We start from the raw sequence: 51,749 nt of genomic DNA on the forward strand, positions 1-51,749 counted from the left end.
AGCTGCTGGAGAGAAGGAGGGGGTGAGTCACAAGACAAAGACACTGAGGTGGGGGCCCTTAAACTCCATATCATTTGAAGCTTCCTGAAGCTAGGATTGGAGCTGCTGGAGAGAAGGAGGGGGTGAGTCACAAGACAAAGACACTGAGGTGGGGACCCTTAAACTCCATATCATTTGAAGCTTCCTGAAGCTAGGATTGGAGCTGCTGGAGAGAAGGAGGGGGTGAGTCACAAGACAAAGACACTGAGGTGGGGGCCCTTAAACTCCATATCATTTGAAGCTTCCTGAAGCTAGGATTGGAGCTGCTGGAGAGAAGGAGGGGGTGAGTCACAAGACAAAGACACTGAGGTGGGGGCCCTTAAACTCCATATCATTTGAAGCTTCCTGAAGCTAGGATTGGAGCTGCTGGAGAGAAGGAGGGGGTGAGTCACAAGACAAAGACACTGAGGTGGGGACCCTTAAACTCCATATCATTTGAAGCTTCCTGAAGCTAGGATTGGAGCTGCTGGAGAGAAGGAGGGGGTGAGTCACAAGACAAAGACACTGAGGTGGGGGCCCGCGCGCCTAACGGCGCGCGAATCATATATCTATAAACCAAAATAGCAATACATTCTGGATTAGTGTGTTTGAGATTGTGATTTTATTTATTTCAAAATGACTGGCTTAGTTCAATGTAATAGCTGTTTTGCACCTGTCTTTCGCAGTACTCTTTTCAAATTTGGATACTGTCCCCTTTGTAAACAAATTACGAGTCTACATAGGCAGATTACCTATCTAGAATCTGTAATCTGTGCTCTCCAAGCAGAAACTAGGTGTCTACGTCAGCCATTCCACTCTATGGTGAAGCCACACTATCAGCCCCCTCTGCCACAAAGATCTTGCAGGAGAAGAGCTGTCTGGACAACTGTGGGATCTGGCAGGTTGAGAGCTGTGAACCATAAACCCAAAGCTTTTGCTGTGACCCAGCAAAACAGATATAGTGCCCTTGCTGACCTTAATGGGGACACTAAAGAGATAGGTCAAGGCAGTTGTGATAATGATGACTCAAATAAGCAGGGGATCGTGGTCCAAAACGAAGAACTTTCTTCGGAAAGGCGAAAAGGGGAACCAGGTATCACACATCAGTCGCAGAAGAAGATCAAGGTATGTAAAAAGAGAAGTCACCTTCTGGTTGGTGATTCAATCGTAAGAGATGTTAATTTAGGAGAGGATAAGGAGGTTTTAAAAGAGGTCAGGTGTCTGCCAGGTGCTACTGCCAGCAGAGACAAGAGGCGTATTCTTAAGATAGTCAAGAATGCAAGTAAGGACTGTGACGTTGATGCTATTATACATCTTGGCACTAATGATCTATCCCAGAAAGATGTACTTTCTGTGCAGAATGATTTCCAGAACTTGGGGTATGAACTTAATAGTATAGGTTGTAGGCTTATCTTTTCAGAGGTTTTACCTGTATATAAGGAACAAAAAGGGAAGGGCCAGCGTGTAGCAGAGTTTAATGTTTGGCTAAAGGAGTGGTGTAAAAGGGAAGGCTTTGGTTTTATTAGTCATGAAGCCTGTAGCTGGTCCAATGAAAAACTGTACAAAAGAGATGGGTTGCACCCATCCAAGAAAGGAACTGAGTTACTTGGCATTAAATTCACAGATTTTCTTGATAAACATTTAAACTGAAGAGCGGGGACAGAGAATTAATAGATACAGAACATCTCTGTCCCCAGCAAACTAAAATTCATAGGGTTATAAATGCATGTAACATAGATGTGTGTGTGGGTAAGATTATCACTCCTGCTGTCAAGCAAAACCAAGCATGTAATAGTGATTATCATACCATGTGCATGAATCACACAAGTGGCAAGAAAATAGGGGCAGTCAGGCATAATACAGGTTATGTAGACAGTAAACACAAGGTCAATCAAAATGGACTCAAATGTCTATATACCAATGCACAGAGTATGAGGAATAAACAGGGAGAATTAGAAATTCAAGTAAAAGAGGGCAGATATGATATTATTGCCATTACAGAAACTTGGTGGGATGAAACTGACAAATGGAACATACAGCTAGAAGGATTTAAATTATTTAAAAGAAATAGACCAAATAAAAGAGGAGGTGGAGTTGCACTATATATAAGAAATAACTATGTCTCTACAGAAATAGAGCACAACAATAATGAGAACTATCTTGAATGCATTTGGGTCAATATTAAAGGTTGTGGGGGAAATGACATTGCCATAGGTCTATACTACAGGCCACCCAACCAAGCAGAGGAAGAAGATGAACTTTTTGCTAGTCAGCTAACTAAGGTATGTAGGAAGCACACCACAATAGTAATGGGAGATTTTAACTACCCTGACATCAACTGGGAAACAAACTCTGCACCAAGTGGAAGATCCAACAGGTTCCTAACAAACCTAGCAGACAACTTTGTTTTCCAAAAAGTAGAGAAGGAAACAAGGGGATCAGCCATACTGGACTTAATTCTCACTAACAGAGAGGAAATGATAGAAGGTGTTGAAGCCATAGGAACCCTGGGGGCAAGTGACCATGCAATATTGGAATTCAACATTATCCAAACACAAGTAGTAGAACAAAGTCAAACTAGAGTCTTGGACTTTAAGAAAGCTAATTTCAATAAACTTAGAGAGAGCTTGGGAAAAATTCCATGGATGAGAATCCTCGAGGGGAAAACAACTCAAGAAGCTTGGGAAATTTTGAAAAATGAGATTAGAAAAGCCCAGTCTAACACAATACCAATGAAGAAGAAAAACAACAGCTCCCAAAAGAAACCAGCATGGCTGCATAAACAACTATCTGACAAACTGAAAGACAAAAAAAGTAAGTATAAAAAGTGGAAGGAGGGGGACATAACTAAGGCAGAATATCAGCAAATAGCCCGAGCCTGTAAAGATGAAGTGAGGAAAGCTAAGGCTCACAATGAAGAAAGGCTTGCCACAAAAGTAAAAATTAACAAAAAAAGCTTCTTCCAACATGTTAAAAACAAGAAAAAAGTTAAGGAAACAATTGGTCCATTGCTAGGAGAAAGTGGCAAGAAGGTGACAAGCAACAGGGAGAAAGCAGAACTATTTAACTCATGTTTTGCATCTGTCTTTACACAAAGGGATAAAACAGTCCAACCTATCAAAAGCAGCACCACAAAATTAGGAACACAAATTGAAATAGGGAAGAAAATGGTAAGTGAGCACCTGTCTACCCTAGATGAGTTCAAATCACCAGGACCGGATGGATTACACCCCAGAGTTCTGAAGGAACTAGCAGACGAGATCTCAGAACCACTGAATTATATCTTTCAGAGATCCTGGAACACCGGGGAACTACCAGAGGACTGGAAAAGAGCTGATGTGGTTCCCATCTTCAAAAAAGGGAAAAAATTAGATCCAGGAAACTACAGACCTATCAGCCTAACCTCAATACCAGGAAAGATTCTGGAAAAAATAATCAAGCAACGAATTTGCGAACACCTAGAAGCAAACAAAGTAATAGCCAAAAGCCAACATGGATTTGTCAAAAACAGATCATGCCAGACTAATCTTATTGCATTCTTTGATAATGTGACAAAATTAGTGGACCAGAGGAATGCCGTTGATATAGTTTACTTGGACTTCAGTAAGGCTTTTGATAAGGTAGACCATAACCTACTACTAGATAAAGTAGAAGAATGTGGGTTAGACAGCATCACCACCAGATGGATTGGTAACTGGCTGACCAACCGCACTCAACGTGTAGTTCTCAATGGAACTGCATCTACATGGAGGGAAGTATGCAGTGGAGTACCCCAAGGCTCTGTTTTAGGCCCAGTACTCTTCAACATCTTCATCAATGATTTGGATGAGGGAATAAATGGGGAACTCATCAAATTTGCAGATGATACCAAGCTGGCAGGAATAGCCAACACTCCAGAAGATAGGCTTAAGATACAGAAGGATCTTGACAAACTTGAACATTGGGCACTATCTAATAAAATGAAATTCAATGGTGAAAAGAGTAAGGTTCTACATTTAGCCAACAAAAACGGAATGCACAGGTACAGTATAGGTGATACCATACTCAGTAGTAGTAACTGTGAAAGGGATCTTGGAGTCCTAGTGGACAACCATTTAAATATGAGCCAGCAGTGTGCAGCAGCTGCCAAAAAAGCCAACACAGTTCTAGGCTGCATCAACAGAGGGATAGAATCAAGATCACGTGAAGTGTTAATACCACTTTATAATGCCTTGGTAAGGCCACACTTGGAATACTGCATTCAGTTCTGGTCGCCACGATGTAAAAAAGATGTGGAGACTCTAGAAAGAGTGCAGAGAAGAGCAACAAAGATGATTAGGGGACTGGAGACTAAAACATATGAAGAACGGTTGCAGGAACTGGGTATGTTTAGCTTAAGAGAAAGAAGGACTAGGGGAGACATGATAGCATTATTCCAATATCTCAGAGGTTGCCACAAAGAAGAGGGAGTCAAACTATTCTCCAAAGCACCTGAGGGTAGAACAAGAAGCAATGGGTGGAAACTAATCAAGGAGAGAAGCAATTTAGAACTGAGGAGGAATTTCCTGACAGTGAGAACAATTAATCAGTGGAACAGCTTGCCTCCAGAAGTTGTGAATGCCCCAACACTGGAAGTCTTTAAGAAGATGTTGGATAGCTATTTGTCTGGAATGGTATAGGGTTTCCTGCCTGGGCAGGGGGTTGGACTAGAAGACCTCCAAGGTCCCTTCCAACTCTACTATTGTATTATTGTATTGCTCCGCATCAGGTGACTGTCCTCGAACTCGGGATCCTCGTAGTCGGGGTTGGTGTCCTCGTAGTGGACTCTGGTGTGTCTGGGTGCTGGCTGGCTTACGTTGAATCCGCGTTGTATGGTTTCCAATGATTTTTCCGCTGACTCGGATGCCCTTGCTTCGTTTAGCGCTATTTGTAGGGTTAAATTTGGGTTTGCCAACAGCCTTTTTTGTAGCGAAATGTCCCTTAACCCACAAACAAGTCTTGCCAGGATATGCTCGTCCAGATCCCTGAACTCGCAGTGAGTTGCTGCTTTACGTAGGGCTGCAACATATTGGTTGATTGATTCTCCCGCCTTCTGGTTCCGCGTGTTGAATTCCTGGCGGCAAACGTGGCGGGAAGGTTTTGGCGCGTAATGAGTCTGTAGAGTCTGTTGCAACGCCGTCCATGATACCGCTTGTATCGGAGTAGGCTCGGAGAGGTCTCTGGCCGTGTTGAAAACATCTCGCCCACAGTAGCTGAGGAAGATATTCTTCTTACGGGCATCGGTTATCCCCATGTATTCGTTCGCTTCAAGAAAACACTCGAAACGAATCATGTAAGCCTCCCATTCATCGTTCATCGGGTCAAACGTAGCGGGTGTGTGTGCATCGCCATCTTCTCTTCGCTTGAATTTGCCGCGCTGCGGTGTCCTGAGATGGCTGCCGGAATTGCTGCCGAATTCCTGGGCTGGATCGAATCCTGGGATTCTGAAGTAGCTCTCTCCGTCTTATCTGTCTCTCAATCCCACCTTCGTCGCCAATGTTAGATTCGGGCAACTAGAGAACAGACTGCGGACACGTAGTGACTTATCAGCTCTTTATTAGTAGTAGTAGTGATCCAGCTTGCTCTGTGGCCGGAGGGTTCCCCTTTTATAGGGATCGGGTACGCCTCTTGACCAATCAGAACGATACCTGTTTCCCGCTGTAGCGGCGGACCAGAGAGGAGACTTGCTGCGATATATGCTAATATCTAACAGTTTTGATTATTAGGTAGGATAGATTATAGCTGCCTTCAGCTGCCTCTCCCCTTTAGGCTCACCGGGTCTAGGCGCTCGCTTTCCCTACCGGACAAATCCGGAACCCAGAGAAGAGATGGCTGTGGTGCTTTGAAGGCTACTTGCATTGCAGTCATGCAGGTGCTGCCTCAAATGTATGTAGCCTTAAGTCCGTTGGTCTCAATTCCTAGTAGGAAGTGAGTGGCAACCTGCAAGGTTGTGAAATTCCACCCTATGGGGAATTTTCTGACATTTTGCAAGGCGGCTCTCAAAGAGAACGAAGCCGAGGATGGAAGAGGAAGAGGAGCTGAGATTGGAGACCAGAGCCATGTTGCACACCCCGTCCCAGCCTTCACCTGTGCCGTTTTCGGGTGCCCAGCTTGCCGGCCTGCCCCCCGGTCCCCATCGTGGCTTCGGAAGATGCTGGCTGGTGCGAAGGTGTGGGCGAAGTCTGGGAGGGGGCTGCAACATGTGGGAGGCTCCCCGCAGTTCCTCGGCTCCTCTTCCCTCCTCGACTATTGCGAAGAAGAAGCGCCATGCCCCGAACCTGGAGAAATGATTCGGGGGTGTGGCAGGTCTGGGTCACTGCCAGTTCCAGTGACCTAGGCCTTGGCTGAACTGGTCCGAACCGGTAGGAACCCACCTCTTATCTGGTATATTGATGGAGAAGAGGAGCTACTCAGTTGTTCCTTTAGTGTCATGTCTGGATCAATATTAATATGAATGTCTTGTGGGCACTTGACTGGACTGAATTGCACCTTGGTATTTGCATTTTGACTAGACCTCTGAGTTTTCCTCTTTTTGGGGGTGGGGTAGAGGGTTTTTATCAACTTTTCAGCTGGCATAGAGCCGAGGATGGACTGTGTTTGCCATGGCTGCTCTGGCCATATGTGCTGCCTTGACTGGCAACTGATGAACCCAGAGGGTTTCAGAGGGAGCTGGAGGTTGTTCCTGCCCATCTGCTGAATGGTCCGACCTCCATTGATGGTATCCAATTCTATATGTCTTCTTCTGGCAAATTAAGCAATGCCATGACTATGAGAATCTGAATGGGGAAAAATGGGCTTCAACTGAATCCTGGCTGAAGACTAAGTTACTTTGGGTTTGGGAGCATACTGATTATATGACTGTGCCATCTTTGGTGCTGGATGCAGTTGCACTCCCCAAACAGACCCAGTGTGCAATCTGAGGATTCTTCTAGACTCACAACTCTTGCTCAAAGAGCAGGTGGACGTCATAACTAGGAGGATCTTTGTACAACTTTGTGTTGTGTGTCAATTGCACCTATTTTTGGATCAGGAGACTCTGCTCAGTTATTAATGCCCTTGTCATCTCCTGGTTGAACTACTGTGGTGCACTCTACATGATGCTTCCCTTTCAATAGCATCCAAAAGTTTCAGTTGGTACATGCAGTGGCGCAGGCAGGCATGTGTACTTCCAAAACAAAACATGTTACTCCTCTGCTTTATGAGCTGCATTGGCTACCAGTTTTCTACTTGTTCCAATTCAAGGTGATGGTTTTAACCTTTAAAGCCCTTCGTGGCATGACACTGGGCTATCTGAAGGATCACCTGTCCCCATTTATAACAGCTTGGCCCATTAGTTCTGGCAGAGAAAGAATATTGTTGGTACCATCTGCTAGGGATTTAAATTTGGGCCTTCTCTGCTGTGGGACCCACCTTATGGAACATTCCCCCCCTCCCCCCAAAAATCAGGTCAATTCATCTTTGTTAATGTTCTGCAAGTCCTTGAAGATCTGATTATGTGACCAGGTATGGATGTTCCAGGGAACCAGAGACATTCTAAGATGGTTCCATTATTGCATTTAATATAGTCACTCTTTTTGCTTTGCCGTATTATTTTTATTTTATTTTATATATATATACTTCTTGTTTTATGTGATTGTTGTATGCCACCCAGAGTCATTCCCAAGTAAGATGGGCAGCTTTATACATTTGATTAATTTAATAAAATAAATAAATAAAATCACATTTTCTGTACAATAAAGAAATTTAGAATATAAAAAGTGCTATGCAGATTATCAACTATTAGTTGATAATAGTTGGTAAGGTAAATCTTTTTCTATTTTATAATAGGTTCTGTAAACTGATTAAAATCAAGACTGCAGAACTGTTATGCCAAATGAAATGTTAAATAGCAAAACTGAGGTGATGATTCCTAGGATAATATGTGAGCTCCTCTTTCTTAGAAGATCAAATACTCTAAAGTACTATTCTAGAAATTCTATTACTTCATCACGAGTTTTCAGGCTCATCAATAAGCCAAATATTTGCATACTATGTCCTGAACTCAGTGCAAAATAAATATGTGAAATAGTTGGTGACGGCAAGCTGTCATTGGGAGAATTCCCCCCTTACTCAAGTTCACATTGGCCTGAATCCATGGAAATGCTAAGGCTCCTAAGCTGCATGGAGATCTGCTAACAAAAGCTGGCATCTATGTAGAATTTTATTAAATGCTGCATGGCATGACCATGCATGAATTATTAACTAGTACTTTAAATAAAATTTCTCCCATACAAAGAATGCAATTTGCATAATACTAAATAAGCTAAGTCTTAGAAGAAATATATGTGATTTGATATTTACACATTTTAAAGGAAGGATCTATTTATTTAGAGTACAGAAAGGATTTATTTCACATAACTAGTTTATTGCAGTATCAAATTATCATTGAACCCAAGATCTAGATTATTTAATTAATCTGCATGTCAATGTATTAGCATATTAAGAAACTGCTAGCTGTTATCTTCCATGCTAAAATATCTTTTACAGAAGAGCTTCTTAACCAGCATTTTCCTACTCTTGCCTCTGATGCCCAAATAGCTATGCACCGTAAATTTGAATACAGTAACACAGTAATATTCAATTAAATCCAAATATAGCTGCCAGAAGGTAAAATTAGCATCCTGACTTTGCCCTCATTATCTTCATGAGCCAACAAGCACAACTTGATTGGCCACTATATGCAACTAGAAAAAAAGTTTAAATATCACTGAAATAAAAAAAAATACTTTACAAAATTACAATAGTATAAATAGAGTGGGAAGAGGAAAACTACTAGTGACTAATATCTAGTTTGCTGCAGTCTCATGCAAATAAAATGTTAATGAAAACCAATATAATAACTGGAATTTTGATATTATAAAAAATTAAAAACTTTCAACAGAAATTACAATGGTTATTGATTGCATTTCAATAATATTTCATATTTAAAATAATATTCCTGACAAGAAATACAGTAGGTAAATTGTGTTGATCAAAATATACAATAATATGTGCATTACATGCGTTTATTACATACATATAAAATAAATCTAATAACAAATATAAGATTTTAGCACTTGAAAAAATGCCATCAGTTTTACATTGTGAGCAGTATTATAGACAATGAAAAGTTGATTTTGCTTTGATTTTTATCAATACAGAGGTCATTATTTGTACAATTGGATCTAAAACATATCAAGTGAAGAGGACCAGTAGTGTTCCAAAAATGCTTTTTCAAGATTTTATGCAAGAGTTCAGCTTCACCCATAACAGTAGAACTTTACTTCATTTTTTTAAAAAAAGCACCTTAATGCAGGTCAAATTTTTATGGAACTCCCTACTGGGATTTAGTTTCATTTTTCTCACATGATGTTTTAGTGCAAAATATAAAACGTTATTTCTGCATCTGCAAGGGCATCCTTAGACAGACCACATAAAGTCTCTTATGTCTTTATTTTATGTCACACTAATGCAAACAAACAAAAATATATATTTACTTGTTTTATGGATTATTTTGCTTATGTTCCATATCAACAATTACTGTGTTCCATTAATTTTCCCATTCAACTTTCTGGTGTGTGTGTTTGTGTGTGTATACATGTGTGTATGTGTGTATGTATGTATGTATGTATGTATGTATGTGTATATATATATATATATATATATATATATATATATATATATATATATATATATATATATATATATATATATATATATATATATACACACACACATACACACACACACACACACACACACACATATATATATATATACATATACATATATATATATATATGACTATTTGAGTGAAGCCATAAGTATTATGAAAGATTAAATGTTATATCTGTGCTTGCAGGGGTGTAAGAATACACACTGATTAAGAATGTACATTTCAAAAGAACAAAAGAATTTAACATACCAGTAATCTAAGTACAACTTTATGTGGTAGAAAAAGACAAACCCATGTGACGCATCATATACTCAAAGTAAATAAAAAAAGAAACATTTATTTACAATACAGTATTTTGTGTGTGTATATAATAAACAAAACTTGTAATATATCAACATTTTATTTTACAGTATTGTGCTCATTAATTTACCAAATGTATGTCATTAGGCAAACAAGGTTGCAGTATGGTTATAATAATTTTATAATTAAGTACTAATTTTGATTTTGTAATCTTGTCAGTAGATATTTGCTACAATAAGGACCACACATAAGCACACACAAACTTTAATTAAAATTTCCATGCTTTGTGAATAATTAATAAACTATAATTTAGAATCCTATTGATTGTGCTATATGTGTCATGAACATTAATGCCTGAAACCCTGTTGGTGTGCATTGTTCTACTACAGTATTCAGTTTAGTTACACTGACTACAGTAATCTTATTTTGGGTTCTTGCAGCAAATAGTTAGGATTGCTTATTGAATCTACTGTGATAGCACCTTTGCCAGAAAATAATTAAAATAGTAATTATAAAAGGAATGAAAAGACAATGAAGTTATCATAATTTGTGGATGTATCTGCACTGTGGAATTTCATCTTATCTGTTTTTATACTATAAAATCAATTCAAGTCTTTTGAGGATAATTCAGTGGTAATCGTCATTCTGTATTTTGCCAGAATATCCTCTAGTGTAAATACAACAGTAAAATAAATTGTTAAGACTATGTAATATATTAATAAACTCCTTTTAATTCTTTGGAATACAAGGAGTAACTTTATATATTTCTATTTGTTAATATATGATTATGGTTCTGTGTAAATGAAAAGAAAGCTCTTTTCATAGCAAGTAAATCATAAAATCTTGAGCGGTTGATTGTAGCTTATCATATTCATTGTTTAAAAAACACCACTTGCATAAAAAATGTCTTTCAGTTCATATGTTGTATTTTGACTGTTAGGAAATCTTTACAATAGCCTAAAATATAACCTATAAGAGGTAGGCCTATTGTTTAAAAATTCACAGTTTTCAAAATTGCTGAAGGGAAATATATACAAATATTGGTAAATTCCATATTTTATGAAGCAGCAAACTTAACGCAGAATTCATGAGCAGCCACAACGATCTACTACCATAGCTGGTATTTTCCCATATATTATTTGTTCTTTTCCATTGAAATACAACATGTTTATTGGGGACATCTTAGTAGGTGTACAGCAAGGGCCTGCTGAACCTCTTGGATTTGCTTGATGTACCAGATGAGTATGTGGATATTTTTGTAAAAATACAAATTCACATTCTCCAGAGCAGTAGTTTGCTTTATATCTTTTGGGTGCAATAATCCAGTCCCATCCAAAGGCTTCAAAATCCACTGTCAATGGGTAACGACAACATCGAGATTCTGTTGAGTGTTCATCACAGTCAAGCCCAAAATCTCTACGTGATCTTTTTGGCGTATCTGTAATCTTGACCTCTAAAAAAGGATTCTATAAATAAAAGAAAATGAATAGTATGTTGGGAAAAGATAAATTACTCAACATTTCATATAGGATATTTTTTTTCTATCTATTCTCTGCCATTTAAATACTGTCATCTTTGAATGTCCAATTTTGACTACAAAATAATGAACCCTTGCAACTGATTCTAGTAATGTTTCTATAAACTTTATTTTTGCAGATAAATTTTAAAATTTGAACTGTAACAAACATCTCTTATCCACTGAATGGTCTCTAGGAACTGCACAATACTTGTAGCCTTGAGTTTCTTGATGAGCAGGAACCTCTAGTACATGGTAATTTATTTTAGAAAACCAAATGTATTTTCATGCTGTTCAAAAAATAAAAAAAGAATAATCATTGTTTTAATAGAAGAACAAGATTTTTCTTTGTTTTTACAATTTTCCATGTTTTCCAATCTCTTCCAAAAGACCTCTCACTTCTCTGAAACAGAATATAGGGTGAATGGGGAACTGTATGGAAAAATATTTCTTCCCACAAAGAACATCCAGTCTATTGATGTATGAATGTAATTTAAATATTCCCCTAGCAATTGTCAAGTTTTAAGCAGAGGAGCATTTAGCTACAACTATTTTTTTCTTGTCAATCATATATAAGAGAATAAAAAGAGTAGCAAAGGGAGAAAATAGATTGTATTACTTAATTTTAAAATCTGTATTTTTCTGTATTCTAAATATCCATGAAGTTTTCCAAATTTATCACAGAGTGACAATGTACAGTATGTTTATATACTTTACCTCAAGGATTTATTCCTCAAATAACAGTTAGCAGTTCACAACACATAACAGTTCTGAATTAGATTTGCCCTTTCTTTTCTTTGTATCCCTAAAGTATTTGTCTCAAACCTTATCTATCTATCATCTATCTATCTATCTATCTATCTATCTATCTATCTATCTATCTATCTATCTATCTATCTATCTATCTATCATCTATCTATCTATCTATCTATCATCTATCATCTATCTATCTATCATCTATCTATCATCTATCTATCTATCTATCTATCTATCTATCTATCTATCTATCTATCATCTATCATCAACAGTCTTCAGTGGAAATGTATGATTATATGTCTATGTGTATTGTTATGTTTACTATTAAACTTGTTTCATGTTTTCTAAAACCACTTAGAAGATCAGTTACCCCACATTAAAATATTTATAAAAATATTGAACACATTAAAACCATAGCAGTTTTTCCAACAGAATCGATGTATTGTAGCTGGCTATAATTATTTTAAAATAGCTCTATTAAATCATGTTTACTGTATTTAATTTAATAAAAAGGCATAACAGTTAATTGAAATAGAAAAATTAAACAGCATCTGTTAGAAATGGAAAATGGAATTATACTTATTGAAATATAACGTAATGGGTTTACAATTTTTGGTAGTTATTTAGTCTCTGATGTTATAACTATTGCAGAATGAATAGAATAATTACAAAGGAAACTGATGAGCAAATGAGCAATCCACTGAAAGTCTCCTTTCATTAAGTAAGTGATATCATTTCCTTACCAATGTTCTATCACATGAGATGTCAGATCTTTGAACATTACTTTTCTACAACTTAATGAAATGACTTCAGGATGCGCATTCTATTCAATGGTATATAATAGCAGAAAGGATAGGCAGTGTTTCTTTCTGTCAATTCCTCTCACAGTGGCAGAACTATAGTAATCTAGTGAGTTAGTGTGGTATAATAAATTAGAATGGCAAAATACATTTTTATAAAACATTACACAATAATGTCACAATTCTTTCATTTAAAATAGTAATTCACAATTTTAATAGCTAGTGTGTATGTGTGTGTGTGTGTGTGTGTGTGTGTGTGTGTGTGTGTGTATATATATATATGTATATGTATATGTATATGTATATATATATATGTATATATATCCTAACAGATAGTAGGGTGTATAGTGCTTTTTGTCCCATTATTTATTGTAGATATTAGTGGATGTTTGATGGTTACATTGACTTTGAAATTTTTATTGTTTTACGCTATTGTTTGAGCTGGGAATGTATTCATATGCCACAATGCATAGGAATGAAATTAGCAGCATATAAAGTTGATAAATACATTTGGCTAATAAAGGCTGTGCATAGCATTCAGCATTCAGGCTTTGAAGCAGCTATGCAAATCTTGCAAAAGATGTAGAGGCTTTAACAACTCTAGGGGAGATGTTTCATTTCTGCTCTCCATTGCGAAGCACTTTTTTCTCAAAGCTACCAATTGCTACTATTGTAATGGCTCTCTACCTCTGATATCAGAAGCAAAATACATAACATGTTTCAGAAAAAAACAACACAAGAAGGCTATTTGTTGCTGTCTGTTTTGTAGGGTTTTCCTAGGTATCTTATTGTTCACTATTGGAATCATGATTTTAAGGATATACATTTTGCTCTACTTAATAAATATTATTAGCTTCATTGACAGAAAATTAATAAGGGTCATATTTAATTGTACTCAATTAATTTGCCAAAGTTTTCCTACTACAGTCCTAAACAAAATGATCTAGAGATAAATTCCAGCAAGTTTAATGCCAAGTAAATATGCCTATAATCACCACCTTTAAAAAGCTTTGAGGGTTCTTTGATCATTACTGATACCAAGTGACAAAAATGCTGAGGACTTTAAAGAAGAACTTACCAAGCCTTCTTCTCCTGGTCCTGGGTAGGTCACTGCAATATCTCTTCCCTTCTCATTCAAAGCTTTGATTTCAATGCCCAAGTTGGATTCAGGTTGTTTCAGCCAATTTTGCAAAATGGTCTTCACATCAATGCTCTGCCAAATACCATTGCCAGGGCTCATATCAAGTTTCAAGGATCGAATTGCAATCGAAGTTGTACCATCTTTCATAGGTCTGATGAGTCTCAGGATCTGCACAAATATTGTTGTAGGCCTCTGGACTTGTCTTAAGTAAATCCACAACTGGGCTTTAACTACTCTGTTATACTGTATTTTAGAACTAAATTTAAAGAAGCAACATTTGGGTTTTCCTTCCACAGGTATAGGAAAATCAGCTATAAGTAAATGGATAAGAAAAGAAAACTTGCTTGCAAATGAAAAATATTTTTTTTAAAGTATAATATTTCATGACTGCAGATTGGAAGTACAATGGCAAGGAGGTTCATTCTGAATTGTGGGAATGATCCATAAAGTATGCCATTTCAAAGATCATCTCCATGCCCCAATGCCCCATATTATACCTTGGTGCATATTAGCCCAAACCATTTCTTCCTACATTATGAGGTTGCTATCTTCTTTCCACATGCTCTTGATATGAAGTTAATTTTTATGGTCAATCTCAAAGAATATAATTTCTATGTAGAACCAATGCATCAAACTGTTTACCACATAGGCACAAGCCTGTTGCCTTGGTTGCAAAAAAAAAGTGATTCTTTTTTTCCACTGAAGTGATCACACAAAATAAAAAGGAACAGTGAAAAAATGCAAATTATTTACTACTGCAGAAGGAGGGAATCTGTGCCTTTGAGTATACAAATTCAACTCCCTGCATCTCCAACTTTTACATCTCTCATCATGGACCATCTTGGATTGGACTTCTAAGAATGATTGACTCTCAGTATCTGGGTGTACTCCATCCTTACCACAGAAATTGTATTGGACTTCGGCATACATGCTATAATCTCTTTATTTAGTAAGAATAAAAATTAAATTACTGAAGTTTCTAAACTAGTTCACAGTACTCGTAACATACAATAAGTATTTTAGAAATGGCCCTATGGAAACACATACAGGTAGTCTTCAACTTACAATAGTTCATTTAGTGACTGTGCATTTACAATGGCACTGAAAAAAGTGACTTGTGACCATTTTTCACACTAATGATCATTGCAACATCCCCATGGTCACATGATCAAAATTCAAATGCTTGGCAATTGGTTCATATTTATGGCGGTTGCAATGTTCTGGGATCATGGGATCAGCTTTTGCAACCTTCTGACAAGCAAAGTCAATGGGGAAGCCATATTCATTTAACAACTGTGTTATTAACAGCAGCAATTATTCACTTAACAACTATTGTAAGAAAGCTTGTAAAATGAGGCAAAACTCACTTAACAAAGGTTTCTTTTAGCAACATAAATGTTGGCCTCAATTCTGGCCATAACTTGAGGACTACCTATACTAGAAAAATACAGAACTTTGAAATACTAAAATTAGAATATTCTAACTTTATTAAGTTTAAGAGATTTTTTAAAAAGCCCTGTGGGACAAATTCATTAAATCTTCAGAAAACTAATGAAAATATTTAATCCAAAAGCTGCAGAGTTACAATGTTCATAATACTAGCATCTGCATATATTTTTAAAATTTATCTTTCAGCCTAGTATTTCATGTTTTGTAATGTGCTGTGTTCTTGTGAAAAGTTAAGTATAATTTTTATTGTCATTGTACTTAAATACAAAAAAATTGATTAATTACTTAAGAAGAAAACAGATTGTAAGTACTCCCTGGGATTCTTTGGGAGTTTATTACTTCAAGTAACTGACCAGCTGTACGAGTCACTCTTTGAAAAACCTTCAATCAAAATAGCAAGAGATATTGAACACACTGTATTATATTTTAAGACTGATAAAGGTTGAGCATGCCAGATCTTAACTTAATTTTATTAATCTTAAGTATTTAATATAAACAAGATTGCCAAGAAGCTGTAAGAGAATTCAGACTTTGCTTGTGCAGTAATAACACTTGTAAGTTATTATTTTAGGTAAAATAACTGCTATTTTATTTTTAATTATTTGGCCATGTCTAATCTGGTTTATGAATCCTGAAATTACATTACGTTTATCAAGAAACTAATGTTAGCATGTAATGAACTGAGGAAAACAATTTACCTAAGAATACACATACATGCCTGCAGGATGTCTTTCTTATATGTGCCTTGGTGTGATATTGATTATATTAATAGAATCACATCAGTGTACAGAAAACCATACCTGGAAGGCATGTTATATGTGCTTGTAACACGTTACTATTCTCAATAGTAGCAAGAGTGCTAAAGGTGCATTTATTCTTTGTCTCTTTTTATGCATGACTCTGCCTCCTGATTGAGATAAGATTTGGGATAGATCTGGCGATTATAACAGAGCACATCAAATTGCACAACAGAGCTTTGTGCCTGAATGCCTTGCTGTGGTGTAACAGCAATGTTTAAATTCTTCTTATAATCCTGGAAGTAAGATCTACTGAATTATATTCTTGAAGATAAAACTCCACCAGATGTACACATTTAACATAATGAAAATGAAATGAATGAAATTCATTTTCATCACAAATGAAAATTCAAATAAATAGAAACATTTTTTTTCCCGGAAGGTTCTCCAGTCTACAAAGGTGAATAATTTTTGAAATGATTTACAGACATTTTGTAACAAAAGCAATTTAACTCCTTCTTAATACTTACGATTATTCTTAAATATATTTAGATTATTGCATTTAGATAAAATAGATGCTATTCTTAGTATTATATCAAATGAAATCTCAGTATAGTATATCACTGCTGTATGCTGGTAGCAAACCTGTGTCATATGGGCCCAAGTTTTCATTTTACAATATTTCATCATTGCCTTAAGTGTTATTCTGAAGACAGCTGCCATGTCCAACTTTAGCTAATGAAGAACATAAGATACTATAATATAAATTCAGCAAAGATACTTGATAGGAGCTGTGGCAGATGCTTAGCACTAAGGCGATAACGAAGAAATGCTCATTCAATAAATAACTTCATTTCTTCTTCACATAACTAATGTTTATTCATAAACATTAAATATAGCACTGTTGACAATTAAGGAGTGAGTTTCATTATGTGGCTGTTAAAACTATATAGTTTGTGTTCATTGATGTCTGTTGACAAGCCCATGAGTTAGAAAAAGAAGTATTTAACAGTTGAGCTCAGGTTGTAGTGAACTTTTTGTATACCACTTAATTGATTTTCCAATCAATTCAGTGATTCAAAGGGAAAGGCTTCATTAGGACAAGTTATCTGAAAGTGGATTCCAATGTTTTGAATATAATTATACTGGAACAAGGATTCAGGGTGAAAACCTTGTGGATATTTATCTTGGTAGTGAATCGTAATCACTCTGAGGGGGAAATTGAATTGATTCTCCCGATATATGATGTCATAGTATTTGTCATGTTATTCCTGACTGGTTGATATTATGTAAATACAAAAGAAATTAGAATAATTTTAAAAAGCATATACTAAAGGAACAAATCTATAAAGATAAACATAACTTTAATGGTGTAAATAAACTGTATGGTAAACCAGTTTGCTGTAGTGGCTAAAACACCACACTAGAAACTGGGAGCCCATGAGTTATATTCTCACCTAGGTAAAAAGCCAGTTAGATAACTTTGGGCCAGTCATTCTCTCCTAGCCCTAAGAAGCAGGCAAGGGCAAATCACATCCCATCTTTCCAAAAAATTAGTCCAGGAACTAGTCCAGGCAGTTGCCAGGAGTCAAAAACTAAATCAAAAGCATCAAAAATAAAAATCTACAGAATTGAAACATGATTTTTACATAAATATTTTAAAATTCTAACTAACATATCTCTGTAATAAAAACATTAACATATGATACATATGGATACATATGGATTGGAGTAATGATATTTGTTTTAAGAGTTTCATTTATGTGAATATATTTTGTTTTCCACTTTTCAGAAAAATGTTTTTAAAACTAGGCTCTTCAAAATGTTTCAGTATGTTTTTTCTATGTATTTTTATGTCTTTTCTATATATTTCTTTTCATATCTACAGCAAATATGCTTATTGTAGAATAATTTTTATAAGAAAATATCTTTCCATTTTTAAAAATAATGTCTTTGTATTGCATGCTTTAGAAAGCAGTTTGTTTGAAAAGTCTGAAATGTGGCTTCTCAGCACAAAGACAAGTGTTTGTTAATAAAGGAAATTATTAACAAAAATTACTTACAGTCTGTAGGCATTGTAATAATAGTTTCTGTTGTAGCATGATAATCATCATCTTCTAAAGAGTCATCACTATTGTCATCTCTCTGGATATCATACTGATCAATCAGTTCTTGTAGTGGAGGAGCTTTAGGTAATAGTTGCCTTATAATATCCCGGCTAATGTTAGGTGCTTGTTCTAGACGCAGTTTACTGAGGATCTGAATTTTTATAGCTTCTATTCTTGAAGATTTGGTATTCTGCCTCCATGTACATGCGTTGCATAGTCCACCTTTTTCTGTATTCTCATTTGCCTGATTACTTTCATTAAGTTCCACGGGTATGATTAACATGAAAAGATAAATACACAGATACATTTTAGTTAGTGTATAATCACACTTTCAAAACAGTTCTTTTTCGTTCTTTTCTCTTTCTCCTTTTCCTTTCCTTCTCCTTTTCTTTCCTTTGGTTATTTTTTAAGAAATCTTTCAGTACTCTGTGAATCACTGAAGGCAAATGCAATCTGAGACAACTCAACACACTGGTGAATCTTGTATGTTCCAAGAGGGCTTTATATATTCCAACCTTCATTAGACATGTGTCGTCAAAACGAATGATTGGCTGTTAACCCAATAATGAATCTAGCTGTCAGATGTTAAAGCTGTATCTGTCATAAGTTGGTTGGCTGCATTTTGTTTCTGCCAATGATGAACTGGTTTGCTTATTATTCCTTAGAGAGTATCTGCTCACATGCTGAAAAATATTTCCAAAGAGCACAGCGAGCAGTATCAAAAGATAATATTACCATTCTTAAATTTGAATCAGCTGTTTATTTTATAAAGGATCTATTCCTGTATCTAAAAAAGTCATCTTATGAATAAAAATAATCTTACATTGTAAAGATTTTATCACAAACGTTTACCCCAAATATTATATTACAGTATTAGTTGGAAAAATGAGATTCATTTAATTCCAAGGGATTTAGAGCTTCATACATCACCGCAATTATTAAGAATATTTTATTCATTTAATTACATTTAAGAGCATAAAAATATTCAAAATGAAGTGTTCCTCACTTTGAATTTGGTTCTTGGTACCTGAATCAACATAATCATGTTGTTTTCTTTAAAGGAGTACAAAGTGGTTTGCCTTTTTTTTCTTTCAAGGATGTTTTCTCAATTTCCAAGTTTAGCTTATATCCTAGGATTTCCTAGTGGTCTCCTACCTAAATACTAAATGAGTCTGATCATTCTTAGCTTATTTGAGATCTCCCAAAGTTGGCTTGGTGCTGTCATATCCTATGGTCATATAATTGTTCAATGCAGATGGAAACAGATGGAATTTCATTTTCTTTGTGAATGTTAACCTTCTTATTGGTGCTGGCTGTAAATTTTGGGGAGCTGAACCCTGTCAGACACTGTCAGAGGGAACCCAGTGTTATTCACTAGGCTCATGTTCTTTTTAAAGATTTTATCCATCAGATCATTTGTTATGTAGAGAATCGCATTTAAGGACTTCCCATTTCTGGGGATTCTCTTAAAGTTCATTCTCAGTGGCGCTGCACTCCAAAGTTGGGACTAGTGTGTAATTTGGGGATCCTCCTGGACTCTCAACAAAGTCTTAGCTCTTAATTAGTGAGCATGTTACACTTATGGCTAGGATAGCCTTTATACAGATTCATTTGATATACCAATTTTGTCATCTGAATCAGGAAGCCCTTCAACTAAAGGTAATAGAAGATTCAAGAGAGTGAATAGCTATAAGCATACCCCATTTTATTCAAGTAACACTCAGTTTCATAATCTGCACTGACTAACAATTGGCATCTAGAAACAATTCATGGTGTTAATATCAACTAGTATGACTCAGATTCAGGGCCTAGATACCCATGAGATTGCCTTTCTCTGCCCATCTTGTAAGATTTGGCAGGGTCAGAATGTCCTAGGCTCCATTCTTAAAACAGTATCATTTTAATTGGCCTTTTCAGTAATAGCACCTGCCCTTTGGAAGAACATTCTCCCTTATGTCCATGTCAACCTGAATACATTATCTTTTAATACCACCTCTTGACACCAGCCCTGATCCAGAAATGAAATTTAATGCACAAAAGGGATACCCGTGCCAGAAAATTTAGGAAGCCAACAGGTGGCCACAGGATTGGAAATGTTCAGTGTTCATCCCACTCTGAAAAAAGGGTGACTCTAAGTATTGCTCCAATTATTGCTCTCATCCCTCACATCAGCAAAATTAAAATTATATAACAACATCTAGCACTAACTGTCAAAAGGAATTACAGATGTCCAAGCCAGCTTCCGAAGGAGTCATGGCACCTGCAACAATATTGCAAATCTGCACTTGATCATGGAAAAATCTTGTGAATATCAAAAGATCATTCACCTGTGCTTCATCAACTACAAGAAAGCCTTAAATTGTGTTGATCATGAGAAGCTATGGAGAACCCTACATGACCTGGGATTACCAGCACATCTGGTCAAGTTAATGGAATCACTTTTCACAAATCAGGAAGCCATAAACAGCATATGGAGACACCAATTGGTTTGAGATGGAGAAAGCAGTGAGACCAGAGCAAAGTCGGACATGACTGAATGGATAAAATCATCATCATCAACATGCACTTTTCACTAAGGCAATTCTTGACTATAGTGGATTTATACCATATTGCAGGATCCAATCAGGGTCGATCATTGGGACCAGAGGTCTAGTTTTCCAAGCCTTTGGACTCTTGCTAGAGCCCATCCTCAGTGAACCTCTCTCGAGCAGAACATCTCTCACACATTCTGACAGAGAGAAATTACCTGAGGATAGGCTCCAGCACAGGTCTGAAAGCTCAGAAGACTAAACCTCTGCTTCCAGTGACTGGCCCAGATTGGATCCTGCAACGTTATCCTGGGACATGTATATTTGCCTTATATTAGATTGTTGATGCTAAATTTCATGCGAGCATACTTTAAACTATTTAAAGTTATGGGTAGCTTTAAAAGTGCTAGTTATGTCTTGTTACATACAGATATCAGTAATACATTTAACTATCTTAAGATGCATCTGCTGACTTAATCATCAATATATTGCTATGTGTATAGGAAGCTGCTGTATGTAGCCCATTTGTACTTGGTAATAGAACTTGGCAAGATATTTTCCAATTCATCTTAAGAAATCCTTTTTGTACATTAAACTCCTGTGGTATCCAGTATTAATTTACTTCTTTTCTAGTTTATCTTTTAAGATTGTAGACTTTATATTAGGGTGCAGATAGATATTTAACAGTCACTGAATAGGCAATATTCTCCATTTCCTTTGAATTAAAAGATTATGTTTAGATATTAAAGAGACATGACATCTGCTGACTTCGTTCCAAATTGGTCTTCGAAATGCTTGCAGAAAAACAAAACAAAACACAAGTTCAATAGCATGATCTGGAATAAGAAGAAAATAACGTTTTCTGAAATAAATGTATGATTTATTATTATTCAGGAAAATGGGCATAACAGTCTAATTGCTTTATTAAACAGATTTTAGTGAAGCAAAATATTCACAGATCAAATCCCTCCTCTGGGAAACAACATATAAAGGTTAAAACACACCTCCTTATGAAAAGCAAGTCAAGTAGGCAATCTGGTCCCTCTATGGTTGCAGCTTTGGTTACCATGAATTCCAGCCACAGTATAGTATAAGTAGGAAGGGATTGTGGGAATCATAGTCCAAAGGATCTAAAAATTATTAGGTCATCAAGCCCTTTGACGGAAAACCTACACTGTATGGCTAGAAAAATCTTAAACAAAACGGCTTTTCTTGAGCGATGGGTAGAGATAACGGACAAGTTATGAAGGCATATTCAGGGACCTCTGCTATATAGTTCCTATTGCTGGAAAAGGGAACATCATGATTCTACAAGGAAACCATTTGAAGAGAGATTCTTAAAAGGAATTTTTGTTTTTAATTTGCTGATGTATTTATGCCAAACTAGGGCAAGATATTTAAACTGGGCAAATAGATTCCAGGTTTCACTAGTTGACCTTTACCAGTATTCTTTTAATGCAGTTGTGATTTTTTTTCTTTTGCTCTACTTTATTGTCTAATATATTGGCATATGAAAACTTATTTAAAAACCTGTATTATGGAGGGGACTGCATCAAAATTTTATCCTGAAAAACATGGTATAGAAGGCAGGTTGGAACCTAATTGAACCTTTGTTGCTTCGTCAGTATAATTATCTTCATCCAGCCTATTACTGGCTAATTGAAGGAAGAGATATCATAAACTCCAAGTTGATAGATAATATGTTGATGCTTTGCACTGAGATTAAATGCAACAAGAAATAAACACCAGGTTGCCAATGCAAATAAGATATTCTACTACTTGCTTCCTTGTGCTTTGGATTATTGTAGATTGTTAGCATTATCCTCAGTTTTACTTGTTCCTGCAATTTTAATATATAGGACTTTTTCATATAAAGCATTGTTATGACAATTTAAACCACCCCTCCTGCAGTCCTGTATCCTCCTCCTCCTCTTCCCAGTTCAAACCTAAATAGGTTTAGTGGTCTAAATCCTAAAATAAATAAATAGGACAAAAATTATCAGGTGTAATTCCTGAAAATATACTGTATATAGATAGACTGCTTGGAGGCCACAATTCCCTGGGCAGATTTTCCCATCTTTGGTGGCATCCTTCTTCCCTAGAAGGTATAGGGAAAAGTTCATTTAGTTTTGTAATTCTGGAGTTGGGCTAATAAAAGCCTAGTTTTTTTTCCCTATCCAATTTTTAATAACGTTTTATGAACTGATATAAAGTAGAAAACAAAATATATTTCTGTTACAAACTTTGTGTTATGATACTAAAATAAATTGTGGTAAGTATTGTACAGTGTTAAAAAGAGCCAATTTGGTTTAGTGGTTAGACATCAAACTAGAAAGCAGGAAACTGTGAATTCAAGTCCTGCCTTAGCTATGAAAGCTAGCCAGGTGACTTTGGGCCAGTCATTCTCTCTCAGTCCCTCCACAGGGTTGTTGTTGTGGAGGAAAACAGAAGGAAGGTGTGTTGGATATGTTTGCTGCTTTGAATCATTTGTAAACTTTTAATAAAGGCAGGATAAAAATAACTTTTTTAAAAATTAAAAGATTCCCTATGGAAACACTGTTCTGATTACTCCCCCTTTTTGTCCATTTTTAAAACAATACTGGGTAGATTAACTCCACAGAATCAGATTTTGAATGTAACAATTTCTATAACTAAAGAAAGTACCAGAAAAAAAGAACCATTGTGTCTAGACTTGAAAATATTATAATTATGTCATAATGTAATGTTTACTTTGGTTTTTCTGAATTTGATAAAATAAAACTATGTAAAGCTGTGGCTACTTGTAGAGATAAGCCTGTGTAGCCTTTTAATTATCAGGACAAAGTACAAAAAAACCCAAAAGGAATTACAGCACAGGAAGCTGCTGATGGCCCCAGATTTTTTTTTACTTTCTTTTGATGCTTGAAATCTGGTTAAGCTTGCTCCTTTTCCAACAAAATAGCAGGTTGTTGCCCTTTACTATCAATGCAAAGGAAAGAATAATGGAATAAATTGGTGAAAAACTTACATTAATATTGCTTTAAATATCTTGGTATGACTCAGACCACTATTTAAACTGTACCTAGAGCCTTGAGCATTGAACATTTTTAAAAATATTTTTATTTTTCCAAAAATAAAATACCAATACAGAATAAAGAAAAACATGATAAAATATACCTGGAGTTTGATTACATTTCCTGCATTTATTGGAAGTTCCATTATACATTCTTGCTAGTGGTGGGATTCAAAATTTTTTACTACCGGTTCTGTGGGCATGGCTTTGTGGGCATGGCGTGGCTTTGTGGGTGTGACAGGGGAAGGATACTGCAAAAAAAACCCCTTTCCTTCCCCACTTCAGGGGAAGGTTACTGCAAAATCCCCATTTCCTCCCGATCAGCTGGGACTCAGGAGCAGAGAATAGATGGGGGCGGGGCCAGTCAGAGGTGGTATTTACCGGTTCTCTGAACTACTCAAAATTTCCGCTACCGGTTCTCCAGAACTTGTCAGAACTGGCTGAATACAACCTCTGATTCTTGCCAATCTATCAGGAGTCAAACACAATCAATATATCATCTTGTAAAAGTAATCTTTCAAACTGTAATTCAAAGTAAACTTTAAACCGTTAATCTACATATTTTCCCATTGGTCTAGGTTTTTCACCCATTTTACCATACAATCCTTAACATTCATCTTCCAAATTCATTCTAAGTAGCATTTTATAAACTTTAGAAATCAAGTGGTCATCTCCAGAGCATAAATTCCATTCCAATTCAGATTTGTGAGCTGCAAAAACAAAACTTTTATTAAGTTTAAACCTTTCAAATATTCTATAGTATTTAAACCAATCACAATTAAACTCATCACTTACTAGTTGTTCCCTCATTTTTATCTTCGGTTCCTCTTCTTCCAATATCAATAGGTCACAATGTGTCATCCATATGGACTCAATTAACATCTCTTTCCTGTATAATGCTTCCTGTGGTGATATCCACAATGGTATTTTACTGATCAGTCTTCTTTTATACTTCACCTGTATCAGTGGTGCGATTCAAATAATTTAACAACCAGTTCTCTGCCCTAATGATTTCTTCCAACAACCAGTTCATCAAACTGCTCAAAAAGGTAGCAACCGGTTCTCTCGAAGTGGTACAAACTGGCTGAATCCCAGCATTGACCTATATATACCCAATTGACTACCTAATAAAATGGTTCTTAAAAACTCAGTTAACCTTTACCTTATCATACCATAAATATGCATGCACAACTCACCTTTATCTTGGTTTAACAAAACAGTACAAATACAAATATTCTTCCAAAAGTTTGAAAAAAAGAAATTACTTTTATTTGACATATGCGGCAGTGAACTGCAGTATATTCTGGTTTCTAAATTTCAATTTAGTTTTTATTTCCTCCTTACGCACACAGTACAAAATCCAACTCTTTTCTTCAGTCAAGGAATTTATACCATTATCAGATGCTTGCATTTTGTCTAATTTTGAAGACTGTCAGTATAAAAATAATTGCCAAAAATAAACAACTGAATTACATAGACACCTAAACATATGCTGACCCCTGCTGGAATATTTAAGACCCTAATATTTTAGGGGGGGAAATTATATTCTACCTAACTTTTTAAAGAAAATATATAAATCAATGCTTGACAAAATCATTTTTGAATTAAATATTATGAGTTACCATTTTTAAAATTGCATTACTCTTATTTTGTAATATTTAAAATTTAATAATTTTATAAATATTTTTGTGTGACATTAGCAATTAAAATAACTTGTAACTGTTTAAAATAGTTTTTTTCTGTCTGCCTGTTGAAGTTTTCTCTTTTTGAATTGTTCTTATTTGAATAAAGACACTGAATAAATTTGGATGTGTGTACAAATTGCCTCCCTTTTTTCTTTTGTTTTACCATGAAGTATCCTGTTTCCCTGAAAATAAGACCTCTCTGGATAATAATCCCAATTGGCTTTTGAGCGCATTCGCTAAAATAAGCCCTCCCGCAAAAATAAGCCCTTCCCGAAAACATTGCAACACAGCAGCAGCCATGAGGTGACCATGCTCGCCACCTTCTGCACCTCAAAAATAATAAGATCTCCCTGAAAATAAGGCCAAGTGCTTATTTCAGGGAAACACGGTATACAAATAGATAAGCACTAATGAGACATCTCTTAACAAAATTAATTGTGATAGAAATACTCGCCTACTAAATTGCATATTAAATATATTTTGTTACTTATGTTGTTGATTTAACAGCCTTTAAGTGAGTTATAAACACAATTTAATATCTAAAACAGAAAAGACAATATTCTTACAAATGAAATAACTTTATGGCAGTCATTAACTAAAAATACAAGGGAATGGTATTAACTATCCAATAGAAGTTATAATGAGAGTAAGCAATATTCTTATCTCACATGAATTCTCAGTGCCAAATTTATTCTAGGAACTCCCTAGTATTGCGATGAAAGGACAGAATTAAATACACTGAGATTCAGGATATTTTATAAGGAAGAATTTTAATATTATTTTAAATCATGCTTCTTTTGAGGTCTGGTATTAGTTTTCTTATTCCCTGTAAATGTAAAATTATTGGCACATAAACTTTTTTATTTTATATAGGTAGACCTCATTTAACAATTGCCTTTGAAGTTACAGCGGTGATGAAAAGTAACTTAGTGATCACATGTCACCACAATTTATGACTTTTGCAGTGTCTCTCAGTCAGGTATTCACAACTGCAATCAGTTAGTAGGGGTTGTTCTGTACCAGATGTTTTCCCTTTCCTTTCCCTCTTACAAACAGGAGATTACATAAACAAATGATCTCTTTCTGAGCTGCTTTTTTCGGCCGCACAGTTCTTCCCATTCTAAGTCTCAGACCAAGTCATTTTGTCCCACAAGACTCTGGATTGGTCTTTAAAAGCCTGCATATTCTGCATACATATTCTTTCATGCTAACTTTAAGAATGAAAAACAAGTACGACCAACTGAGTGACCAACATTATTCCTGTGTTTTCACTAGGTAAAGGTTCCCCTCGCACATATGTGCTAGTCGTTCTTGACTCTAGGGGGCAGTGCTCATCTCCGTTTCAAAGCTGAAGAGCCAGCACTGTCCGAAGACGTCTCCGTGGTCATGTGACCGGCATGACTAAACGCTGAAGGTGCACAGAACGCTATTACCTTCCCACCAATGTGCTTCCTATTTTTTCTACTTGCATTTTTACATGCTTTTGAACTGCTAGTTTGGCAAAAGCTGGGACAAGTAATGGGAGCTCACTCCATTACGCGGCGCTGGGGATTTCAACCTCTGAACTGTCGACCTTTCTGATCGACAAGTTCAATGTCTTAGCCACTGCGTTCCTTGTGTTTTCATTAGTTATTTAAAATGCTTATCTATATTCTTTACCTTTTTATCCAATAGTATTTTGTATCTTATGACCAAGACTTAAACCGATTTAGGCTTTTTCACAGCACAATGCTCCAAAGCTAGACCCCATTTCAGTCATAGGATTAAATACTAAAGGACTAAAGATAGATTTTTATTAAGCCTATGGGAAGAGTTCTGTTATCTTTCCATTTAGCAGTAGGACAACATACCAATCACTGATGTATTTCCAAAATAGAAAGTTATACTTTCCAGTTAAGCAGACAGGCAGAATACATGCCAAGGGAGAAAAATCTTTTGTTAATGACATGTTCATATTTTATATATATAAAATATAAAAGGCAACATTAAAAATAAAAATATGGTTTTCTGCCTGCATGGTCTTCTGTGATGAAGCCGAAGGACAGAAAGAGGGAGTAGTGACCTTCCTCCCATATTTAGGCATACCAGGGGTTGTAACACTAATACATACATACATACATACATACATACATACATATATATATTTGTTTTCGTAGATTTATATATATATATATAAAACTTATTTTCTGTCAATCAGCTAGGGAGAAAACAGTGAACCTTTAAATACTTGAAGGAATGCATTATTTTAGTGCCTACTTGCATGTTTATTTTTATTTCTTCATTATTTAAATTTTATCTTAAAAAAGAGAGAGAGGATTCACAGAAAATATAAAATAGCTATTATATCAAAAAGTTGCAGAATATGAAGGTAAAATACAAACCTCTCATTTGCAAAATGTATTCAGTTTTTTCCCCTTTCTGTCAATGTGGTTTGAAGCAAGTACAGATAGTCTTTGAGTTACAACAGTTCATTTGGTGACTGTTTGAAGTTACAACAGCACTAATAAAGGTGACATGACCCCTTTTCACACTTCTGACCGTTGCAGTATCCCCATGGTCATATATGGTTTACATTTGGATGCTTGACAACTGGTTCACATTTATGACGGTTGCAGTGTCGCTGAGTCATGTGAACCCCTTTTGCAACCTTCTGAAAAGGAAAGTCAACGGGAAAGCCAGATTCACTTAACAACCATGTTACTAACTTAACAACTGTAGTGATTTACTTAACAAATATGCAAGAAAAGTCATAAAGTGGGGTAAAACTCACTTAACAAATTTCTCTCTTAGCAACATAAATTTTGGGCTCAATTGTGGTCGTAGGTCAAGGACTATTTGTATAAAGGTAGTTTAATGAAGTTGTTCTCAGTTAATAACGGCAATTGGGATCTCATCACTAAGTCCTGGTTGCTGTTGTTAAGTGAGGAATGGGTAGATTATTAAATGAGGACCGCACATGACCACTACTTCCCACTTCCTGCTGGCTTCCCCATTGACTTTGTTTGTGGAAAGGTGGAAGGGGTCGTTGGAAATTTTGATCACATGACCACCATGGCTTGCTGCAACTCTTAAGCATTAGTCACACCATTTCTTCAATACTGTTGCAATTTTAAACAGTTGTGGAACAAATGAAGACAAGCTGAATACTATCTGTACTTTAGTACTGTTTTATTTAATTATTGGGCCAGTAATATTTTACGCTGACATGATGGTACATAATCAAAACTGAATTTTAGATTAGCTAAATGTAATAAAAATAATAAAATTTTAGTTCCTTTATTTTAAGAAGACTCAAACTTCAGATGTGGCAGCAAGCCATGTACAGAATTGTACTCCATAAACTATTTGCAAGTTAAATTAAAAATAACATTGGATTTTTTTTTTCATAAATAAAATTATTTTGAATATTGTGGAATATTCCCATAGTTTAAGCTGCCATTCTTTTAAGGAAAGAATTAAATGTGTTATCAATAAAAACATAAAATAACCTGGTAGCTTTATCAAATGCAAAACGAATTCAGTATATTCTGTAGGTAGGTAAGATTTAATAATACATAACATAAAAATAACTGGTAGAAAAAGAAATATCAATATTTGGGACTTGTTTCATCTTACAAGAGATCACCCTCCAGAATAATTGAACCTTAAGACATCGCCACCAGACACAGTAAAACATTACATCTTGTTTTTTTACATATCTAACAATTTTCTTAATATGTATTTTCCATTTTAATAATCTTCACTTAAGTAATGTTGGAAGAAAAATCCGGTCCAGTTCCAAGCTGGGAGAAAGATGCTGGAAATAAAATGGAGGCTGGCTGCAGGAAAAAAGGTCTGTTTATTTGGATGCCAGAAATTCAGTGACAGCAGCATGTTTCTGGGGTGGCTGACAAAATGGGGTTGAGATAGATAGGCTTTTATACATTCTTTGGGGCCTCATGATTGAGATGTCTATTCCTGTGCAAGAACATGTCCTTTAATATTCTAATGGCTATTGCCAGATGCCTATGGGGTCATGTAGGGGTCATGGCTGGCTCTACAGACAAAGGGAAAATGCAAATCCTAGGTGTTTGTCAGAGCTAATCTTATCAATTTTGGCTTGCCTAATTGTATTGCTTATTTAGAGTCTCCCTTTGCTGTTTGCTTATGAATAGAATAGCCTAATCTTTCTGAATGGTTACAAAATCTCTGCTTCTGCTGTAGGCTGTTTTCCTATAGCAGGAAGACTGGGGTTGCTTTCTGCCTTTGTTAAGATTTTTCTCAATTTCTCCTTTAGGGGAAATATTTTATCCTGCCTCTTCTTATTATTAAAAATAAATAATATTTTAATTTGGGGGAAATGCTTTCCTACAGTAATATAACCAGTAGAAAAACAGCTTGCACCAGTTTTCTTTTGTTTTCCATTGATAATCCTTCTGTTGCATATCAGTTGTTCTATTTAAGACCTTCAGAGGTTTTCTTTTGTCATCTAATATTTCTTTGCTTTGAGGCTTACAAAACATTTTGCATCTCTAATAGTACCTTGCATTTTGCGGTGCCGTAATACAGTAGCCTAAATCTATGCTTGGCGTCCTTTATATTTAGATAAATCCTCTTAGAAAAGGTTGGGAAGATGAAAAGTTAATCTTTCAGGCAGAAAGCTTTGGGGTGTTTTCCCCTTTAAAACCCAGAAACATGCCATAACATGAGAAAATCTGCTTAATTTGGAGCTCTACCTAACTCTTTCAACGCAAATAAAAATCAGGTTCCCAAGCTAACAGATGTGTTCAAAATTAAACCCGACACATTCGAACCCTGAAATTTCGTAGCAAACTACAAAGGAAAAGCTGCCTCACTCTTTGAATTCCACAGGCAGGGGAGGAGATTTCCAAAAATGCAACATTTTGAAGAAGTGACCGATAACCCACCTGCAATTTTATTTGCATTTCTTTTATCAATCTGTGGTGACCGGGGACAAAATTGGAAAACCTTTTTTTTTTTAAACAACCACGTCCGTAGGCTTGTAAGGCTCTCTCCCCTCCGGGTGTCGCTGCAGAATTAATACGCGCGGCTGGATTTGCAGATTGACTGAATGGTTAATTGTGCAGGTTAAGCGCATGGAGGATCGGGTGAATTGGTTGGGATTTTCTATCAACAACCGGCAGCCTCAATTTCCTGGATGGACCGGTTAGCGGATTCAGACGTTTTTAAATCATCCCGATTTTGGGCCCGCTCTGTTCTGTGAATGATGCGTCCCTTTTATGTTTCCAAGCGAGCGGGCGTTGGAGCCGCAGCAACAGCCTCGAGAAGAGTGAGTAGCCCAGGCAGGAGGACAATTTGTCCTTTTTAAAATTATTTGTTATTATTATTCGTTAGTCACTACGGGAGGGGCTGCTGCCTGGGGCCCTTTAATGTCTTGGCAAAGCCGAGAGGGGAAGGCTGCGTCGTGGCCGCCCAAGGAGGCAATTGCTCTGTGTGCAACCTGAGTGAAACCGGAGAGAAAGAGGAAGTTGGGCGCTGCCCCCAAAACAAACGGTGTAACGTTCCTGGGCCACAAGGGGGTGAAGAGCGATTTGTGGCTTGGTCGGAGACGGCTCGCATTTGTTTTTCTGCCCAGCTGTCATGATCAAAGTGGCTGGAAAACTGTTTGCTTTCCCGGCGTGGCCCCAGCTCCACCCATAGTCAGCGCTTAATATCTATTCCACCTCGTTCTCCCGCCCTCCCCACTAAGTAGTTGAAAAGGCACAGCCACCTACTTACTCCGGTTAGCTTCTCTGAAGCCGACAAAACTAAGGCGGGGCGGGTAAGTGGGGGTTGAAGCGATTTGCAACCCATCCGTTGCCAAAAGGTGGGCTTGGGAGACAGTCGTCAGCAGGGGTGGAGAGCAGGGCTGGATGAGTGGTGTCGCTGTGTACTTGCTGAAGAGGAACTGCTGGAACCGAGTTCCTTCCCTTGCCTACTAGGTGTAGGAACCCTCATTCGTAAAAGGCTGTGTTTGCGCGCCCCTTGGTCCCTTTATGCTTAGATCTTGACCGTGGGGTCTTAGTCGTGCAACTCGCAGACCTCTGCTCTGGGGACAGTGGTGTGATCTTGACAGCTAGGCTTAAACTGGCTCACAGAGCGATAGCTGAGGACTTCTTTGCCGTTTCCCCACCACCCTCGACTGCGATGTAGTTTATTAGAGGATAGAATTTGCAAAATAAAAAAAAATCCGTACACCAAAAAATGTGGTGTGGTGCAAAAGGTTAGCACTTGCTTTTTACATCCATCTTGGAGGCAACTACACAGTATTGTAGAGGGGGAAAGCTTGCTTGGTTTACATTGATTTAAACTGGCTTTTATCTACCTCTAGAGGATTTCCACCATCTTCCTGCCTGTAATTTACAAGATAAGAGCTAAACTGCAAGGTAAACATGGCTAAAAGGCAGGCTTGTGGATAGTAACAATTTTTTAAAAAATATGATTCTGCTCCTTGCTCAATCTAGGTGTAGGCATTGGTTTTACAAGTAACTTTACAAGTAACTTCTTATAAGACTGACTTAGAAATAGTTCAAAAGGTAACAAACTAGGGCTCCCCTTCCCTTTTCATAAGTAAATGATAAGGATATATTCTATTACTATGAAGTTTATAATAAATTCATTAGTTATAGTGAAAAGAGCCAGCATGAATAGTAATTAAAGATATAGTGGCTAGATACTGGAAGACTATGAGTTCCAGTCCTGCCTTAACATATTAGTGACCTTAGGCCAGTCATTATTTCAGCCCTAGGAAGGCAGCAATGGCAAAACAGTTCTGAAAACTTTGCTAAGAAATTGTCCATTTCATAGCCAGTGACAATCTTGACTTGCACCATGTACTGAAAGCCAAATGGTATGCCTATCTAATGTGTTATGATCATGCTTGTTAATCAGTTTATTTCTTAATGTAATTTACATTCATAGAACTACAAGGAATATTTTGCAATCTGAGGAAAACTTTACCTATTTAAATTACTAAGATTAAAACAATATTTTAAATATTTGCATAGTGAAAACAAATCTTGATTTTAATAATGGCAATAACTGTTTTAAGCTGCAAAAAACAATGATCACTCAATAGCACCAAAGAGTTGGATCTTTTTATATAACCTTGTTAGCGGCTATCTTGATTCTTGTTTATATCAGTCATCAACAAAATCTTGGGCTTCTGAAAATGGTCATTGTGTGGTTGCTAGGAAAACAGCAAATTATATTTTAGGAATTATGAGAGTGATGAAAAATGAAACTGGCAGTAATGCCTCTATGCCAGACCTAGGCATGTTATGGTCTGCAGGCCTCATCTAGCCCTTCAGCCGTCCCTGTTGGCCCCGGGGGAGTGGGGGTTGGGTGGTGGCAGGGGATGAGACAGGGTGGTGGCAGCCCTCCACAACAATCCCAGTTTCTCATAATTTTCCCTTTGGGGGAAATTAATTGCCCATCCATGCTCTATGCAGGTCTGTGGTATTGACATATTTGAAATCATTTCTGGTCAACCAGCTGACAAAAATGTGTTACTAAATTCAGCCTTCAAAGCAGGCTCTCAAATTGAACATTTTCTTTGTGAAGAACACCTGTAAAGTCAAAAGAATGCTGAGTTATCCAGAAAAGATGGCAGGAAGTTCAGGACACAAAAGAGTGCTTCGTTATATACTACAAAATTTTATAGAATTCATATGACCGTAGCTTGAAAGGTAAAATTTTCTTTTGAGTTATCCTCGACTCCTGCTGATTTCATCGATACATCAATTCAATTGATGTCTTATAAGTGGCTTTACAATAAAAGTGGATTTCATGAGTTGGCCTATTAATGGGTTAGCCATTATGTGTTTATTTAATTGCGTTATATTGCTTCAATCTAAGTACTCTAGGATATAGTAGTTACTAAAATTATTACATAACAATAATACAGTTCAAACAGATAGGTTCCATAGATTAGAGACAAGCTTGTCTACAGAAAGAAAAGTTGGTCCAAATTGGAGTTCATAAACCGATGCAAGCATTTCTACTCAAAATGCAAGCAATTGTTAGTGATTACTGTATTCATCAGACTGTATAGAATATAAAAGGATAGGCATATATTCAATTGATTGGCAAAATGAAATAAAATTTAAGAAATATTTTTTTATAAAATTGTACACAAAGTGCTTGATACTAGGATTACTCTAAAATTGTAACTCGTGCAACTGCACAGACTGGGAAAATGACTGCAATGGAATAGTCTGAAATGGAACAGTGAGGAATAACCATATCTTGTACCAATCTTGCATAACAGAGGGTTCAAGGCAGATGCCTGTGCTTTGTTGGGGAAAGGGTTAGACATTCTACAAATTAAATCATCTGATTTCCATCCCAGATGCTTTTAGGAGAAAAGGGACAAAAGATAACTAAATGTGATGTCTTGAGATCCCATTTGGCCCATTTCCACAAAATTTTCACTGGTTTTCTCTGTAAGTAGATAAAATCTCCAGCGAATAGAATAAAGGAGATAGGAGATGTAGGTAGGGTAGAATGGGATAGGATAGGATAGGATATCCAACTCTGCTTAAAGCAGGACACCTTATACTACCCTCAACAAATGGTTGCCCAATCTTTTCTTGAAATCTTCAGAGATGAAGCACCCATAACTCCAGAAGGCAAGCTGATCCATTGATTAATTGTTCTCACTGTCAAGAGATTTTTTCTTAATTGCAGGTTGGATCTTTCTTTGATGAGTTTCCACTAATTGCTTGTTGTCCTACAGTGAGGTGCTTTAGAAAATAAGTCAAGCCTCTCTTCTCTTTTCAGCCCCTCAAATACTGGAGGACAGCTATCATGTCACCCTTAAACTTCCTCTTAGACATACTACTTAGTCCCCTTAACTGATCATTGTATGATTTAGCCTCAGAAACCTTATCTTTATTGTTTTTCTCTCCACTCTTTCTAGGGCCCCAGCATTTTTTTTGTATTTTGATGACCAGAATTGAATGCAGTTCAAGCACAGCTTCACTAGGGCAGTATAAAGCGGTACTATCTCTTCTCTTGATCTTGATGCTATCCCTCTGTTCATGCAGCATAGGACTGCATTAGCCTTTTTGGCAGCCCACTAAGATGGAGGCTGTTTTATTGCCTGGGCATATATGAATGAACCAGAAGTTTCACAGTATCACTTTGTGACCACGTGCTACTTGTCTGGGTAGTCAGTATAATATATATATTTTCCATACTTGTACTAACTTTGAAAAAAATTGAGATGTGAACCTAGCACTGAGTTTGTATTCAGCAAAAGTAAATATGAGCTCTGGTAATTGGATGAATTATAGTAGAATTTAAGCAACCAGTGGGATACTTTAAATACATCTAGCTGGAGGAAAAAAGCAATGAAATCTTGTGCCAACAAGGGAACATTTATGCGAGGCAGCCCAAGGCCACTCTTATTAAACTTTGCCCTGTCAGTGAAAGTGGAAATGCAGGAGTGCCGTTACAATCTGTGACACAATAACTGTCAGAAAGAAGTATACTTTTAGTAATATTCAAATTTGCTTTGGCTTCTTGCATGGAATTGCATGTCTTTACTGCATTTAAGGAATGGCTTTAAGGTCCTTTCCCCACTATTGAGTTAAAAGTGCTAACTGATCAAGTATGAGTATAAATAAAACAATACCCAGCATGAAATGCACTTTCCAAACTGCTACTCCCCCTTCCTGCCTAATTTGCATCTGTGTGAAATCACACTTCAATGTTGTCTTGTGTTTCAAGTGTGCTGCTCTTTACAGGCAAAGCGGTCAATTTCTCTCCTAGGTTTGCTGATATTTTCTATCACTATATCAGAAACCGGGGGGGGGGGGGATCTCCATTTAACAGGCATTATCACAGGAAACAATAGGCCTCATTTCTGAAATCACTGTGGACCTCTCAAGGGTAGCTTACTTTCTCTTCCACATCTGTAATATTTGGACATTTTCCAAGTTAAAATAATGTCAAAGAAGGAAACATTTGGGAGAAAATGCTAGGGTTAGGGTTAGAAATATCTCCAGAATGGAAAGTGGCAGACTCCCATCCCATGATTTTGAAGCTAGCGAGTTTCTGCAGAATTGAAGCAGTGAATTAAAACTGATCGGCTGCTGGGCAACTATTTCTGCTCATGGTTATTACAGAGATCAATGATTGAAAATAATACATGCTGAGAAGCTTGTTGGAAGCCTAGAAGGAAGCTGAGGTTAAAAATAGGAAATATGGTGGTGAGGCAGGGGTGATGGGTGTGGAGGAAACTTCGGGGAAGCATTGTTGATGGAAAGAGCAAAAGCTGGAAAAGAAAGGACTGAAATGGATGCTAGCTAATAACCAGAATAGAGATGTTCCAACGCCACACAACACTCCAAAACCAAACCTCTGATCAACTTTTCTATTGATAATTTGACTTTTCTTCCAAGATAATAGATGAAACCTTCATATCAACAATCATATCTATATGCACACACATATAAATACATTTACATATCTTGATTCTGACTTTGGACAATGTTGAAATAAGGGGAAAATACTTTTATAGTGATTCAACATTATGTAACTTAATAATTGTGTATCTCATAGGCTGGTGATGAAACAAAGGCAGTATCATGGGGACAGTAAAAATTATTTTTGTCAATAAAATGTGTCCTGTTAAGTTGCCATTATATTTGTCATTTCAATAGGATTTTTTAAAAAGAGAACTGGTGCATACCTTTCAATACCTTTTGCCTCATTGTGTCACATCTACATTGATGTTAGTCCCACTCAGATTAGGAATTAATTCTAAAGATGTCTGAAATATATGCTCATATACATGACTTACATAATAACTTACATTGTCTGTGTCAGGGTGTGAATTCCGCCCTGGAAATTAATGTATGGATCTTGGCAAACCTTGAAGTATACTTTTGAAGTAAGCAAAAATAAACCCGAGGCATAATCTAAGAAAAAAAAAACATTTTAATTGTAAAGAAAGTAAAAAATACAAACTTACTAAGCTAAAGATTACATTTTTGGCAGAGTTCTGTGCCTGCCTTGGCAGACAGACAAAAGGAAGAAGAGAAAAGAAGAAATGTGATGTAATGACATGCGCAGTAAATCATTGCTCATAAGAGACAGTTCATGCTGCCGTATAATTCAGAATGTAGGCACAGCTGGCAAACGAAATAAACGCAGTGACAGCCTGAAATGGTATAGTTTCCTTCCTGAGCAGGGGGTTGGACCAGAGGGGGGGTTGCTGCTGGTTTGGCCTGGTTCGGCCAAACTGGTAGTGGAATTCAGGCCTGAGGCGCAGAACTGACAATGACCCAAGCCTGACACTCCCCCAAACCAGTTCCCTCACTGCCGCTTGGGCGCTGCCATTTTGAATTTTAGTGATTGCTCATGCGCAGTTCACTGTAAATTGTTCTGCACATGAGCAGTGCAATGCCAGCAACCCACCCCTGGGTTGGACTAGAAGACTTCCAAGGTCCCTTCCAATACTGTCATTTTATTCTATTCTATTCTATAAATAATCTCTATTGCATAATGTTTGAAATACAATTTTCAGTATGCTGGGTAAGTTTGAGGTTATAGAAAACTTTGAGTTTTTTTTTATTATACTGGAATTATATTTCATTCTTCATGTGTCTAAAACATCAATAAATAATGTCAGTTATTCTGAAGACCTTTATACCCTTACAATAAAAATACGGAAGTATCTTTTGACCCAAGGTTGCATTGCAAAAGGAATGCATTTCAAAGACTGCAGTATTTGAATATAAATCTTTAAAGGCTGGACATATTTTAAAAAGCAGTTACCGTATCTAGTTGTGTCACTGTAGCTCTTCAAACAAGCAGAATCTAAAGTAGTTTGTCACATGAAAAGCTAGTAAAAGGAAAGCCTTATGCATGCTTCCTCAAGCACATTCATCTTAGTACTTCAAGCTCTAAGGTGTGTGTGTAGAATTTCCCATTTCTGTGCTCTTTGGAATTGTTAAAACATTCAGGAGCACTCAGATTTTAACTGGATTTACTATTACGCTCTAATAGTACACCTCATTGCACACATATTTTTCAGTTGAGAATTCTTGCTAAATTGAGGCTAGTAGTCTGAAACATGCTTACCATAATGTAAATTCCACTGAAATTGGAGTGATTTATTTCTGCAAACTTGCATTGGCTTGGATTGTAGGAATCCAGTTGGGGGCAAAGAGGTGAGAAGAACTGTAATTCATTTGAAGCTATTATTTAACAAGAACAAATTCTCTCTTGCTACACAGGAATCTAAACTTGTTGCGCCTCATATTTTGTGGATCATTAGGAAAAATATATTCAAAACAAGATACTAATTGGTAAGTGGCCTTCATAAACCCTTATAGAGATCATTGTGGTTACTGTTTCAGTGGAGAATCTGGCACATCCACTTTTGTCATTAAGACAGAATATGCTTGCATATGCAAAGTTTTGTTTAGTAGTTTCATTATACTTTCATTATAAATCATAATGAAAGGAAAGTTACAGATCTAACTAGCCAATTAGGCTTGAGAAATAGGTAAAATCTGTACTGGATGCATAACATAGTTTGAGCAGAATGTTTAGGTATTCAGCTTTTCTGGGTGTTTTATTACCATTCTGAATTCTAATCACATAGTTCTTGTATATAATGTACAGTGTATGGTGCAGCTTTGCTCAAAATATGGGGCAAATTCAGCTAAATATTAGCCTATATTCCACTAGTGTGCATGGAGATTTAGACATTTTGAGTATGGCTTCTTTTTCATATCAGTTGTCTTTACTTTCACTTTCTAAATATCTGACAATTACGTTTTGTGTTTCATACACTGGCTTAATTCATGGATTGTAATGGACAGAAGTTGGGGCTGGGAATGAGGCCAGTTGTTCTGAGATCATACAATGGAAGATCCTAATCTAAAGTGTGGATGAATGTTGTAAATGATCATGTGGCTTCATAGGTTTCATTTAAGATAGTAAAGATTTAAATACAGTATTAGGTGTTTAGATTTAGAATAGAATCTAAAGTTATTATGGATTTCCTACATACTCTAATCCATTAGCCCAGTAAAATAGCAGAGTAAAAGTTTGTACTGAGATTCTCTGTTGAGAGAAGAAAGAAGACTAGCATGAAGTTTCTACCCCCAGGTTTTCTCAAGTCTTAGAAGCCCTTAGTCAGTGTAATCATGACCCAGCTAGTTGGCAACCCATAATTGACCTTAACTGACTTGAAAAGCAAACAGGATTAGATCTGGTTATTATTTGGAGGTACCACCATGAAATTCCATAACTCTAAACTAGTCTCTAAAGTTAGAAAAATATTCTGAAAAAAGGGAATAGCAAGTGACTTCTGTCCTGTTGTCAATACAATTGTGTGGACATATCCATGAAGTCATCAAAAATGAACTTTATTTGAAAGAGACTTTATTTTACATGCTCCTCTGTTCACTTTCAATGTAAGAAAAGAAAGTTTAAAGATTCAGTTCATGGGTTGTTCTGTAACTTTTCATTTTGTTTCCAGGATACAAAATTAAAAATCTCATTAATTACAGTGGGGCAAAAAAGTATTTAGTCAGCCACCAATTGTGCAAGTTCTCCCACTTAAAAAGATGAGAGAGGCCTGTAATTGGCATCGTAGGTAGACATCAACTATGAGAGACAAAATGTAAAAAAAAAACCAAACAATCACATTGACTGATTTGAAAAGAATTTATTTGCAAATTATGGTGGAAAATAAGTATTTGGTCAATATCAAAAGTTCCTCTCAATACTGTGTTATATATCCTTTGTTGGCAATGACGGAGGTCAAATGTTTCCTGTAAGTCTTCACAAGGTTGGCACATACTGTTGCTGGTATGTTGGCCCATTCTTCCATGCAGATCTCCTTTAGAGCAGTGGTGTTTTGGGGCTGTCACTGGGCAACATGGACTTTCAACTCCCTCCAAAGTTTTTCTATGGGGTTGAGATCTGGAGACTGGTTAGGCCACTCCAGGACCTTGAAATGCTTCTTACGAAGCCACTCCTTTGTTACCTAGGTGGTATGTTTGGGATCATTGTCATGTTGAAAGACCCAGCCACGTTTCATTTTCAATGCCCTTGCTGATGGAAGGAGGTTTGCACCCAAAATCTCACGATACACGGCCCCATTCATTCTGTCCTGTACATGGATCAGTCGTCCTGGTCCCTTTGCAGAGAAACAGCCCCAAAGCATGATGTTGCCACCCCCATGCTTCACAGTAGGTATGGTGTTCTTTGGATGCAACTCAGCATTCTCTCTCCTCCAAACATGACGAGTTGTGTTTCTACCAAACAGTTGTATTTTGGTTTCATCTGACCATATGACATTCTCCCAATCCTCTTCTGGATCATCCAAATGCTCTCTAGCAAACTTCAGATGGGCCCGGACATGTACTGGCTTAAGCAGGAGGACATGTCTGGCACTGCAGGATCTGAGTCCCTGGCGGCGTAGTGTGTTACTGATGGTAGCCTTTGTTACGTTGGTCCCAGCTTTTTGCAGGTCATTCACTAGGTCCCCCCCGTGTGGTCCTGGGATTTTTGCTCACCATTCTTATGATCATTTTGACCCCACGGGGTGAGATCTTGCATGGAGCCCCAGATCAAGGGAAATTATCAGTGGTCTTTTATGTGTTCCATTTTCTAATTACTGCTCCCACAGTTGATTTGTTCACACCAAGCTGCTTGCCTATTGCAGATTCAGTCTTCCCAGCCTGGTGCAGGTCTACAATTTTGTTTCTGGTGTCCTTCGACAGCTCTTTGGTCTTCACCATAGTGGAGTTTGGAGTGTGACTGTTTGAGGTTGTGGACAGGTGTCTTTTATACTGATAACAATTTCAAACAGTTGCCGTTGATACAGGTAATGAGTGCAGGACAGAGGAGCCTCTTAAAGAAGAAGGTACAGGTCTGTGAGAGCCAGAAATCTTGCTTGTTTGTAGGTGACCAAATACTTATTTTCCACCATAATTTGCAAATAAATTCTTTCCAAATCAGCCAATATGATTGTTTGGGGTTTTTTTTACATTTTGTCTCTCATAGTTGAGGTCTACCTATGATGCCAATTACAGGCCTCTCTCATCTTTTTAAGTGGGAGAACTTGCACAATTGTGGTTGACTAAATACTTTTTTGCCCCACTGTATTGTAGAGTTTAAACCAACCTTAGTTTATATTATCTAGTTTTCCATATTAACTATGGTCTAAAATTAACTAGAAATGTAAATATTAAGAATATCAATGTTTTTAAATAGCTTTATATAATAATACACCTGTAAAAGAAGAGGAATTGCTTTTGATGATTTTACAATGCAGAATAATACAACATTGGTACAAATGAATAATGAAATAGGCTTCTAGTTTTGAAAGGTTTTTTTTAATGATTAATTGAAAAGACAGATTTCTTTTAAAGCTGGGATATAAGAAACAGTTCATCATTTGAGATATTGTAGGGGGAGAGCCTTATTTGCTGAGACAAAAAAAAATCAAGTGTCTGGTAACATCTTTTCTAACTGACCAATTTTTATTTAAAGGATTATACTTTCAGGAACTGCAGCTCACTTCATCAGATGCATAAAATAACGAGTTTGATGTTGGGATGGTAGGGAGGGGAAAAGAAGTTGGTTATGCATTTGCAAATTATGTGGAAGACAGATTACAAATACCGTATCAACCGAAAATTTTAATGTGTTAAATTGGACATTCCAATTAAAATTTGAAATAAATTTTTGGAAGTAATATAGTATACTATTTTATTTGACCTGTTGAGCTAATTAAACATTCAGTGTTCATAAATTAATGCCAGTAATAAGGCATATGGTTTCTGTAGTTCTATTTCACCCTACCTATTTACCAATCTAGGTAAATGTTAATATATATTGCTAGTCAATGTAGACTAGCAATGTATTGCCAGTCAATGAACTTCCACATGCTAAATAAATAAATAAGCCTTGCCTATTAATAATTTTTTTTCATAACAATAAAAATGAACTCTGACATCATTACATTGATTATTCATTTACTATTCCCCTGCCAACTCTAAAAGTGCTGAAAACTACCATGTCATAGGCATAATGTATGTTTTTACTGTGTATGTAATGATTAAATAATTTCTTTCATAACCAAAATCAATCAAAATGATTTAGAGAAATGTAGACATGTCAAACTATTTGCAGTGACTGTCATCTGTGCCATGTACCCTCATGGCTCAATAATATTTTTTCCCGTGGCATAGGAAAAACTTTCATTTGTATCAAACTTTGTTTAGAAGTTGTATATTAGCTTCCATAGCAAGCATTGCAACTAATGTTGGATAGCAGGTATTTTAAAAAGATACAGTTAGCCATTATAATGCATTGGCTCCTCAAAATGACTGTGAAAACCATTAAAGGATTTTAGCGAGTTACCCTGAATGAAAATAGTTATCTAAGATGTGTGTGTGTGTGTGTGTGTGTGTGTGTGTGTGTGTGTATTTTCTCTAGAGAGAGAACATGACTGCATCAAAAAAAATTACACTTAATTAGAGAATTCTGAATGTGTATTTATTGAGTAAAATTTTAGAGAAACTCCAAATAGTAAAGCTCTTGGAACAGAGTATACTGGGTATAAAGTAGGTAGGCTGCCCATAAAGCTGTATAGCATTCTGATTTTGAAAAGAAAAAAATGTTTTAATTATAGTTGCATTTGTAGCATCTATTGCCCTTCTCCCTAAATGATATACCGGTATGCCTTTTCCTTGTCTTCGAAAAGAAGACAAGGAAAAGAATAAAACTTCTTTAAAGGTTTTAAAGTTTTGGTTCCCATCTTCTTGGGAGCTTGATTGCTAACTAGGTTGACTAAATGGGAGTTGGAAATCCAACATCATTTAGAAGGTGCAGATATTTCATCTTGATTTATTTACTTAATGTATTTCCTTTCCCTCTTTGGATCCTTAATGGGAGATTAATGAGACTCAATAGTCTACCCCAGTGGTGGGCAACCTTTTTTTTCAACTGAGCCAAATCTCGCCAAAACCACGATTGAAATTTATTTTGAGAGCCACATTTTTAAAACTGAAAATACATAGGATGGTACACTGTTTTTAGTTTCAATAAACTCTGGCATTTGAAGCACGCAAGTCTTAAAGCTGTCAAGTTACAAGATCCTTGCACCCCTAACCCTTTAGAAAAAAAACCCCAGGGGTCTTCAAACCTGACAGCTTGAAGACTTGTGGACTTCAACTCCCAGAATTCTGAGAATTGAAGCCCACCAAGGGCATCAATCATATTAGCCCAGGGATCTGCAAAATTGGCTCTTAAGACTGGTGGACTTCAATTCCCAGAATTCTGAGAATTGAAGTCCACCAGTCTTAAAACAGCCAACTTTGCAGACCCCTGTGTTAGTCCAAAGCCTGGTGCTGGGCCTTGCTCCCCCATTGGTGGAGCCCCAAGAAGCGAGGAGGGAGAAAAAGAGACGGAGGCCAAGGAGCTTCCCCCCCCCCCCCAGCAAAAATCTAACCGGGGAGCCGGGCAGTAGCAAATTAGCCAATCATGCGAGGAAAGCGAGGTCTGACCGGGTGGGCAGCGAAACTCCAGGGCTCTCTGTTCTAATTCCCCGTGAAAACTGTTGCCTCTGAAGCGTTTGCTCTACTGTTTGAACCTTTAAGCGTCCCTTTCCCTTTTTTCTTTTCAACCCACAATGATTAGGGAGGATCCTGAAGTCGGGCGGGGACGAGAATTGCCTCCTCGCTTCTCGTCCCCGCCCGACTTCAGGATCCTCCCTAATCATTGTGGGTTGAAAAGAAAAAAGGGAAAGGGACGCTTGTTTTGAAGTGCCCGAGAGGAGGGAGGGGAGCGGGCGCTTCAAAACAAGCGCCCCTTTCCCTTTTTTCTTTTCGATCCACAATGATTAGGGAGGATAATAATCCGGCACACAGAAGAGCCGCATTAAAATGTGTAAAGAGCCGCTTGTGGCTCGCGAGCCGCGGCTTGCCGACCACTGGTCTACCCTGATCGGCAATAGGAATGCATTTGATTGACACCAAGTGTCCTACGGTTTCCCCCATGGGAAAATAGAAGTAATTTCTCAGATCACCTAGGAATGTAATATTTTTTTAGCACTTTCAGATTTTGATGCTGTACAATCTTCCTACAGATATAGCTTTCTTTTTAATTGTCAAAGACATACATTGAAATACATCCAAGTATGATATAACTGACAGCAGAGGATGCTTGCATTAATGCACTTATTATGTCTTCAATGCTAATTAATCTCCTGTTCTTAAAGCATTTCCTCTTCAGTGAACTGTAGCAACAATTCGGGATTTGATTAAATCCTCCATAATTGATAAAGGATGTCCCTGAGAGCACCCCCCCCATATGAAAATTATGTCATGTGTTATTTATCCAACCCATCATTTCCTTAGTAGTTTCATATATCGGTAATTTCAGAATGATCTTTTCTGTGATGAGGGTTGCTTGATTAAATTCATTTATTTTTCTTGGCTCATATACCAAATTCTATGTGTCTGAGTAAAGCTAGCCGAGATAATGATCTATTAAGAAATCAAAAAAGATTTGCTTAGCATAATCATTTCTCAGGACCAAAAGATAGTCTTAAGACTCTTCAAAATAAACAATGCTTTGAGATGTACAGTCAGTTGGTTTAACTTTTGTATTATATGACATTGGTGGATAATAGTACTCTAAGTAACAAATGCAGGATCAGAATTAATAAATGCCACAAAAAGTTTACACTTTTTAGGTATGAATTATATCCTGACCAATCCTTACTTTTACTTTAAGCAGATTATACCAATATATGTAGTCCTCAATTTATGACCAATTGAGCCCAAAATTTATGTTGCTAAGTAAGATAGTTGATAAGTAAGTTTTGCCCCATTTTACAACCTTTCTTGCAACAATTGTTAAGTGAATCTGCAGTTTTCAAATTAATAATAAAGTTGCAAAGTAAATCTGGCTACCCCATTGATTTTGCTTGTCAGGAGATAAAAAAAAAAGTGATCACATGACTTCGGGACATTGCAGCTGTCATAAATGAGTTAGTTGACAAATGTCCGAATATCAACTCTTGCAGTTACAGATAAAAGCTATGTGCCAGGCAGTACATTAAGGGTATGGGCATGTGTATGTATGCTGTTGTGCGTGCGCGCACGCCTTCAGCACACAAGGACAAAAAGGTTAGCCATCACTGGCCTAGAACATTAAGTGAGCATCCAATGATAATGTTTAGAGACATACGCAATAATCAAAGCTAATAATTACATAATAATAATAATAATAAATTTGGATTTATTAGCCGCTCCCTTTCCAAGTAGGACTCGGGGCGGCGTACAATGGAGCATATAACATAAAATACATAACAACACCAAACGTACATACATACACAACACATATACATATACACGGAGGAGGAAACAAATTACAACAATAGACAGTTAAAAATCTACTTTAAAATACCCCAATTGTAAAAACCCAATAAAATTAATATTTAAGAACAATTTAAAAAACAGTTTGGAGGAATGGGAAAATTACGATTGCGATTGAGCCAGGCCGGATAATTGAAAGAGGTGGGTCTTCAGCTGTACACGGAAGGAGCGGAGATCGGAAGTAATCCTGATGTCACGGGGGAGGTCATTCCATAGGGCTGGGCCCATCACAGAGAAGGCTCTGCTCCTGGGTGTCGCCCCCCGACACTGTTTGGCGGACGGCACCCGGAGAAGTCCCTCTCTGTGTGAGCGAATTGGTCGTAGGGATGTGTGGGGCAGGATGCGATCCTGCATATAACTAGGCCCTGTGCCATGGAGCGCTTTAAAGATCATAATCAAAACCTTGAAACGCACTCGGTAGACCACAGGCAGCCAGTGCAGCTCGCGCAGGAGAGGTGTTACAGGGGAGTATCTGGTCCTCCCCATAATCACCCGCGCGGCCGCGTTCTGGACCAACTGTAGTCTCCGAGTGCATCTCAAGGGAAGCCCCATGTAGAGAGCATTGCAGTAATCCAGGCGAGACGTCACTAGCGCATGGGTGACTGTGCGTAGGGCATCCCGGTCCAATAAGGGGCGCAATTGGCGCATCAGGCGAACCTGATGGAACGCCCCCCTTGCCACGGCTGTTACATGGTTATCCATGGACAGCCGGGTATCCAGGAGGACGCCCAAATTGCGCACCTGTTCCATGGGGGCTAGTTGGACGCCCCCGATGGCCAGAGATGGAAGCACCTGGTTGAACCGGGAGGCCGGAAGCCACAGCCACTCCGTCTTGGAAGGGTTGAGTTTTAGTCGGTTGCCATCCATCCAGACCCGTACGGCCTCCAGGCACCGGGACATCATTTCGACGGCCTCATTGGGGTGGTTCGGAGTGGAAATGTATAGCTGAGTATCATCAGCATACAGATGATATCCCACTCCAAAACCACGGATGATCTCGCCCAGCGGTTTCATATATGTGTTGAACAGGAGGGGCGAGAGCACCGATCCCTGTGGCACTCCACATGTGAGTGGCCTCCGGGTCGAACTCTGCTCCCCTGTCAACACACGTTGCGTCCGACCAGAGAGGTAGGAGCCAAACCACCGTAAAACGGTGCCTCTGACTCCCAGCCCCTCTAGCCGGTGCAACAGGATACCATGGTCGATGGTATCGAACGCCGCCGAGAGATCTAATAGGACCAGGATAGAGGAACAACCCCTATCTCTGGCCCTCCAGAGATCATCGACCAATGCGACCAAGGCCGTCTCCGTGCTGTGCCCGGGTCGGAAGCCGGACTGGCGCGGGTCTAGATAATCATTTTCCTCCAGGTGACGTGGGAACTGCTGTGCTACCACACTCTCTACAACCTTCGCTAAAAAAGGAAGGTTGGAGACTGGACGATAATTGACTAGGTCCGTTGGGTCCAGGGAAGGCTTCTTGAGCAGGGGCCTCACCACCGCCTCTTTCAAGGCGGCCGGTAGAGACCCCTCACCCAACGAGGCGTTCACCAGGCCCAGGAGCCAGTCGCGCGTAACCTCCCAGGATGCCAGTACAAGCCAGGAGGGACACGGGTCCAATAAACATGTGGTGGGTCGCAGACGTCCACGCAACCTGTCCAAATCCTCGATGGCAACCGAGTCAAACTCCTCCCAAAGCGGTCCCTCAAGACTCGCAACGGGCGTCTCTACTGAACCACTGAAAGGGGTCCATCCCATCCGGATTTGAGCGACTTTGTCCTGTAGATAATTCCCAAACTCCTCTGCTCTACCCTGTAGAGGGGCTTCCCGTGGTCTCTCAAACAAGAGGGAACGGGTCACCCGAAACAGGGCGGCAGGGCGGTTATCTGCAGACGCAATAAGAGCGGCGCAATGTTGACGTTTGGCCGCTCTTAGTGCCACAAGGTACGTCTTCAAATAAGCTCGTGCCTGTGCTCGGTCAAATTCGGAACGGGAGGATCTCCAACGACTCTCTAGGCGTCTCTTGTGGCGTTTCATCACCCTTAGCTCCTCGGTAAACCAAGGTGCCAGGGTGGTTCTTCGCCGCAGGAGAGGCCGCAAAGGCGCCACCCGGTCTAGGGCCCCGGTAGCCGCACTATTCCATGCGACTACCAGGTCCTCTACTCGGGGGCGGGTCAGGTCCACAGGAGGTGGCCCAAGTTCCGTCTGGAACCTATCCGGTTCCATCAGGCGCTTGGGGCGGAACCATCTAATACCTTCCAGTTCCGCCTCCTCGCGGCGGGGGGTAGCACCAGGGAAGTCCAGCCGGAGAAGTGAGTGATCCGACCATGACAGGGGAATAGTGTCTAGATCCCCTATTCCCAGATCACTCGTCCACTGGCCAGAGACAAAAACAAGGTCCAGGGTGTGGCCTCCCTCATGAGTAGGGCCCTGAATTAACTGGGTCAGGTCCATGGCTGTCATGGAAGCCATGAACTCCCGAACCCCCTCAGACGCTTCTCCCATCGACGGCAGATTAAAATCCCCCATCACTAAAAGTTTGGGGGTCTCAACCGCCACCGATGAGATCAGCTCAAGGAGTTCGGGCAGGGCCGCTGAAGTATAGCGAGGAGCCAGGTATACTATCAGCAGGCCCAACTGCCTCCCTGGGCCCCATCTCACGACGAGGGACTCACACCCGGATGTCTGCGGCACAGTGAACTCTCTCGGCTCTAAGTCTTCCCGGATAATCACTGCTACCCCACCGCCCCTTCCCTGGGCCCGAGGCTGGTGAAATGCTCGATAACCTGGAGCATATCGGTTTAGTGTTAGCTAGCCTCGCCACTAGCCTTTCCCAAGGTGCAAATTCTTAGATTTGGACTCGGAATGAATTTGAGAGGCACTAGGCTGGAGAAGTTTGTAATGGATCATTTTAGAACTTCCGAAGAAATAGTTCTCATCTCTTGTTGGAGGAAAGTATTAACTAATATTTTAAAAGATAGAGGGCTTGTGGCTGACGAGACTTCAGTGTTAAACATATTTTTGAAAAAATACATTAAGCCTAGTTCAAAGCCATTAGTAATATTTAAAGACCCGGCTATTCCTCCAGGTATTTGTGCCAGGAAATTGAGCAAGCTCTGTTGATTGATTTGTAATGTTGTTTTCTGTAATTAGAATTATTTCTCTGATAACAGACACTTGTTATTTGGTCTGCTAACTTTTTTTGTTTCAGTTGGTTTTAATCCTTGCATACCACGCAAAGTCAAATCCATGTGGTCGCTGGCTATATAAATTGAATGAAATAATAATGAATGAATGAAATTGGAACTGATAACATATATTGCATAATTTCAATTTCATCAAGTTTCTGAAGGTACCTTAGATGCTAAACTGTTCCATTCTGCTCTCGTTAAACTGACACATAATTCTCATAGCTTTATATAGATTTAAGGTTGAGTTGATATTGTACCATTTGGAGTGGTCTATAGGTTGTACAACATTCTAGACAGCCACAATTTGATTCGTTGCACCTATTTAATCTAGAAAAGGAGTCAGTTGTTGCAAGATCAAATTGTTAATATTGTTTAGAAGAAGCACAGATTCAATAAACAAAAGGGGTAAGCTAATTTTCAAATTTTAATTTTGAACATACAAGAAAAGCTAGGCAGCCCTACCCAGAAAACTTAATCTGTTACTTCTCAGTTTAAAATCTAGGTTATCAGTGGTAGCTGGTTGATGGGGGAGGGGCTTTTCACCTCTTCACCTGTGATTGGTCTAAGTGCTACATGGTCATAAGGGTTTTATGAGCTAGAATAATACCACATTTCTATATATAGTATAAAGTAATCTTAATGAATCTGAACAATATTGCAGTGAGTATCAGTATTGATTGCTGCTTAGGGCCCAGCTGAGAATGGGTTTATAATACTTGTTTGTATGCTAACACTTCGAAATATGCAGAACAGGTTTCCATACACTCCACACAGTATCATAGGGTTTTAAACAACATTGTGTCTTCATGAGCAATTTAGCACAAACCATTCTGCTTTCGATCGATTTTCTAGTGTTGGGTAGACTATTGTTAGATTCAAGGTCTACTCCTATAGTGCAATGAATTGCTGCTGCAAGCCTGCCAGTATTCAAGGAAATTCACATCTTCTGCTCCATCTCGTAAAAGATCACGTGGGTCAATGTAAGCTTTTTAAATAATTGAGAAGTGGAGGGACAAGGCAAAGCAGTAGGCTGAGAGACAGTTCTTCAGAAGAGGTCTGCTTTCCTGAGGTTTTATAACTGAAGCATGTTGTATTCAAAAATTGCTAATGTGAATTGCAATGTACTTTCATGCATCCATAACACTTTTTCCCTTCCTGTCCTTGTAGCTGCTGTAATACTTTGCCAACAGCCTATTGACTTTTCTTAAGAAGTAGTTAAGAGAGTACAGGAAATAATGGCTATAATGTTAATTTAACATAATACTCAAATGTTTGCTGAGTTACGAATTTTATTTATTTTTATTTCTTTAAATAATCTAGAATTCCAGTGCTGCCTGGAAGCCCACATTCATTCATTTATTCATTCATACATACATACAAACATATACATATACATATGCATATACATATACAACATTCATAAGTGTTTAGTGGACAGTGTGTTAACTGGTCAGTATATTTTGCATACAATTCTGATAGTGATATTACCATTTAAATATACATAATCATGCTTTTTCAACTTCTAACATTTGTGTATACATAGTAATCATAATATATTCTATTATATTTCAGTATACATATTATTTTCCCAATTTCTACTTTCTACTACTTTTTTCTAACACTTCTTAGACTAACCACGTTAAAAAGTATTCTATGTCTATCCATCCATGGATGGATGGACGCTCATATTCTTGATTTCTGTTCTTTATCTTACCATTGAAAATGTAATAAATCAGTCTGAGTTACTGAATTTTCTCCAATGTAATCTTGGATTAATGAGGGATTGCTGTGTTAGTATGCTGTAGCTACTTCCTTTGATTATTAAATATTGAATATCCAAAACCAATTCCAACTGTAATTTGAAACTATTGGTAAGGTCATTATTTCAAGCCCAGTTCGTTATAAATAGGAAGAATGTACGAGTATTTATTATGGTAGTTAAGATGCTGACAAGAACTTAGCTGGGAGTCTCAAACTCAGATTTATGAAAGATAACTAGTTCCATTTAGGGCTGAAACCAAAAGAAACTCCCAAGATTTCCTTCCTACTGGAATTTTTTTTTAAAAAAAAGAAATCTGCTTTTACATGTGCCAAACACAAAAATAAATGGAAGAAGTATCATTCTAAACCCTGCAATATTAATTTTTTTTACCCACAGATATTGGGAGAATTGCATACTCTCATCTCTGCTTGCAAGAAAGCGACATTCTGTACCCTTCTAAAGGACAATACATCAAGGCTGACTGTGCAGCTAAATTGAATAGCAGTCGTACCATGGGATGTATAAAATCCAAAAGCCCCTTCCCGCACACTATTCTAGACGATGGAAGCAGGGAAGTTGGCAAATTCGATAGTGGATGTAACCTTGAAAAATCTTCCCTTACTCAGGCAAACTCTGGGATGCCATCTTCAACAAACACTGCAGTGCTGGACTTTGCTCACCGTCTTTCCCTTGAGATTCTGGATCAAGCTGTGAAGCAATGGGCAATAAATGAAAGCAAATACAGTGACATCCCGTTCATAGAAAGCGATGAGCCATGAACTGCAGGGCTTGGCTTCCTAACATGCCTGTGAGGCATCTCGTGTTTTGGTGCTAGCACAAATAAAGCAACATTCATATGAGAGCAGTTGTGATTTTAAAAGTCATCATACATGCAGCTAATCCTGACTAAGGTAACTTTTTGCCTTTAGGTGCAATAGAACCACAATAACATCAAATGGTTCTAGGGCTAGTATATAATTCAGTATTCCGGTAAGTCCCATTTCAGTATCTACAGTATAGGAATATAACAATGCAACAGAGCAAAGTATAAGTACCCTAAAAGCAAAATCAGCCCTCCCTCAACCAAATAGCCATGAGGGGAGGTAATGTTTGGGTCAGGGTGTCAGAATAGGGTTTTAGCTATATAATTCCTATTGAGCTAAATAGCAGGTGTCCCGCGCAAGCCAAGCCCGCCCCAGCTCCGCGAAGGGGAAAAAATCATGAAAGTCACATGGCAATGTGACGCCACGTGTTTGACACCCGTGCGCTAAAGTATCTTGGAAAAAAGAAAGTAAAGGGAAATATTGGTGCTTAACCTCCCTGCTTACATAAAGGGGATTTAGTTACTTAACGTGAGTCTGAACCCTATCGGTGTTATGTGGATATCAAAGGTTGCTTTCCAAAGTCATCTCACATCTTGTGGAAGTGAGACTAGTTATTTTACAATTTTACTTGGTTGAGTGTGCTAAACTCAGACCAAAGACCTGCACAGATAGGTTTTATAAAAGAATATACAAAAAAAAGTACATTTAATAGTTGGAAGAAAAAAAATAACTGAAATTACGATGATTTTGCAAGTTATCAG

General features: G+C 37.7%; 1 protein-coding gene and 1 long non-coding RNA gene across 3 annotated transcripts; one reads left to right on the forward strand and one right to left on the reverse strand.

The window, feature by feature from the left end:
* Positions 1-9,992: 9,992 nt before the first annotated feature.
* Positions 9,993-31,092, reverse strand: MSTN (myostatin; the record flags this gene model as incomplete). 2 transcript variants are annotated; one of them, XM_081935874.1, is made up of 4 exons in its annotated part: positions 9,993-11,496; positions 14,181-14,554; positions 18,493-18,781; positions 30,710-31,092. In XM_081935874.1, 4 exons carry the CDS (start codon positions 30,725-30,727, stop codon positions 11,116-11,118), a joined length of 1,062 nt encoding a protein of 353 aa, XP_081792000.1. In that variant the 3' UTR covers positions 9,993-11,115. The 2 variants fall into 2 exon arrangements, with proteins under 2 accessions (XP_081792000.1, XP_081791999.1); XM_081935873.1 differs by lacking the exon at positions 30,710-31,092 and having other exon boundaries at positions 18,493-18,844.
* A 55-nt stretch (positions 31,093-31,147) lies between these two features.
* LOC309383385 lies at positions 31,148-50,677 on the forward strand. The gene is made up of 3 exons (XR_014173832.1): positions 31,148-31,584; positions 38,048-38,119; positions 50,561-50,677. It is a non-coding gene; the product is annotated as an uncharacterized lncRNA (long non-coding RNA).
* The last annotated feature ends 1,072 nt before the right edge of the window (positions 50,678-51,749 follow it).

The sequence above is a fragment of the Natrix helvetica genome (genome assembly GCF_964273705.1).
Source record: "Natrix helvetica genome assembly, chromosome: 1".
Lineage (NCBI taxonomy): Eukaryota > Metazoa > Chordata > Lepidosauria > Squamata > Natricidae > Natrix > Natrix helvetica.